Here is a 68,322-nt window from a genome sequence, read left to right as displayed (position 1 = left end):
GCCTCATCCAGCCTGGCCTTAAAAGCTTTCTGGGCAAAATGGATGTGAACACAAGCCCTGTGAGGAGAGGCTGAAGGAGCTGGGATTGTTTAGCCTGGAGAAGAGGAGGCTCAGGGGTGACCTCATTGCTGTCTACAACTACCTGAAGGGAGGTTGTAGCCAGGTGGGGGTTGGTCTCTTCTCCCAGGCAACCAGAACAAGAGGACACAGTCTCAAGCTGCGTCAGGGGAGGTTTAGGCTCAAGGTGAGGAGAAAGTTCTTCACAGAGAGAGCTGTTAGACGTTGGAATGTGCTGCCCAGGGAGGTGGTGGAGTCACCATCCCTGGAGGTGTTCAGGAGGAGATTGGATGTGGCACTTGGTGACATGGTTTAGTAGTCGTGAATTCTTGGGTGACAGGTTGGACTTTGATGACCCTTGAGGTCTTTTCCAACCTTATTGATTCTGTGAAGGTAAACTACTTGGATAGGTCACCTTTGCGCACCCCACAGATCAGTTATCACAGAGTCACAGAATAATTCAGGTTCATCTATTTCTAAATTTAATCATTCCTAATACCCTCGGGTAGACAGGTGTATTTGCTGGCAACAGTATCATGGACGAGAAAGATCCAGCCATGCCTTCATTCCCCTGTTTGATAGACTGAGTTTTGTAAGACTGGCTGACTGTTCACCCAAACCACGCTTGTGCAATAATACTTTTGTGGGCTAATGTTTGCACACATCCTGCACATATACAGCAGGATAGAGAGCTAGGAGTACTTTATTACCTGTAGTCACAGCTTGTCACAGGGCCTAGTATCCGACTGCCCGGCATGCCTTGTTTCCACAGTCCAGTCTAACAGGCTGTTGTGTCTTCATGCTTTGTGTTCAATGAAACAAAGACCACAGTAGCCTTTTCCAGATGAAAAGCAAGCTTCTAGATTGAATGCTTTGGGATGATTAACTATGTAGTTATACAAAGATGTGATCATACTCACAGTTAATGCACTTGTACAGAATGACAGTGCTCCAATTAATCAAACCTTTTAGGGACGAGTTTGTCATCTACTTGAATTACTGCAGTCCTAAAGTTCTGCTCTGGTCAGATCAGATGCTTTTTCATAATATGAGAGGATTATTACTCTGTACATTTGTTTGTGCAGACAATCAACTTTGCCAGAAAATTAAGTAATATATGTTCTCTTCTCTGTAATAGGTAAATGTGCAAGCCAGACTGGGCTGAACTTTTTTGTACATGTGCACAATCAGTTTGTGTACAACAGGGAATGGAGGGTTCAAAAAGATTCTTGCAGAATCTAGCAGCACCACCATAAGCACTGACTACATAGTCCAAACACTGGGGTTTTAGTTTGCATATAGCAAAATCAAAGTTGAAACTGAGGGAATGGTTGGGGAAATTAGCTGACTCCCCTTTGAACTGCAGGCAAATCTGGCATATCTTAAGGCTACTCAAAATTAATGGGGGCTCATGTCAGACATGAGCTAGTGCTGGAAGTGCACTTGTTTTCATAGTGAGGACTAAGGTTCCTTGCATTCACAGCAGAGAAGGAGCACAGACCACCCATCTAGCCATTACAGAGTACTTAGGCTGCAGGTTTTTCTGGAACAGTTTATTAAGAGCTGGTGCCTTGGACTACCCCTCTACTCCATTCAGAGGAAAGAATCCATCCACTCCATCCATCAGGTAAAATCTCAGGAGGGTCTGGTCGAAGTGGCAAAGGTTGAGAGCAGCCTTGTCTGCAGCGATCATGAGATGGTGGAGTTCAGGATCTCGTGTGGTAGCAACAAAATACCAAGCAACATCACAACCTTGTACTTCAGCACAGCCAACTTTGGCCTTTTCAAGCAAGTGCTAGGGGAAATCTCATGGGACAGGGTACTAGAAGGTAAGGGGGACCAAGACAGTTGGTTAATATTCAAGGACCTCTTCTCCCAAGTTCAAGATCAGAGCATTCCTATAAGTAGGAAGTTGAGAAATGGAGCCAGAGACCTACATGGATAAATAGGGAACTGCTGAGCGAACTCAAAGGAAAGAGTCTATAGATCATGGAAGGAGGGGCTGGCCACTTGGAAGGAGTATAAGACTGTTGTCAGAGGATGTAGGCAGGCAATTAGGAAAGCTAAGGCCTCCTTGGAATTCCGTTTTGCAAGGAAGGTCAAAGACAACAGAAGAGGCTTCTTCAAATACGTTGCAGGAAAAACTAACACTAGAGGCAATGTAGGCCCATGCTGAATGAGGTAGGTGCCCTGGTGACAGAGGATACAGAGTTACTGGATGCCTTCTTTGTCTTCATCTATACTGATGGAGACTGTCCTCAGGAGCTCCATACCCCTGAGGTCCCAGAAGAAGACATGATGAAGGATGAGTTTTCCTTGATCAATGAGGACTGGGTTGATGAGGACTGGTTAGGGAACAGTTAAGTAATCTGGACATTCATAAATCCATGGGTCCTGATGGCATGCACCCATGGGTGCTGAGGGAGCTGGTGGAAGTCATTGCCAGACCTCTCTCCACCATCTTTGTTAAGTGAAGGCAGACAGAAGAGATGCCTGAGGCCTGGAGGAAGGCTGATGTCACTCCAATGTTCAAAAATGGTAAGAAGGAGAAGCTGGCTAACTACAGACCGATCAGAAAGGTAATGGAGCAACTTAGCACCGGTGCTGTCCTTGAGCACATCAGGGCCAAGAGGGTCATTAGAAGCAGTCATCATGGTTTTACCAAGGGGAAGTCATGTCTGACCAACCTGATAGCCTTTTATGAGGTCATAACCAGGTTGATAGATGATGGTAGAGCAGTGGATGTGGTTTATCTTGATTTCAGTGAACCTGCCGTGGCAGGGGGTGTTGAACAAGATGATTTCAAGAGGTCCCTTCCAACCCCTACCATTCTTTGATTTGGTGACAGGAGCTCTAGTTTGCTAACACTTCATTTTCACTTGTTAAAAGCTTAAAACCTTGGGAATGGAAGCTTCTCCATGGGTTTTACAGGCAGCAGGGAATGTGGTGGGAAGTTTGGGGTCTGGCACATGCCCAGCTGCCCATGGGTGACCAGAAAGAGCTTTCCTGTCCACTAGGGAAGGCAATATCCATTACACCATGTCACAAAGGATTATTTTTTAAACTACAAGGTGACTGCTGGTTTCTATACCTTCAAGCTGTTTTTAAAAGCATTTTCTTTGTTATTTGGGATCCTATTGATTTCATTTTTAACATTTTTTGCTGTATCTCAAAGTTTGACTTCAAATATGGAGCTGGCTCTCCTGTATGGTTGACACTTCTCCGAAAGTTCCTGATCATGTCAGAATAGAATCATGGCTCCGTAAGATGTCCAAGTGCTTCTGTGTTGCAACTGTGTCCAGATGGCAGACAGAATAGTTTCTTTAGAACACTGTCTGCAGCAACACTACTCCTGTTGCTCTGAAGGTGATGAATGGTGTGGTTCTGAGTGTTTTTACCTATTGATGAAAAAGAAGAATTCTCAGGACATTCAGGAGAGACATCTGACTCTGAAATGAACTCATTTTTCAGACTAGACCTGGGTCTTGGATAAATCTCAGCCTTTAAGGACTCTGTTCTTGGTTATCGTAAACTCATGTGATCCTGTTGCAGTTACTAAAGCAGCATACGTGCCAGCTTATTGCCCAGCTCTCATCTATGTTTCTGGCTCTCATTTATGCTTATTCAGACTGAACCCAGATCCCTGGGAGTCATTGAGGGTTCAAAATACTGCCACTCACATTGACCTGCAAGTCCCATGCAAAGAATGTTGCACTGATATGGAGGGTTTCACAGGAGTTTTGCAGTGTCTAATCATGAAGTAAGCAGTCTCCAGGGGCCTCTGTTGGTCATTCTGTTTTCAAATTCTAAAGTCTGCTGTGGATTTTTTTTTTTTTTTTGGGTGGGTGAAACCAGAAAACATCCACTTTCAGGTCAGTGTCATCCCTCTTTTTCATTCCCTCCCTGCCTGAAAATGTGCTTGTGAAACCTAAATACACAGAAATTTGATATGATTTACAGGATCTGTGTTGCATCAATCTGTGATAATTACTTTCACAATGTTGCTTAAGGACCAAATCAAATGAAAGTGGTCTGTTGAAAAACAAACAATGAATGTGCAGTGCAGGCACCTGTGAGGCTGCAGGGACAATATACCTTAGAGCCACCAACCAAACATGCAGAGTTAAATCACAATGAATGCTTTACGGGAGCTTAGCAACCTATAAAATCCTACATTAAGAAACCAAACACATGTAATGTGTGTTACACTTGTTTTGTCCTGACGTGTACCACTATTGCTCTGCAAGTGCTCAGTGTATTTTTTCCAGTGCCAACCACTGATAAGAACGGCATGACTTGTCTTGTAAGTCTCTCCTGCTTAATTCAGCAGTGTTGTGTTCTTAAAGTCATATTGTCCTGAATTATGAAACACAGTCATTCCTACTACAACACTGATCCATACAGTCTCAGCCTTGGACTTAGCCCTGAAATGGCAGTGTTTGTCCTTACAAGGGCGATGGTGCAGCTGCAAATCACTCATCTGAATGCAGATAACAAAGTTCTGCTGTGGCTTAAAAACTATCAGTTATTCCTTGTGGTTGTAAATCATCAAGTGAATAGCACATTTAGGCTTCAAGTGATATTTGAAAGCTTATATTTAATTGTGACCTATTCAACGTGCTCACCTCTTTCATAAGAAAACTGAAGCTGAGTTAATGTGGTGATAAAAACATTTTTTTTCTTTTAAGCATCTTGTTAAAAAACAACTAATATTGCTTCATGGGCTTGACCATACAGAACATGGTCCTCTTTTCTATCTTGTTCCTCTCTAAACGTCCAGGTCTTCTCACTGCACTAATGGTGACTGATTAAAAGTTAGGCTGACATGGCTTACCTTAAAATAAGATGGTGCCTGAAAGAGAGTTGATGAAGTTATGCTGATGCTATTACCCTTAAGATAAGAGTATATTGAGATAACTGGTTTCAAGAGAATCTTATCAAGGAGAAAAGGTCAAACCAAAACACCAGGCATGCATCCTTGAGGATTAACATTGTTAGGTACAGTCAGGAAAGACTCCCAGCCTGGTCCCTTGATGTTGAACTAACCTTATTATAATACCATCATAATGTGAAAACTCACACCTCCCTAGCTGGAGGAGCCCCTTACCCAAAAAGTTCAAGTAAGTCTCTTCCCATATGAGTATGCACAGTGAATTTAAGGGTAGCTGTATCTTTAAGAGGAAGCAAGAGAGAAACCAACCAATGGTTAGTGAATAGATGTTGACATGAGGCATAGCTAGTACATTTTATTGTTTAAATATCCATAACAAATTTCAACCAGCGTGCTAGCTTTGTAAAATTATCACCTAGCATTCCTCTCTGTGCAGAGCTGGAATAAAACAAGTATCTTGACTCTGTGTGTCAACTGGCTTTTTCACAATGGGTGAAGAATACAGATTTGGAACAAAGCTAATACTTCTTCTGCATGCCCATCTTCTCTTATGCTCATTGAGTTTCTCTGGCATTTCATTTCACCTGTCTTGCTTTTCATATTATTCTTTAAATGAAAAAAACTCCAACCACTATGATCACAAAATAATCTCAAAATGAAGAGCCCTTTACTGTTCTTCCCAATGCTCTGCTTATGAACTTGCTTTTAAGTTTGACCTTTTCTAATTTTTTGTCTGAAGGCATGACCTGCTTACACCTAGAGATGAAGCTGACCATGGTGGTAACATTGTAATTGCAACATGCTGTTTCTACACAGCTTAAAATTTTCAGGTCACTGACTATTTTCTTACTGCTTCAGAGCAGAATTAACACTACAGTGTCAGCTGGACATTAATGACTTAAATTGCCTTTAATGAAATGGAAGGTATTTTGCATTACCTTCTTGGCTGAAGTGAATAGCAGGGGAAAAAAGAAGGCAAATCTGTGATATATGTTTTTTCATTTGTTCTTGAAGGTTCCTTTGGGCTAAATTAGTGCAGTGACACAGTCAGTGTTCTTCACAAGACCCACTGTCATTAGTGGTCCCAAACAATCTCATGTTTTCTGAGTATCTTTACAGGGCAAAGGTGATGTTAACCAAGTGTTCATGAACATGCTGTTGGTTTGGCAACTGCAACACGCTGATGCTGCACTAAGTGTTCAGCCCATTCCAGGTTCTTTCACCAAGACTGATTTCAAATGTTGAAATGGGAAATCATATACCCAAAACTGTGATCTTGGAGTATCCCTTTCATAGTCACCAGAAAGCCTACACATCCCTTTGATGAGTTATGAAGCAGCTTGTGGTGCCTCAGGAGAGACGGATACAGTGGCAGTCTGGAGCAGCCTGTGGAGGAGAAACCATCACCACAGAAGCCTAGATTACTGCTAAGCCTCTATGATAACAGGGTGACTGAGAGGTTGTAGGGATGGAGGGATGGAGGGAGGGAGGGAGGGAGGAAGGGATGGATGGATGGATGGATGGATGGATGGATGGATGGATGGATGGATGGATAGATGGATGGATGGATGGGCGGATGGATGGATGGATGGAGACAACAAGACCAGTGGAGGACAGTGGCAGCAGGTCATGGCTGTACCGTAAAGTCTCAACTTGGGATAAGCAAAGTGTCAACTGGGAACATATAAAGAATGTGAGAACCAAGTACTGGGAATAGGAGGATTTAGTGGAGAAACCATGAGTGGGAAAACAGGTTTCAAAATGACTGAAGTTAGAAACATTGACACACTTGGGGCTTAAGCATGGTGCATTAGACATGAGAACTCCTTCCTGTGGAGTTAAATCCCAGAGGGCAGTGTGGGCTTGAAACTTCACCATCTTCCTCCATCAGCAGCCTCCTTGAACCCTCATCCTCATGGCTCACAAGTGCAGAACGACCCCACATATGGTACATTCCCCCACTCTGGACAGTGCTGTCCTCTCACTGCAGCATGGATTCACGCAGCTGGCAGAGCGCAGAGAGGGGACACCAGGATGCATTGCGCTGTGCTGCAGTGTGTGATGAGAAACAGAGTCAGTTATCAGTGCTGTCTTTATCCAAGAAAATTAATAACTTTAAGACCATGTGGATTTAGAGGTGAACAAATATTTTTTCTTTTTTTTTTTTTTTTAATAGGTGAGTAAACCCCTGAGTCTAAAAATAGGTGAAAAAAATGGCAAGAAAAGTAAGTGACTCTGTATAATTCATAGAAAAGAAAGCATGCAACTGGGTGTTGTAATTTCCAGTTCTTAACCTTGTGTTTGTATGGTCTACACTTCATTCTGCTGCCCTATTTTGAATTTCATTAATATACTTATTTCAAGGGGAACAGAAGCAAGACCTTAGGCTGAGATTTTTAAGAACAGTTATGGGAGTCAGACACTCACAACTGGCCTCTAGGGCTATGTTTTTCACTTATAAAAGCTACTGGAAACCCAAGATCTCAGATCTTGTAAAAGGTGTAGCTTAGAGAATTTGAAGTTCTTTTATTTGTCTCCTGCTTGCAAAGAAGGAGGACCATGGCAGACTCCTCAGTTGATTGTTGTCAAAAAAAAAAAAAGTTAAACTACGAGTTGTGTGACAGGTAGGCTTATAACAACAAAATCACTATGACAACAAAATCACTAAGACCTCTTGGATATACCTCCTGAGTGCTTCAAAATGAGTTAATACAGATACAGCTGAAATACATAAACTCAGAAATTACTCACTGAGGACTTACTGACACCTTGGGCAGGGGAACAGGAACAGCCTCTAACTGCATGGACATCCACAGCAGAGAGAGAGGAAAGAGTCAGCTTTCTGTCTTTATCAATCTGTATGAGTTTCGAGCCATGTCTGTAAAAGACTACTCAGGAGTGTGTGTAGATCTTGCAGACATAATGGAGATCTGGCTTTGTTTTCCTGGACATGCATGGATTTATAGTGTAACTCAGGCAATTAAGGCTGATGTATCTGGTAAGTCAGATGTGGCTGAGCTGGGAGTTGGGTCAGCCCAGGGATCTCACCCGACCCCCTGGAGGAGCTCAGTGGGAAGGATGAGAAGGGGGTGTCTGGCAGAATGACTGCCTGAGCCGTAAGACATAGCATATCATTTTGCTCCCTGCATCATACAGCTGTCATGCATGCAATGATCCTTGGATGCAGACACACACATTATGTTTGCACAGGCAGCTGTGCTCTGCATGCAGGTCACATGCAGGTAAACGCAGGAGGCAAGTTTGGTGTGCAGCTCTCCTTCAGACAAAAATAGCAAAAGGCATGAGAATTAGAGACCCACATATCCATTAGTATGCAAAGGAGTTTCAGTATCATCAAAGTCCCCTGTGTTTTGTCTTGTCGTAAATGGATCATGAATAAAACATTCTGACTCATGGAGAAGAACACAGCTCCCACAATTGCAGGTGAACGATGTAAAGATGGCATAGCAACATCACCAACTCTATCTCAACCGTAGGACATGGGGAGTGACAGAGAAACAGTCACGTCAGTTCCATTATCAGAGCTGTGTCAGGAGCCCATCTTCTTGCCACGGAGGCATGTGTGCACCTGCAAAGCATCACTAGATGAGCATGCAACCACAGCTCCTCACTCTGCGGTTGGGATGCTGGACTGGGAGTTTAGGTCCATACCAAAGCATGGGTGTAGAGTTGAGAGCATGCCTTTCTAATGCAAATCCTCCAATGACTTTTGGATTTCATCCAAAAATAAATTTTGTCCGGCATTGCCTCACCTCACAATGCATATATGCAAATGTTTATTTATGTTTACAGAATAACATGGGACAGAGTTTGAGGCAAAATTCCTTTCAGGATTTGTGGAAATCTCTGGTAGCTTACAACGGTCATTATGCCCTCGGCAAAGATGTTAGCCTCCATCAGCAGCTGTGCTGTAACCAACATTCTCTAAACCCTCTCTGTAAGGGTAGGGACACCAATAGCAGAAGATTGATGGTGCTGTTTGGTCCCAGGGAAGGGAAAGAAAAGCACCATTTCCAGATTTGTCCTTTTTCTGGGAATAATTTGTATAGGGTTTCCTATATGAAGAAGGACCTGCTGCTTGCTCCTCTACTTCTGTTGTGAATGACCTGTAAAACAAGCACACAAATACACATGCACACATCTATCATTCCAGCTGCGGCTCTAATTATAAACATCTAACCACATACTTGTTCAAGTTACTTTCTAAATCTGTCTTTATTGGTAGTGCATCATTTTTCTTGGAAGCAGCCTGTTTCAGGTCACAGAGTGTAATTAAAGGCAATTAATGCAATTACTCACAACTGTGCTACTGATAATGCTCCAGATGCCATTACGGCAATGTGCTTCCTGCTGTTGGCTCTCACAGGCTGTGCCTTTATGTTCTCCTAGTCTTATCATTGTGGTTAAACTAGGAGGCTGGAAATAGGAGAAAAGCACAGTTTATTGTTCCTAGCTCCCCTCACTCTGAAGATTTCAAATGTGCTAAGCAGACATCAAACCCATTTGTCTATTATCTTTTCTATTCACTGACTGAAGAAGAGTAAGAAGATTACCACGGAAAATTATTATAGTTGAAATGTTATAAATATATATCTCTATCTCTATCTCTATATCTATATCATCTCTATTTCTATATCTACATCTATATGCCTATATCATCTATATATCTGTCTATAACACCTATATATCTATATCTATATCTACATCTCTCTCTATATATATCTATATCATCTATATCTACATCATCTACATCTATATCTCTATATCATCTATATCTCTATATCATCTATATCTCTATATCATCTATCTATATCTATCTATATCTATCTATATCTATCTATATCTATCTATATCTATCTATACATACTTTGCAGCAGTCAGTTCTACAATTAAACATGTACTAAATATGTCAGTTTCCACTAATTAATTTTATAGTTGTGGAGTAATTATTCAAAGGGATATAACTTTAGGCACTAAAATCTAGAAGACCTCAATTAGCTGTAAACTTCAAGCTTTCTGTTTGGAATTCAGCCCTGCCTTTCCCTTTTGTTTCTGTCCTTGCCAAGTAATTTACAGTTCAAGAAGGGCTAATGGAGCTATAAACAAAGCATAGATGCCTCTCACATTTCTTTTGTTGGGCTGTGGTGTGAAAATAGCTACTGCTTCCAGAGGAGGCCCAGTGCATAAACACAGACGTGCTTCAAGACTCCTGTTTATCTACAGAACAGGAGTTCTGTAAATCATCTTCTGCCTTGAGCAGGGCTGTCTTAACTAGATGAAACCTACTTGAATTCACTTTCTGTCCTTTGGGTTTGTTTTTGTAAAGTGAGCATTGACCTATTGGGATTGTTAAATTCATTAAGTCTCTAAAGAAGAATTGATTACTCTGAGCTAGGTTTTAAATTCTGTCTCAGGTATACAGTGGGATATTTTTGCATCACCTTGTGAACCTGCCAGTCACTCCAAGCACATTAAAGTTCAACATTTCCCACTTGCACCAGCATGAAACAAAAATGTCAGCTGAACTGAATGTTTGTTACTGAGTTCATTAGCACCAGGTCACAGCTGCCTCATGCTTTTTCTGAAATGCAGGTCCTGCTGCAGCTGATGATTCAAGGGCTGCTGCTGCTGCTGTTGGGATGGGGGCATGAGTGGCCTAGGCAACCCAAAAGCTTCATCTGAGCCCATTTCACTGATCTCACAGGGAGACAGGGAAAGATGCAAGAGACGGGGAGAGATGCAGGAGACAGTAATCCACGTCCTTTGAAAGATGTAGTAAAATTCATCCACTACATGCTTTGGAGAAGGTGAACTTCGCAAATGCCAGCAGCTTCATGGCAAGCAGGTGTATTGGTGCACACACGGGAATTTCAGAACATGAGTCTAAATGAGTAGAGGTAAGCTAGCAGCATGTGTACCTTGAAGTTCACTTCCCAGTTATCTGAAGCTGAGTTTGCTGCCTCTGGAATCTTGCAGGGTGGAGAGTTCTGTCAGATGCATACGGGCTCTGTGCAAAGCTCACACTGATCGTCAGCTTTTTAATAGGCAGCAATGCCCTACTGTGTTAGTTTGGGTTAAATTAACGAGGCAGGAATTTAAAAATATAGTTATTTTTATTCTCCCAAAACCCCACCCCGAAATTATGTACAAATCTGACGAAATTGTTTACAGGTTCTCTTCAGTCGTGAATTCTTCCAGGATGCTTATGGCAATCTTGATACAATTTAGAGTGTTCAGAGACTGGAAAAAGCTATGACACAAATAGCTTCACCCACTTATAAACCAAAGGCCAACCAATAACACTTAAGAAGATATGAGCAGGCTAGGGTTTACTCACGAGGGTTAGAGTTGGAATTTGGAGATGGTCCCTAGCTCGCTCTCTCTGCTGACAAGCTCCAGAAACTGTCGGTTTGTAATCCAGTTCGAGGCTTAGGCTTTATCCCAGGGCTCTGGACCAGGCACTCGAAGCAAGGCAGGACACTCGAGACAAGGCTTGAAGTGAGGCGAGGCTTCAGCAGATGTGAGCAAGGCAGATTTGAGTGAGGAGGATCTGAGCAAGGCAGATCTGAGCAAGCCCCCAGGCTCCCTAGCCACTTGCATAATGCAAAATGCCAGAGGTCAGCTGGTCCAATGGGGCACTAAAGCTAACGTGCAGCCACCCAATGGAAAGCGTTCTGCCAGGCTATGACCATAAAAGGCAGAGGCCAGGAGCTCGTATCTGGGGAGCTTACGTGCTCTGACCCCAGATGGACATCTTGTTTACCAGAGAAGCGCCTGTCCCCTTTGTTCCTTTTCCCGCTTTGCCCGGTTATTGTGGCGGGAAGGAGGCGAGAGAAAAGGACCTGTCTAGAAATCTGAAGGCCTGTCTGGATTTGTACTGGGCCATTAGTCATGGCATTACCACCACACCTGCAATGAAAGGGCAAAGAAGCTGCTTGGTATGTGTACCAACCAGTTACAGGAAAAGTTTTCTGTAATAACAGTTTTCATGAACCTTGATGTTAAGCTTTTGCACTTGAGCTGAGAAGAAACATGGTTTGACTTTAAGGTCTGCTCAGAAATGTCAGTGGCCAAAGCATGGCAGAGTTGCAGCAGACACCTGAGGATCCCACACATCCTTTCATGCACTCTTGTCACCACCAAATTTCAGCAATGCTTGCAAGGCATTTTGGAGAACCAGCCTTTAAGTGGGTGGTGTGACTATAAAGGAAGGTCAAAAGCTGGGTCTCTAAGATATGATATTTAGGATAATTGTTCTGGCACTAAAGGGGCAGCAGCATGTTCCTGCATGAGGTGCTATTTCTGTACTGCATTGTACAGCCTATACAATGCCCAGCAACCCTGAAGAGTTTCACCCTCTGTGTGGTTTCCCTATGCGGCTTTATGGAGCGTGTCAAGCATAACTCAAGCATTTATCTACTGTTCTTAGTTCAATTTTGTCTGAGGTGCCCCACTTCTGCTTCCATCTCCATTGCCCTTGAATACACAGTGTCCAGGTGGACTGAGTCCCCACATGGGGGTCAGCATCCCTGGCTGGCCCAGAAGCACCATGGCACAGCATCCATTTTCTCTGCATGTTCAGGAATGTCTCCTGAAAGGTCATTGCAATGTAAAAATGAACAGGAGCTTTTCTACTGAATCAGTTGTACCTTCACTTTATATTTAGAGCACATTCACTGCAGTGATATGACTACTGGGAAGAACAAGATGTGAAATAACATGCCATTGGGAAAGGGAAAAGAGCCTTAATCCAACTGGAAATGGGCTACCATAGCAGACTAGATGAATACAGTTTAGTTTCTATACAATAACCATAGAGGGTTTTATAAGAGTGCTCTGTGTGCCATCATCCACTGCACAGTGCTTACAGAGTTCTCCGTTTTACATCTTGTAAGAGCTACAGCATGTGCATATTTGCTTGGAGAATTCCTTGCAGTCAAGTCTCCAGCCATGGAGGAGTGGTGGCTATAGGCCAGTCTCCAGAGAAACCTCTTTATTTTGTAGGAGTTGGTGCATGATATGCAAGAGCTGCTTTCCAAATGGATAACACTGCCATGAGTGCACATTCTGGTTTCTGGGGAAAATAAAGACTAGGAGGACCTGCAACTTGGGTGGCTCAGGAATCACTGAATAATGAAATCTAATCACACCTCCTAGTGATAGAAGCAGGAGATAAAATGTGAATTTTTACATCAACAATCAGTTTATTATATACTTTCTATACTTTGTATACTTTGTATCCACAAAGCCATTTAGGAATCAAGGTTGTACTGACTTGAGCCTTCCTTCACTTTAACATCCTGAGGCTCCAGTATGTCCCCACAGAACCTGGCTGATGAGATGGACAGCTAAAACCAGGGTGAGAGCTACAGCTCCACCTGCCTCTGAGGCACAGCCAAACACCCTCAGGAACCTCTCATCCTGATTTTCCGTAAGGAAAAAACAAGATTTTTTTTCTCTTGGCTCTAAAATATACTTCAGATTCAACCTAGAAGGTTCATATCTTGTGGAGAGAGAATCCTTTGGTGCCTGGTATTTGCCAGCTTTTTTTTTTTTCTTTATGGTGATAAAGTTACCAACCATACAGAAACTCAGAAAAAAATGTCCATGACTTGCAGAGATGAATCAGCAGAGCTCTGGATTGGTATCAATTTACAGACCTTGCCTAGCAATCAAAAAAATTAAAATCTCTTGTCCCATTACCCCTGATTCATTTACTTTCTCAGTGGGCAGTCTTGAAAAATTGTAATTTAAAATATTTGTTATTGTCAGTGTTAAATACGTTCTGTATTTTATATTTGTAGTTTGGTTTCAATACATAAAAACTCTAAAAAAACTGCTGGTGCTCTCTAGTGGTGAAGTTTGCTTGCAAAAAAAACTAAAAGAATTTTACTAATGATTGTGCAACTTCATGCCTTAATTGCTTTAAATTTAAGTTCTTTAAACAGCCTCTTTGGGGGTATAAAGTGAATCTCACATATGAGTGGGAGTGCAAGACTGTACTGTCATGTACCATAGGACCTATACAACGTGAAAAAAAGCACACTACAGCAGAGAAAATATTTTCTTCTTCATAGGCTTTGTTAATGTCTGTCCTTAACATTAATGTGCTACATAACCTTTCTTAAATCAGATAGGCCACTCTCTTTTCATTTCTTATTCTGTATAAGACAAAAGTCAGGAACCGACTCAGTCAGGAGCACAAACGATACACACACAGACAGAGGCACGGAGAGTATTTTTGTTCTCAAACCCATCCCAGAGCCTGTTTCCAGCAGCAGGTGGTGCAGTTCCCACAAGGGTGGTGATTCTCTATGCTGGGCTCTGTGGCTGCCTTCACATTAATGTGGGAAATGGACTTTGATGAACGCTAAACTGGCATCAACCCATGCCTCTCTTGGGCTGACTTTACTAACTCGAGAAATATCTAAGAGAGGATGAAATCCCACAGCCATGAGCTTACTTTTGCCTGCAAAAGAGCTGTATGCAGCCAAGTGACACAGCTCCCTATTGCAGAGAGAGCCAAGCATAAATGTGTTGCCCCTGAGCAAAAAGCCAAAAAATAATCTCTTTTGCCCTCATACAGTTCCAGATGCTGTACATAAAATAATCTGAACCGATTAACAAAGTCTTACAGGCTGGATTTGCACTAATAAATCCTCATTTTGTCAATCTCCTCCAGCATGAATTCCTGAAAGACTCTGTGTTTTCCCACCACATGCTGGGATTTATGTCTACATGGGCAAAGAACAAGAGGAGAAGCTGGTGTAATCTATATATCCAGATCAGATATCTTTTAAATACATGTGTGTAATACATCTGTATAAGCATATAAGAACCTTTTAAATTACACCACTTTGTAACACTCAAGCCCAGCACAGTAATGTCAGCTCAGGTTTGCTTATGTGAAAGTTTGCTGAGGCTGTATTGCAGGAAAGGGAGTACCACAGCATTGTGTATGCTTGTGCCCCAGGGAAACTGCTGCTAATCCCAGTCCACTAAAGAACAAGGCTGACTGCGATGGTTCAGATTCTGCCGAAAAGATTGTCCCAGTGCTTTCAAAGGCTCTGAAGAAAACAGTGGAGTAAGAGGATTGTCTCTTTCTGCATAGAAGCAGTGAGTCTAACCAGAGAAAGGAGTTGCTGGAATGGGACTGGTGGTTAGGAATGCAACCAGTTTCCTTCACCTATTGCCTCTGGTGTGGCTTCTAGGAGCCAGTTTAATCAAACAAGGTGATTACCAGATGCTCTGATTGATAATTATCAAACATTTCTGATAGTAAACACTGTTGCTTATCCGGGATCTGTACCGGTTCACATAGTTCCCTTTGAAGATTTGTCTATCAGGCAGGATCTTATCTTCCTATCTTTAGCATTTTCAACACCATGTTATCTCTTTCAGGAGGTTGACACCTACTGTCAAAGTGGCTGGAAGCAAATCAAAATCTGTCTGTGAAACTTGTAAACAAAAATCTCAGTTTCAGGTGTTCACCTTATGTATGTGCTTTACTAGACCTTCCCTGCTGATGCAACAAAGCTCAGTATAGCTCTTACATTTGCAAAATGTATTTCTGGTGGCCTGGAACAGAGCCTTTTCCCCAACAACTTTCTATGACTTGGGTAGCTTTTGAGGATTGGTTCCCTGGGAGTTTCCAAAGCCCATAGGCAAGCAATGCACACACTGGGTCCCTCTCAACAGATGGGGAGTAGTTGTCCTAGTAAATACCGAGGAAATCAGCTGTGGCACCAGCCATTGTCTCCTGAGTTCTGGATATGCTCACAAGATGGTACTGCCATCAGCAAAGAGTGCTCAGCTATGAGGTGGAAATTTCTCACAGCTCTGTTGTCCCCTCCTGTTTGTTAGTGCTCCAGAAATACTATCACTTCTTATAGAACATCTAAACACAGATCCACCTTACAGCATGAATTGCTTGGTGATGTTTCAGGGATTCTGAATTTCCATCCCTGTTGGCTGCCTCAGACCTCAGCATCCATCTTTCACTCCAGTGATCCAGTGCCTACGGGTACCAAGAGAGGGGTAATTTGCTCAATAGTTTAAACAGTGACTGGAAGTAATTTAGGAGGCAACTGCAAACAAGATGATCATAGATAGATAATCAGTGTAGGACAAAGTGGTAGTGCCGGCTCACATTCAGCAATGCCCATGGTGCAGCCACGCACTTTAAGAGAAAAAAATTGCAAGGAAATAGAAAAATATGTCCATATTTTTCAAGTGAAAAATTCTACTTTTTTTCTTCAGGGTGATGAAAAAGGAAGAACACCTCTTGTTAAAAATGTCAGTCATCATAAATGCAAGTTTTCATAGTTAAAAAAGTAGGGGGAAATTGGTGTTTTCCACCAAAATTGCTAAAAAGTTGATTTCCATTAAAGTTTTGACAAACATTTCAACTGATCTCTTACAAAAATAATGTTATACCAGTCACTAACAATGCCATCTCATTAGTCCTTGTGGAGTGTTAACCAGGAAACAAAATTGTTAAATGAATGACTCATTTCATAAGCTTTAGATGCAAATTCCTCAACATAGAAACAGTTTGAATAGCAGCTACATAATGATAGCTTTTAATTATTCTCAAAAATGTGATAAAGTAAGGCCATGCTTATCTGGCTAATGCAAGGTGTGATCAAGCATCCCACCTTCATGCATCTTCCTCCAGCTACGTACCCAAATCACTAGTTAGCACCAGGAACTTTCTGGCCCCCTTCTTCCCCATAAATGTTGCAATGGTGGCTGCTACAGGCTCCTTGCTGTGTTTCAGCTCATGCAGTGGAGGACATGTGACTTTTCTCAGATAGACAGACCATCTCAGACTCTCCTCAACTCAGATGCTGCTTCCTCCTTCTTGGATGTCTGGTTTGTCAAGTTGGATGACTTTCCACCCAGTCTGCACAGGGAGGTGAGGTTGCAGAGTACAGACCAAATGCCTGTCTACAGTGTTGGCTCCCTGTCCTCCCATTGACTGGCAAAGGGCATTACAACATGGCAACTGGGATTTAGTTTCCCTAGAATTTGGGGTTTCCACTGTGTGGTAGGTAAAACCTACTTTTAATTGTTTCAGGCCCTGGCAGTAGGGGTACCTCTGATGCTTTGGAGGAATGTGCTTGGGTAATCTCATGCTTGTTCTTCAGTCTATGAGAGCAGTCACTGGGTGTCAATGTAGCCTCTAAAGGTGAAGAGGTTTAGCTTAATTTCCAGGGATGAAGAAATAAAAAAAAAAAAGTAGCCTGAAAGCATGGAAATGAAGGAAGGGGTCAGACTGGGCTTTCCCTCTTTATCTCCAGTCTATCCATTTAGTATGCAGTGCAAGCAACAGGTTTGAGGTCAGCAAGCAAGACTTGTGTTGGGCCTTCCTGGTGAGGCAAGTAGTGAGTGTGCTTCTCAGATCTAAACTAGCTGAACTGTGCCTGATTTGGAGCAAATCTACCTGAATGCAATTTCAGAAGCAGGACTGCTTTTGCCTCCTGCTTGCCCCAGCGTAATCTTGGTGTAGAACCCCTCCATGAAGGCCTTGAGTCCTGGTTTACTACTGATGCACCAAATACTTCCTGCTTGTGAACATTAAAGTTAAGGAGCAGCAAATTCTCTGTAAAAGAGAGAATGCCTGACTCTTTGACAGAGCAGATGTAGAGGGTGGCTGCAACTCAGCACTTCCAAATCTTGCAGCATAAAATATAAATCTGCTAACAAAATCCTTGGACACAAATTATTCTTCTTAATAGGTGCTGCTGTTTCACAGTAGCCTCTGTGCTGATACAAGCCCTCTTCTCAAAGCTTTTCAATCCCACACCTCATTCATATCAGTGGTGGCAGCCAAGGAGGAGACAGAGGCACAAGTTTCCTGGTGATGCACAGCAAAAGTGATGGGTGCCTGGCTTCAAGCAAGGCTGCCTGCCACTGTTGTACCACGCCGATAGCAGCACCGCCCCTATCATCCCACAGCCTGGTGATGGACAGAGAAAATAAGATATTTTATGTTTCACTTTTCTTATTGCCATAGGATATGTCAAAGTAGCTCAGTACTGAAGCTACAGACAGACTTTTGTGCTTCAGAGTGACTTGATTTTTTTTTCTCTTTCATTATTGCTTCACATGGCCCGGGGGAGGGTGAGCGTTTAGGGTGATAAAAGTTTAAAAACGAGGAAATACACTTCACTGAATTGCTGAATTAAATGCAAAGTATACTTTCCTCCCAGTTCAACCTGATATTAAATTTTAAGCTGCCGTGTAGGGATTAAAGTTTATCTTATAATTTGTTTTCAGGAAGATTTTCACGGGGAAAAAAGCTTGTCCAATGAATAGTATCAGTTTATGCTCTTAAATGTCCAGATTTTGCTGGAGAGCAGACAGCTGAAGTCATGTCTGCAACATCTGTGGGATGTAAGGAGTGCAGTTGAGAAAACTCTTATTATTCATCATCCAAAGAACTGGAGGTAGGTCCACAGCTGTGAATTTTATGGGACAGAATTAATGTTTTTTCCCAGTCTCTGTACCTAGAGGATCTGGAAAATTCCATGGGATGTCTTGAACTGAAGAGCTGTTTGAGTTCTGCTTTGCTTACCTCCCAGAAAATGTGGAGTTTGCGACCTTCCCTCTCTCCTTTCCTCTTTACAGTTCTACAGCTTCTCCCTTAGGAAGAGCTTTGGAGTGAGAATATAGGCTGCTCCCAGAGAGGGGTTAGAGGTTGACTTGGAAGAATGATGTCTGAGTAGCAGAAATTAGATATAGGATGAAATAGTGAGGCACGACCTTGTGAAACCCAGCTAGAAAAGCTGCAGTATCAGACAGAATACTCACTGGAATCCTTCACTCCTTTTGAGATAACCTTTCCTCACTGTTTGAAAAATGATCTTCTATAAACATATTTCAGCAAAGCTGAAGGGATGTTATGATTGTTTTTCTGGTTAAGTATTTCTTGTAGGAATAATGAAATCGAAGGCATGGATACGTGCATGGACACTCAGGAAAATGTTGTGTTGTAAAATGGTCTGTACCTGTATGCTGAGCTCTCTGGCTGCTCCCAGTTACATTCCAGTGACTGTGCTTTGGTCTTTGGGTAACATTGCACCAGAGCTTAGGGCCAGAGACTTGGTAAGGCACAGCACCACATGGGTGTGAGAGACTGCAGGATTGCAGTCCACGAGAAGAGCATCTTTCAGTGTTGATGTTTTTCCACATGAAAATATGTCCTAGAAGTCAGCCTTGTTTGCATAAGCCATCATTTGACATATTAACTAAACTTCTATTAAGTGCTTGTGTCTCTCAGCAGGCTGATTTGATTTATACTTTTAAAAGGTCAAGAGGGAACCTTGCAATTAGCTGACTGTGAGGGCAAGAAAGGGAACACAAAGTTCTGATGAAAGTCAGTACTAGAGTTTTGCATGCTATTCAAATGCTCTAACACATCTTATAGAATAAGGGAAGGATGCCACATATGCAATGTTGATCTCCTGCCAGAGGGGAAGATAGTGATATTGCTCTAAGGATATTCTATAGACAAAGACTATAGGGGAAAAAATGCATGAGGAACTGAGGCATATATATGGAGAACAGTCTTGTGGTGTTATAAAGTGAGCTACTGTGCTTGGGAAAATCTCTTTTCTCTAGTCAATTTGGTTACAGGTATGCCAGCACTGTGTCCTGATACAGACCCTTCATTCCCCTGACCAGCTTGCCTGCTTGCCGATGAGCTGACAACCTCCTGGGACACATCAGCAGTTGCATACAGCCTTGCTAAAATGTGGGTTATCCTGAGCAGTGCTTTTTGTTGTTGTGACACATCAGCTTCAGGCAATCTTGGGTTAAGTTCACGTGCATCACCATATAAGTATTCAATATGGATGTCCTCATGCTGTCCTCCAGCCCTGACTTTGGCCTGGAGTCTACCAGTGCTGGTCTACACTTAACATTTCCATTAACGTTAACTGTGGTGCTTGTCTTCTAGCTTGTTCTCTATGCTTGTAGACTGTACACTTTCCTTGTAATAATTTTAAAATGCATGTTTTTAGTAACTCCTTGTTTTCCTCTTAAGAATAAGTAGCTTCTAGCCATCTGCATTATATTGCTATGGGCACTGACTTGGAGCTCATAGCTGTGATTTGTTTCTACCAACCTGGGAGAAGCCAGGCATCTCTTGTTTGGATGGGTTCCCACTGGGGCTAGAGAGGCTGCCATCAGTGAGCTGGAAGTGCTGAGGGTTAGGAGATTGTCTCTGAAAGGCAGAAGCCATTATTCTTCACACAACTTACAAATGCCAGCCAGCAGGAACCATGGAGTCAGAGTGATGCCTATTTTGATTTCTTATGAGAAATTTCCACAGTGTAATAAGAATCTAGCAGAACAGCAGTTTGCAAATTGTGTCTTCAAGTTGTTTAACAACACTTCCTTGGCTAAATTTAGAATAAAATTTGTATAAACCCCCCAAAACTACAGAGGCAACTGGAAAATGAAGCCACGCAGGAAGCTCTGAGTTTTCTTTTTGAAGTGTGTGTATAACCTTACACCCCAAGAAATTGGGAAGTATATATTAAGGACTTATCTGGAGTGATTTAGGGTTCAATGCAGCATTGCCGTCTGAATGAGATGCGCACTGGGTGTTTAGGAGGGTTTGGGTTCTGTTACCAGACTTTGATATGGTAACTGATGATGCAGAAATGGCAGAGTTGCTGAATGCCTTCTTTGCCTCAGTCTTTAGTTCTAAGACCAGCCCTCAGGAATCTCACTCTCTAGAAACAAGGGAGCAGAACTGAAGAGATGTGGACATTCCGCTGGTCAGTCAGGACAGGGTTAGAGATCTCTTACACCAACTAAAGACAAACAACTCCATGGACCCTGATGGGATGCATCCATGAGTGCTGTGAGAGCTGCTGATACTGTTGCTGAACCTCTCTCCACCATCTCTGAAAAGTCATGCAGAACAAGAGAGGTACCGAATGACTGGAAGAAAGCAAATGTCACAGTCTTCAAAAAAGGCAAGGAAGACCCAGGCAACTACAGACCAGTCAGCCTCTGGAAAGATGATGGAGCAGCTCATCCTGGAGGTCATCTCTAAGTGCATGGAAGACAAGAAGGTTATCAGGAGTAGCCAACATGGATTTACCAAGGGGAAACCTTGTCTAACTAACCTGATAGCCTTTGATGAAGTTATGACCAAGTAGGTAGATGAGGGCAGAGCAGTGGATGTCATATATCTTGACTTCAGTAAAGCTTTTGATACTGTCTCCCATAACACCCTCATAGAAAAGCTCAGCAGATGTGGCATAGATGGTTGGTCAGTGAGGTGGATTGAAAACTGGCTCCACAACAGAGTTCAGAGGGTTGTCATCAGTGGCACAGAGTCAACTTGGAGGCCTGTGGCATGTGGTGTCCCCCAGGGATCAGTACTGGGTCCAGTTTTGTTCAATATCTTTATCAATGACCTGGATGAGGGGATTGAGAGTACCCTCAGCAAGTTCACTGATGATACAAAACTGGGGGGGTTGGCTGACACCTGTCAGGCTGTGCTGCCATCCAACGTGACCTGGACAGGCTGAGAGCTGGGTGCAGGCAAACCTCATGAAGTTTAATAAGGACAAGTGCAGGGTCCTACATCTGGGAAGGAATAACAACAGGCACCAGGACAGGTTAGGGGCTGCCCTGCTGGAAAGCAACTCCCCAGAGAAAGACCTTGGAGTGCTGGTGGACAGCAAGATCTCCATGGAACAACTCTCATGAGGCCAAGAGAGCCAATGGTATCCTGGGATGCCTGAAGAAAGGCGTGCCCAGCAGGTCTAGGGAACCTCTTCTACCTCTCTGCTCTGCTCTGGTGAGACCACACCTGGAATACTGTGTCTAGTTTTGGGCACCCCAGTTCAAGAGAGACAGAGACCTGCTGAAGAGAATCCAACAGAGAGCCATGATGATGATTAGGGGACTTGAGCATCTCCCCTATGAAGAGAGACTGAGATCCCTGGGGCTATTTAGTCTTGAGAAGAGAAGACTGAGAGGGGATCTGATCAATGTCTATAAATATCTGAGGGGTGGGTGTCGAGTGGATGGGGCCAAGCTCTTTTCGGTGGTGCACAGTAATAAGACAGGAACAATGGCTTCAAGATTGAACATAGAGGGTTTCACCTCAACATGAGGAGAAACTTCTTTACAGTGAGGGTGACAGACCACTGGAACAGGCTGCCCAGGGGGCTTGTGGAGTCTCCTTCTCTAGGGACTTTCAAAACTCACCTGGATGCATTCCTGTGCAGACTGCCCTAAGTGATTCTGCTCTGGCAGGGGTGTTGGACCTGATGATCTCTTGAGGTCCCTTCCAACCTCTAATGTTCTATGATACTGTGATTATTTTTGGTTTGCACATCAATACTCATGTTGCAGGGCAGAGATTCTCAGAGGCTTTTGTCTGCTGACTACACTTCTCAAGGGTCTCTGCATACCTGGAGCTCACCACAGAAGGCAAAGGGCCAAAAAATGTATGAAAGCTTGAAATGCATTTGGATTCTTGTTCTGAGAGCCCCCTTTTACAGAGAGAGTTGGAGCAGCAGACAGGTATTTTGCCTGGCCTGGACACTGTCACCTCTTTTCCTGGTGAAAGACAAAATTAATTACGAGCATGTGCCATCTTACTAGACTCTTACTCTTCCACTTTCAAACTGCTCTGTCAGGCAGCACAAGGAGACCTGTGGTGCACTAAGCCATTATGGCCTCCTACAGAGCTGGTTTAATTCCTCTCAGGTCCTGTAAAAAGAGCTGTAACTCCCCAGTTCTCCCGAACACTTCTTTCCAGAGGTGCTGGTGGACAGGCCATTCTGTTCTGACTGTTTCTGACACCAGACCAGGTCTGCTTTCATTAATAGATAACCAAACCAAACAGAACCTGAAACCTTCCATCTAAGAGACTACAGCAAACAAAAACAAGTTCACACAAGTCTACAAAGTTGACTGACTTTGCAGCTAACAGTCCTACAGTAAGATAATAAGGAAGATTTCTTTTTGTTGGCTTCAAAGAACACAGATTACAAGACATAGGGGGAAGAATTTTATGGTTGGTTGTTTTTGCTAAAATACTGAATTAATCTCTGACGTACTTACATATCACCTTACTGTTGATATGTTTCTGATGTGTTGATTGGAGTTTTGTTCAAAGACAAGAACAGAGAGTGTCCATCTGTGTACAGTACAGTGAAGGAATGAGCAAAGTAATTGCTCTGTAGGGCTTTATCTCTTTTCTAAGCCAGCTCTGTCAGTGAGAGAAGACAGGAACTCAGGTAAGGAAAAAGATGCAATACCCTCTGTGTTGATTCATTGGCACAACTGCTGATTTATCTGTCTTTGTTTTGTTTTGTGATTTTGTTTTATTGTTATTTTGGGTTTGATTATACTTTTGATGAACTACCGTGTAAAAAGTGCTCTAATTTCTCACTAAACAGCTGTATGGGGAGCTACTGCCTTTCTTTACTAAAGGACAAAACAATGCTTTCAATTAACACAATGTCATTTTTCTAAGCAAGGCATTAAAAAAAATCACAATAGCACTTATGGTTGAAAATATAAAATAGAAAAAAGCTGCACATTTTAGTTCAGATTTTCAAAATGAAATCTTTTGGAGTAGCATTTTAAAATAAATATTTTCCTTTAACACTTCCTATTGGGTTTTGAGGTTTTTTTTGAGGCAAAATAAAATTATAATGTTCTACTCTGACAGCCCATCAAATTTAGGATTGATTCAATTTCTTGATGGGGGGGGAAATCTTATGCTTTTTTCAATTAATAAATAGTTTTTCTGGAAAACATTTTTCAAGTTTATTAAGCATTATGGTTTTCTGATGACTGGCTCTAACCTTCTGCCTAATCAAATAAAGTTTGGTCACTAAAGTGAGAAATACACCGATCTGTCTTCAGGTAGTCTTTGAACAATGATGGTTTGCAGTATATGCAAGCTATTCAAAACTTAAAATAATAAAAAGCTGAAGGAAGTATTCACAGCAGCAAAACTCTTATGCAAAGGGGATTTAGAGCCATGTGAAAATTAATTGGTTACAGGGTAATATATGGGGCTGCTTGCTCTTAAGTTCCTGCTTATTGTTTTACGTGTATTAGAGGGAGGGATGTCTCATGCTTTTAGTCTTCCTAGAAAATATTTTTGAGAATAACTCTAAGAAGTAAAGAGCAATAACAGGTCTTTATTTGTCATGCATGATTACTTATAAGCAACTTCTTAAACACAAATATTGTTCAGTACTCCCAAAATGTGGGAAAAAAAAAAAGCCATTGTGACTTCTCATCCTTAAAATATTAACTGAATTATTGGTAAATGTGCATCATGCACTATTACCGCTGTCCAGGTACACTGCTCAGCAATTTTGTATTGTGAAGTGAATTTATAGAATGTGCATTAGAAGAAATGTCTCTCTCAATATATAGACACAACTGTAAGTGATAGTTCCTTGAGCTTTCTTACCTGTCCATGTGCTATAGATGGACAACTTCACTCCGGACAAGACCATGTTAATGCGCCTAATCCTTCTAAGCCTGGCAATTGGGATCAGCCAGGGGTGCTACTGTGAGCATTACCCATGGGGGTCATGGTCTGCTTGTTCAGAAACCTGCAATTATGGGACACAAACCAGGCACAGGTAGGGCCAAATTATCTCACTACTTCTATGTTTCTATTTGTTCCCTAATACTGCTTCTGAGGAGGGGGCTTATGTCTGAAAGTCCAGTGTCTGTAATATAGTGAGAAAAGTTGTCATATCCAAGTGTTTGTTAGATGAATAGATTATATTTTAATTGCAACATTTTGAAATCACAAAATTAACTATATGGAGCATAACAGTGTCTCCAAATGAAGGTATATCTGCCAACACATTTAATGAGGAGAGGAGGGCCAGGTCCTATGACAGCCTTGTGAGCAGAGTGCATTGAGCAATCAACCTCTGTGTGTACACAGGACCAGTGCTCAGTGTCCTACTCCAGGAGCCCTGCCCAGTGCAGAGGAATGCGGTGGGAAGGGTGATCTCCATCACGGCAAGCCTACAGAAAGTTCCTCCCTGCATAATTAAAGACCATACTAAAATTAAATAAGTATTTAGCAGTACCAAATGAGATGCAATTAATCGGTATACTCTAAAGTTGTAAGAAATACCCTCTTTTAATCTTGGCTCCTTCCAGTAGCTACTCTCTGGGACATTGAAGTGACATGGATCAAAAATAATTGCTCTGTAAACTTAAGACATTTTGATTCATCTTTTAATCAGCATTCTACGCCTAACTATTATCGCTATTTTTTTTCCCTTAGCCTTAAATAATTTCCCTTATCAGCCTTCACCCACAGTTAAAAAACATCTGTGATCTGTCTGTGATTCCTCCCTAGCATAACTTGTTAAATTTTTGTAGGCAGATAAGAATGGATGAATATTATAGCCAAAACTTCTGTGACCAGCTGTGCACAAAGCAGGAATCTCGTGCATGTAACCAGCAAACATGTCCTATCCACTGTCGGCTTGGGGACTTTGGGCCTTGGTCAGAATGTGATCCATGCATTAATAAACAAGTAGGTAGAATTTTTACTACATGGGTTAAAAGCAATAAATTATTCTTAAGAGAACTTTTTGTTTCAGACATTTAACTTCATGGCAGTTTATCTGTAAAACAGCAATTTAAGTTAACATGGGAAATCAGTTATGAATTATAATAGTAGAAGATGGAGACAAGAAGTTAAAACAAGCAGATCAAAACAGAAAGGTGATTTAGTAGTGTAAATCCATGTATGAGAACTTGCTTCAAAAGTTCTATAATCACAACAATGATTGTTCTACATAAAGAATAAATGAAGCTGTAGAGTTTGCATACCTGTTTAAGCAGGAAATAGTCCTTAGCTTATCCATAGCATTCTGTGTATTCTGGGCAAGAAAAGTAGAAACAAGTGCTCTGTTAAAAAGAGTTAACCACCAAATCCTAACCACCACTGGCTGGAAGTACTCAGGCTATATCTTAAATGGATAGTCAGGATCAATTTCAGATTGCTGTGAGGAATCAAAGCCTCATCTCTCCGACTTTAATAGGCTAAATCAAAACGAGGTGGATGTGCTTAACATCTGTGGAAAAAAGCCCCAGGATGATGCACTTTCCTCTTGATCTGGTATCTCTTGACTGGTGTTAGACATAAAGGTCAGACAGCAGAGAGGGAAGAGATGAAAAGTCAGGTTCAAGTAGACTTGACTTAAAGATGCCAAGTCCTGGTAAATGTGAGGTTGAAGGAGGCAGAGAGGAGCAGGGTGCAGATTGTTTGTAGTAGTTATGTGGCTGGTGGATCTGAGCTTTGAGGCTGACCATGGTAACAGCTCTGGGTTTCTATGCAGGCAGTCTACACCTCTCTGAATGCTCTGCTCAGCTTCTGACACCCATGTCTGAAATAGATCTTGAAGAATGAGTAAATGGTTATGTCTTTATAAACATACATAACTTTTGATACCCATGGAGGAGAAGGAGGACATGAAGAATCTGTTCTAGGTGTAAGGTGTGATTCACCCTGTGGTGCTAGCATTCTGCAGCTGTGGTGCACAGTATGAGAGTAGAGCAGGGAGAAACAAGAGAGCTAAGCAAAAAACCTTTGAGAGCTGAAGGAGGATATTGCTCTCAGTTGAACTGATGTTTTGTGGTAATTGGCATCTCCTTAAACGGGCAAGTTTCTTACATATCCATATATGGAAGTGTTCATTTTTATTAACTTAAAATATTGATGCAGCATACTTGCTGCTTCAAGCATAAAGGTGCTTTTGTGGACTGTTTTCCCCTCCAAGTTATAAAGAGCACTTCTTGAAGCTTGTATAAATGTAAACAACCACCAGAACAAGGGTTAATGACTTCCAAGGCAATTGTGAAGACTAGTGTAAGCAAGCTCCCAGTGAGGAGGAGGGATGACGAGGCGGAAGTTCACATAAATAGCGTAGCAAGTGTTATGAATCTCAAATAGTATACAAGCAAGCACTATTTTGAACTCAAAGGATTTCAAATGGTCTGGTGTTGCTCCTCACACTTTCACTTCATAATTACTCATAATAACTTTTACCAGACATCATTCAGCATTGTTTGACTCTAGGGTGTGTCTATAGAGAGTGAAGTAACAGAAGTCTGCAAGAAACTATGCTTTTCCAAACAGGAAAAATCCACAGAGGAGGAACTGTACAGTGAACTGCATGCATACACATCTAACCAGCACTCCCTTGAAATGGAGTGAAAACATATCTGAAGTGATTTGTCTAGCAGCCTCCAGTTTTGTTATTCTGCATGGAGAGTACTGAACAAGAGAATGAAAACCCACCAAGATCCAGATTTTGTTCCCAGTTCCTCTTTAGTAACATAAACTTTCAAGAAAACCACTTTTATCCTCCCCAGCCATCCCGTGCTTGTCAGATAAGAGGCTTCATGTGTTGGGAGGCGAGCCAGCTGGCTTGGGAGGGGATAAGTGCTACTGCCAAGGTATTTCTATTTCAACAGAGATGATAGAGAAGATGAAAAATCTCTGTAAGCCTCCTCTCCCACCATTCCCTATCATATCTTTGAAAGTGAAGATAGAGGGATTGAACTTTATTCTGGCAGTGGTATAGCCTAGGTTGTCAAGTGTTTAACTTTATGTGCTCCTTCAGGGCTATTGAAACCCTTGGATTGCTGTTCCCTACCTGCCTTATCTGGGATAAAGGTGCAGTAGAAACTAAGGACAAAATAACCAATTCTTTCTTTCAGGGCTCTGCTGTTTATAAAGATTGGGCAGGACTGAGGCATGTGGGTCTGCCTCAGGGAGCACTTAGCTGCAAAACCAGTTTACACAAACAACACTGCTTTTGTTTCCTATGCCTTTCAGTTTCGCGTCCGGACACTCCTGCAACCATCCCAGTTTGGGGGCCTGGCCTGTACCGAGCCACTGGTGGATTCCCGTCCATGCTTCCCAGCTAAGCCCTGCAATGTAGTGGAGGTTGATTGCAAGAATAAATTCAAATGTGGAAGTGGTAATGAAAATCTCCTCTGAATAACTGCTGCATTACTAGATAGCTGAAAGACTGGACCCTGAGATAAAAAAAAAAAAAAAAAAAAAGGGTCCAAAAGATCCAGATCTTGTATATTGCAAGCACAAATTCCAGGGAAAAGAAGCAGGACAAAAAGACTGATTACAGGATCACAGGATGTTAGGAGCCGAAAGGGACCTCCAGAGCAGGACTGTAGAATCTAGCACAGGTCACACAGGAATGCATCCAGATGGGTCTTGAAAGTCTTCAGGGAAGGAAACTCCACAACCTCTCTGGGGAGCCTGTTCCAGTGCTCTGTGACCCTCACAGCAATGAAGTTCCTCCTCATGCTAAGGTGGAATCTTCAGTACTGTAGTTTATATCCATTGCCCCTTGTCCTATCACAGGGTGCAACTGAAAAGAGCCTGTTCCCTCCCTCTTGACACCCAGCCATCAGATATTTATAAACATTTGTTAAATCCCCTTTCAGTCTTCTCTACTCCAGACTAAAAAGCTCCAGGGCACTCAGCTTCTCCTCATAAGGCATTACCCCACTCCCTTAATTATCCTTGTAGCCCTCTGTTGGACTCTGTCAAGCAGATCCCTGTCCCTCTTGAACTGGGGAGCCCAAAACTAAATGCAATATTCTAGGTGAGGGCTCACTAGGGCAGAGTAGAGGGGGAGAAGAACCTCCCTGGATCTGCTGGACACACTCCTCTTAATGCACTCCAGGATCTCATTGGCCCTCTTGGCCACAAGGGCACATTGCTATCCCATGGATAACTTGTTGTCCACCAGGACTCCCAGGTCCTTCACCACAGGGCTGCTCTCTAGCAGATCACCTCCTAACCTGTGCTGGTGCAGTTTATTATTCCTTCCCAGGTGCAGGACTCTGCACTTACCCTTGTTGTACCTCATTTGGTTCCTCTCTGCCCAGCTCTCCAGTCTGTCCAAGTCTCACTGAATGGCCACACAGCCTTCAGCTCTATCAGCCAAGCCTCCCAATTTGGTATCATCATCAAAGTTGGGTTAAGAGGAAGTGGCATTTAAAAATTGTCCAACTTTCTTGGACTCCTTTACCCTCCAGAATCTTAGCCCATGGGATTCCTGCAAGTGTATCTCTGAGGAGTACAAAGATAGCCCTGCAGAAGTCCAGGGTTGTAGTCCTACTTACTGCCCTGCTTTTACCTTGTATAATACTGAACTCCACCATGTCATGATCACTATTGCCAAGGCTGTTCCTGACATTAATGTCCCCAACCAGTCCTTCTCTATTCATTAATACAAGGTCCAGCAGTGCACCTCTCCTTGTTGGCTCCTCCACTACCTGCATCAAGAAGTTATCATTGATACAGTGCAAGAGCCTTTTGGGCTGGGTGTGCCAAGCTGTGTGGGTTTGCCAGCAAATATCATGAAGTCACTCATGAAAACCAAGGAGTGTGTACTAGAAGCTACCTCCAGTTGACTGTAGAAGGCCTCATCAACATCTTCTGCTTGATTTGGTGGTCTATAGTAGACCCCCACAACACTTTCACCTACCTTTCCACATCTCTTAATTCTTACGCACAATCTTTCCACCTATTCTACTTCCCCTCCCCAGGTAAATCCCAACACATTCCACTTGCTCTCACACACAGAGAGCAACACCACTGCCTTGTCTTGTTGGTCTGTCTTTCCTGAACAGTGCATAGCCATCCACGACAACACTCCAGTCGTGGGAGCTGTCCCACCATGTTCCAGTGATTCCAATTATATCACAGTCGTGCAGCCTAACACAGACCTACAGCTCCTCCTGCTTATTTCCCATGCTCTGTGCATTGGCATATGAGCATTTCAGAGAGAGTTAATCCATTAGCTCTCACTCTTGTTGTCTGACCACTCCTGGCCACCTCCATAGCTACCAACCTACCAGTGAGCCCTGTGTGTGCTGATGTTCCCTTGCTGGCTGTTACTACCACAGGAGCCCCTGGCTCATCTCTACGAGACTTAGACTGCGTTGCTGTGTCCCTAGCATGCTGCATGGCAACAGGCTGAAGGCCCTTACTGGCCCCCATCTCTCCCCCCTGTCTGTCATCCCTCAGCCTGCATGAAGGCCTGGTAATATCATTATCCCCCTTCTCTTTTGCATCTGCTTCATCATTCCCACGTTCTCCTGTGAGTCTTAACTCCTTGATAGCTTTTGCATCTTCCCCAACACATGGCTCATTATGCCCTACCTCCCCTGCAGTAGTAGTGGAGCTGGCATACCACCTCTCAAGCATCCCAGGCTTGTTCTGACTGAGCCTGATTTCTCCCCTTCCCCACTTTGAATCTAGTTTAAAGCTTGATTAATGAGCCCAGCCAACCCTTGTGGTAAAAACCTTCTCCCCCTTTGTGAGACATGCACCCCATCTCCTGCCAGCAGACCTGGCATCATGTGAGGTGACCCATGGTCAAAAAACCCAAAGTCCTGTTGGAAGCACCAGACTCAAAGCCAAGAATTGATCTGGTAAGTTTGCCTCAGTCTTTTTGGGTTGGTCCCTGCAACTGGGAGGATAGAAGAGAACACTACCTGTGCTCTCATTCCCTTCACCAGTTGACCCAAGGCCCTATCATGACAGCCCTCAGCTTTCTCCTTTTGAGGTCATCATTACCTATCTGTAATAATCTGTGAGTTTACCAGGTGAGGAAGTCTTCTTACCACATCCTTAACCCAGGCCCTGGGGAGACAGCAGACTTCCCTTTCAAGTGGGTCAGGTCTGCATATTGGGCCTTCTGTTCCCACCAGAAGGGAGTCACCTATAACAATGACTCTTCTCATTTCTTTTTTTTGTTAGAAGATGTTTGTATGCTAGGCTTGGTCTTCCTTAATATTGGGAATGTTTCCAAGTCAGATGGTTCATCTTTCTTCTTGTCTGGCTGCACTTGCAGGACAACATACCTGTTCTGCAAGGGCACCTGGGAGGCTGGGGGAATAACTGAAGCAAGAACCTGTTGCCACTCCCCCATGTTGGGGGGGAGATGGGCAAGGCAGGAGTTTGCTTACTGCCTTGACCATGGCCTTGCCTCCACTCCCTTCTTTTCTTTAGATGGGATTAATATGTATTAATATTAATATGTATTAGTAGCATCTTATTAGTAGCAGCTTCTTCTCTAACTAAAAGTGCAATCTCTAGTCTGGCATGTCAATATCACTACTATAGCTAGACAACAGTATTCCTTTACACAAGTTTTGCATGTACAAACATATCTATAGAGTTTTTCTGAACATGAACTGATACAATTCTTATTAAATTTGTGGGTATTTCTTGTTTGCTTTAACTGAAACATATCTGACAAGACTCAAAATAACTTTGCCCATATATCCTTTTGCTAAACCTTAAATTATGCCTTTTCAGCTCCAAAATAAGGCAAAACTGGCAGAACTCAAACAACTGTTTCTTATTGGAATAATCTAGGAATTATATTGCCTCACTGTTAATTCCTAGGGCAAGTTCACACCTTTACTAGGGAAAAAAACAGACTGCCCTTTTCTGCATTCAGACATCATGAATAATTGCTTCAAGTTCCTTGCTGCTGCTGTTTCTCTCATGCAGGTCGCTGCATTGCAAAAAAATTGGAATGTAATGGAGAAAACGACTGTGGGGATAACTCTGATGAAAGAAATTGTGGCAGGATAAAGACCGTGTGTAACAGAAAATATGAGGTCATCCCAGGCGTGCAGTTAATCGGCAGTGGGTAAGCCAGCTTTGCTTATTTTTCATAAACTTGAGATTGTTGTCTCATTAATTTACATAAATAAAAGTAATCCCCAGTTAGCATGTGAGATTATCGTATTAAGAAAAGAAATCTCCCAAACTCAGCCTAAGAAGAAATTATAAAAATGCAAGCAACCCATCAGGCTAGGACTTTCTCACTGCATCTGCCAGTCGTGCTCTGCACTGATGGTGCACTAAGAGCTGTCAGGAAGCACTGCTGCCTGAGTCAGCCTTCCTGCCTCAGAGCAACCAAAGCATCAAGTATTGGTAACTTCCAGCTCAGTTCTGCCAAGCTGTTTGGAAATTTTTAGGATATTCCTCTACAGGTGTTCTTTAGTCTGTGATACATTTCATGCAATACCAACCATCACGTCCTCCAGGACATTGGTTTAAGCAGTGTAAAACCTAAGCATAGGATGCCTGGCCCAAGTAGTCTTGCATTTTTAATTGCATTTTGAGCTCAGTGCACTCTGATAACTCACAGTAGAAAGGGAGAGCTTCTTGTTAATTTTCCTTGTACATTTTTGCATGTTCTTTGCTTAAGAGTAGGGGATCTTCTTAATATTTACAAATATCAAAGGGATGGGTGTCAGCAAGATGAGGACAGACTCTTCTCAGTGGTCCCCACTAGCAGGACAAGAGGTAATAGGCATAAACTTGAACATAGAAAGTTCCATCTAAATGTAAGAAAGAACTTCTTTACTTTGAATGTGGCAGAACACTGGAACAGGCTGCCCGGAGAGGTGATGGAGTCTCCATCTCTGGAGTCTTTCAAGGCCTGTCTGTGTGTATTGCTATGTGATCTGTTTTCAGTGATCCTGCACTGGTAGGGAGATTAGACCTGATCTTCAGAAGTCCCTTCAACCCCTTACCATTCAGTGGTTCTGTGATAGTCTCATGCTGATATTGCGATTGTCTAGAAGACAGACAATGCCAATTATGATGGAAGGTAAAATACAGGATTGCTACTACAGTACTTTTCAGGTGAATTCAGTGTAAATAAAAAGGTCTTGCAGAGGAAATTATCTCAAAGCAGTAACATAACGCAGATGTTCATACCATTTCATTCAAATCAGTAAAACCTTCAGTGTACTATATACCATTAACTGTTTTGAGCCTGTGTCTTTCTGGGATTGTTTAGTTTCTGGAAATATTTTTGTTGTTGTTGTTGTTAGATTTAACATTCTGTCAGGAGAGAGCAGAGGGGAAGTCCTTGGCAACTCCTTCTATGGAGGACAATGCACAACAGTGAAGCGCAATGAAACAAGGAAATCATACCGTGTTCCTGCAAACCTGGAGGCTGTCAGCTTTCAGGTATTCTCAAGCAGCAACTTCTTGCCGAAAAAATGTTGCCACAATCACAATACAAGTTCTGTGCTCAAGTCCTGTGCAGTAATGTGTGTTTTTGAACAAGATTTCAGGTGATGTGTGGAAATGTATTATATTGAGCACTCAGGTGGCTCTACTCATGCCTTTCAGAATTGTTTTTACTCACTACGTCATAGAAAGCACTGGGTTGGATGGACCTCTAGAATTCATCTTGTCTGACCCTCTTGCAGTTAGCAGGGGTGTCTCAAACCAAATCAGGCTGCTCAGAGTCCCATCACACCCTGGCTTTGTATGCTTCCACCACCTCCCCAGGCAACCTCTTCCAGTGTTCCACCATGCTCATGGAAAAGAACATTCTAGTAAAGACCTTCTTCCTAAATCTACCCTTCTCTGGTTTCCCTCCCAGCTTTTTTGTAGGTCCCCTTCAGGTATTGGAAGGCTGCTCTGGGCTATGTCTTGTGTGGGCTGTGTCTACATCTTTGTTCTGACTTGGTACCAAAAGCCTTAATCCTAACCCTGACATAATCTGGCTCTTTCAAATCCAAAACTCATTTCAGAATCACTGCCTTAGGACACAGCTCCTCTCTGAGCCACTTCAACCCCTCAATACTATCTGTTTGATGCTCAGACCCTCCAAAGAACAGTAAGGAGAGGAGGCAGACCCTGAGTCTAAGGCAGGAGAATGAGAAGGCACAGACTGGGGAGGAGAGTGGCAGAATAGGCCAAGGACAAAACGATTCTAGCTTGTATCTTTTTAAAAATCTGTCAATCAATGATTTTTTCAGACCTTTTTAGGCACTCATGGTTTAATGGCCATGGTGGTGTTAGTTGATGGTTGGACTCTACGACCTTACAGGTTTTTCCAACTGAAACTATCCTGTGATTTTCATCCCCCAAGGTTTTAGCAGCCCCATTAATTAAGCATCACTAGAGGAGGGGGAAATCCTGCATCTCTCAAACACCTACAGGGATTTACCTCAGTTTTGAGAAATGAGTAATTTCTGAACTGATGCTGAAGTTGTCTTGGTGCTTTGTACAACAGCACAACAGAGGTTTACCAAATTCAGCAGGCAAGTTTGCTCCCAGTTGTTTTCCACCTACCCTTAGTTCATCATGCAGTATCAATGCTAACATTGCAAGTATAATCTAAGACTCCCTTCTAGAAACTTGTTTATTCTTCTAGCTGTGAATTAAGAGGAAATGACAGAAAACATCAGTCTCTTTGTCTTGTATGATATAGAAGTTATAGGACCGGGACTTAGTCATAGTGTGGACTCAACATGAAGGTCTGAAGGCCTTTGAAAATTCTATTGAAACACATGTTGCAAATTATTCCTAGGCTTTGGGACATGGGGTGGGGGGCAGAATTTTAGAAGAAACTTTTACATAATGTAGTGCTTAACCCCAGCTGGCAAATACACACCACGCAGCTACTTGGTCACTCAACCCACAATGGCATGGAGGAGGGAACTGGAAGGGTAAGAAATCCTTGTGAGTTGAGATAAAGGCAATATAATAAGTAAAACAGAAGATACATCCATAAATTAAGCAAGACAAGGAATTAATTCTCTAATTCCCATCAGCCAGCTGATGTTCATTCATCACACGTAATGACTATTTTGGAAGAAAAAAGGCCCCCACTTCCTTCTTCTTCTCCTCCATTATATATGCTGAGAATGATGTCATATGGAATGGAATATTCTTTTGGTCAGTTGGAGTCCACAGTTTTGTCTGCGTCCCAGCTTCTTGTGCACTCCCAGCCTTCTCACTGATGACGTGAGAAGCAGAAAAAGACTTGACATCATGCAAGCACTGCTCAGCAGTAACTAAAACATCCCTGATTTGTTAACATTCTTTTCAGTACAATTCCAAAATACAGCCCAGTGTTAGCTACTATGAAGAAAATTAACTCTATCCCAGCATTCCTTCTATTAACCTTCATCAACTATTTTTTTTTAGCATACTGCCATGACTCAATCTGACATGTTTCTTCCATTAAGAAAAAAAATCAAGAATTCATTGCTTGATAGATTTATGTTTCAGATTATTATTTGGGTAAATGTGGTTTGCTTTACCGAATCTCCAGGTAATAGATGAAGAGGATGATGTAACATCAGATTTCTACAATGATTTAACTCCCCTGAGTGATAGTGCTCATGGAAGTAGTTCATCCACTCATGCTGGTCGAAGATCCTCTGGTATCCCTGTTTTATTCTCAAGAAAGACAAGGGTTAAAGTCACATCATCTTCCTCCTTCAGGAAAGCCGTTGAAGCTTCATACAAAAAGGTAATTGTATGCTGCTTCCAGTTTCTTCCTTTCACTCTACTTCACAGAATCACACAATCACAGAATCAACCAGGTTGGAAAAGACCTCCAAGATCATCAGGTCCAACTGATCACCCAGCCCTATCTAAGCAACTAGACTGTGGCACCAAGTGCCTCATCCAGTCCTTTTAAAAATACCTCAAGGGACATTGACCACCTCCCTGGGCAGTCCGTTCCAATGGGAATTCACTCTTTCTGTGAAGAATTTCTTTCTAAGATCAAGCCTAAACTTCCCCCTACACAGCTTGAGACTGTGTCCTCTTGATCTGTTGCTGGTTGCCTGGGAGAAGAGACCAACCTCCACCTGGCTACAACCTCCCTTCAGGTAGCTGTAGACGGCAATAAGGTCTCCCCTGAGCCTCCACTTCTCCAGGCTAAACAACCCCAGCTCCCTCAACCTCTCCTCACAGGCCTTGTGCTCCAGACCTCTCACCAGCTTCGCTGGACACATTTGAGCAACTCAGCACCTTTCTTGAACATCATCAACCTCTTTCTTCTGTCTGCTTGTTTCTGAACTGAGCTATCAAATGCTTCTTTCCTTATCAAGGCATTGGCATTATGGTTAAAAAAATCTGTAAACACTAGAATGATGTGGTAAGAAGTTCCTCTTCTGATACTTCTGATATCACGGCTGCAACATATCTTCTATAATAATGCAAAATGTTTTTCTGGTTTTAGTACAGAAAACACTTTACAAAAAGCATGGGTTTGACATAGATTTTGGATTATCAAATTGTGTAAAATGCTCCTTTCCCTGACCTAGTTATAGATTAAGAAAGCAGAACAGCATGTAGTAACAGTATCAGATTATTCTAAAGAGAAATTAAGTGCATTTAAGAATGTTATACATATACATGTACTGTGAATTAATCTACATTAGCTTTTTTATTTGATAACTAACTTGCATTTGGGAGTCTCAAGGCTGCTAAAATACACTTGGTTTTAGAGATAATCTCACAAATTACAGATCTGCAGAAAATTTTCGGAGAGTGTAAACTTCCACACCTTTAATGTGGATGAATACTGTGTGATAGAAGATTATGTACTTATATAGTTTAATTGCAGTAAAGTACCGCGACTAAGAGACGGGACGAGGCCTGATGCAAGCCAAGTGTCGTTTTATTGTACAAAGCTTTTTCTTTATATAGGTTAACATAATCAGAAGGCAGCTTGTAATTGGTCATTAGATGTGTCCAGGCGACAGTTGTAAACTCACGATTGGCTACAGAGAGAAAGTATCATGCGAACACATATATTTTACCGAGGCTTACACAAACGTCGGACAAAGGATAAAAAATTCTGCAACTCTGCATCTTCGATGTTACAACTTTTACTGAGTTCCTGTTATCAGGTCCCTGCGTAACTCCCTCAGGTCACAGTGACCATTAGGAGTCACCTATCTGTGTTTTTCTTTCTACACAGCTGCATTCTGTTCCCAAGGTTTACGACCCACCAAAGATAAAACATCTCCTTCTATCAGTAAAGCAGTGTCTGGGGTCCTGGTCCCCAAATCAATTCCTTCAGTAAAGGATGGGTTATGGGCTGCATTTCTGCATGAAAGAGGGCATAGGACTGACTGAAACTAAGGCCTGTTGAAACCCAGAAGATGCAACATAATTAAAATTAAACTTTTACAAAAATATCAGTCTTGGTATTGAGATTTCCTGTGCTGGAAGCTTGTAGGCCTTGCATTTGGATTCTGATTTCTCCTTCTTATCTTACTGGGCTGAGGCTTGTAGATTAGAAGCTCTGACACTTTTTGGTCCTTCACAGGTTACACAAAGTGCCTGAAGGCAATCTGAGATCCTATATGGAAAGGGCTCTGTCAGTCATCAGGTGCGACCTGTGATAGATTCTATGGTCCTCCTCTGGCAGGGGGGTTGGACTCGGTTGTCTTCGGAGGTCCCTTCCAACCCCTAACATCCTGTGAGCCTGTGATTCTGTGAGGTGGGGTGGGGGCAGTTGTGTGAGCAACCACACGGGGCTCAGCTTTGGCTTAGCTTAAACCCACAGCACCGTACATTATTTTCCAATGTGCGAATGAGAGCACTGAAATGAGCAGTACTGAGAGCTGAGGTCCAGCTTGCACGTTTTGTAGCTCTGTCCTGACTGTGAGAACTCCCTGTTTACATGCACCCTTGTGTCTTCTGCGCCAAGAGACCTTGGAGGCAGAAGTGGAAAACAGCCAAGCTGCCAGCAGCAAAACTGAGTAGAATTCATGTATAAATCAGTAACAAATTGTTTCATAATGAATCTTTCCTGTCTACCATCGGGTCATTTGTTCCAGTTTCTTGTCCTTTCTTGCCCTTCCTTTTGCTCTTAATCTCTTTGTTTCGATCTTGTGCCATCAGCTACTTTATAAATCTTGTAAATCCCTTCCTTTAGTTCTTTTCTGTTTAGTTAAACTCCCGCACTAACACCCTCTAGAAGAATTACCTGTTTCAAAACCATATTTGTTTTTCTAAATGTAAGATATAGTTCCGTTTTTTAACTTTTTTTCCCTCTCATATTTATAACCTGATGCATGAACTCAATGAGATCTTTATCCCTGTAGTTTAGTTTAAGTTTTAGCAGACTGATTAATTGTGAAACTTAATAAAAGTGAGGTAACATTCAAAATGTCCACTAACGAGAGTAATTGAAAACCATTATTATTATAAGCTGAAGTTTTTCCCCTGAAACTTCTGGTTGTCTCATCAATTTCTGATGTACTTGTTACGGCAAACTATTATCCTTTTTCTTTCTGTTTGGTAGGTTCTTGGGGAGTCCTAATTTTTGTTGGAATGTTTTACATTCCCACAATGTAAAGAACAATGCATTGTCCTCAAGAATCTCACAGTTCTTGGAAAATCCAGGACTATTTTTTTTCATGGTTAAAACAGCATGGCACACAGGATTAATTAGTTCTTGCCATTTGTCTCAGGACATAATGTTTGTTCATCTGCTTTCTGCAATTAGCTACCCCTGAAGGTACTGTGCTAAGACTTCCTTTTTCTTATTTCTAGAATTCCAACTTTATTAGAGTTCATAAAGTAATTTCTGTTGCAAACTTCACCATGAAACAGTCAGATCTGCAGCTCTCAGATGCCTTTCTAAAAGCACTTAACCACCTGCCCTTGGAGTACAACTATGCTGCATACAGCAGAATATTTGATGACTTCGGCACTCATTACTATACCTCTGGGAAGATGGGTGGTTCCTATGACATTCTTTACCAGTACAGCTCTGAGGAACTGAAGAACTCAGGTACCTTTAACAAGAAAATATAAATAATCTGTTTACCACCTTTTCTTATCATTGTTTTCAGGTTTTATACCACAAAGTTCTTCAATAGCAAAATAGTCCTTTAGGCTTGTGACCCAGTTAGTGGTGGGTGAGGAGCAGGGATATCTGCAATAGATCACCTCTATGTGAAGACCCTGGGGCATGGTGGTTACATGATTATGGTGATGAAGCTGCTGTCCTGTGGTATTTCTAGGCCTGGCAGTGGATGAGTCAACAGAGTGTGTCCGAACAGAAACAACAAGGCGTGTGTTCTTCCGGAAGAAAAAGAAAGTCAGTACCCGATGTACTACGAACAGGATGACTGTGAAACACGAAGGTGACCACGATGAGAACAGCGCCCGTGTCCCCTTACTTGATTTGAGGGATACCATTCCCCTCAGCTAGCTGCCCCTGGTGACTCACCAGTTGTGTTAAACTACAGATGCTCTTACATCACTGTTAGAGGAGCTAGTCTCAGTGTTTGTCTCTGAAGCAAACACTGGAATACTCCTATTGCTTGTGAAAGAAATTACAATGTAAGAGCACTCTTCTTCCACTCTGGAGAGCCATCACTGGGAATTTGGTGGCACTGGTTCTTCCAGTAAGTCATGGATATGACAAACCTTCCCTGGATTCAGGGCCCGGAATGCTGAACTAGGAAATGTGCACAACTAGAAACACAGGATTCTGATGGAGTCCCTGATCCTCTTTAAGAGCTGCTCAGGGCTCCTTGAGAGAGTTAGGCAGCAATAACATGCTCTTTTTACTTATCATCCCATCTTCCTCATGCCAAATAGTCATCTATGTCCATGAATTCCCTGGCAATGGCAGAAGTGTAACTCAGAAAGTTCAGAGTGTCAGTGCATTTTTTGCAAGAATGGCAAGAGTCATATTCTGCATCACTAAACCCAGAGATTTCAGTCACCTCCACCATGCTATTTTCTTTTTATGATCAATTTCTGTTACTCCAGTGTTTACGGTTTGCACTAATGATCCTGCCTTGAAGGAAGAGTCTGCTGTATCCCCTGCATTTTCCAGGAGTGTCTTGTTAAACCCCTTTCAGGTTCCATTTTGGAGTCAGCCGAAAGGTCAGTCTCCTTGGTGAAAGGTGGAAGGTCAGAGTATGCAGCAGCTCTGGCCTGGGAGAAAAAGGGGGCTTTTCCAGGACACACTGTCTACACAAACTGGCTGGAGTCAATGAAGGACAATCCTGTAGTGATTGACTTTGAGGTAAGAGAAGAAGAAGAAAAAAACTGAAATAATAAAGCACTCAGCAGTGAACACCTCTTCAGAGAGTTCTGCAGCTGTTCGGTTTTTCAAATGGGGATGTTGCTCTGTGATAGGAATACTTAAACTTATGGGCATAACATAAACTTACAAATTATTTATTAGAACTACTTCTTGTGCTGTCAGTTTATAAGCCATGCCAGGCCTGCATCATCCATGGACAGTAAGAGTAAGAGGGAGGAATACAAATTAATTACTCCAGCAGAAGCAGGAGATCATGAATAGGCAGCAGTTACTTTGCAGAAAAGCAGTGCATAGTGCTAGGAGCACCCTCTTTCCAGCTCTCTTTCCTTTGTCAGCCATTTATCATAAGGTATGGCACACAGCTAAACAGAAACAAAGCAGCAGTCCCTTGGCATCTCTGATCTGCTCTTTTAATGCACTTTGCCAGTGCTGTTGTGAGTGCACTGAGCTGCCTTCCTCCCTGGCTGGCACAGCAGCTGCTTAGCAGCAGCAGCACAGCCTGCCTGAGCACAGCATGCAGTCATCTCTCATTGCAGCTGCAGAGCTCCTGAGCAGTGCAGAGATGTCTCGCATGGCAGGGACTGAGTGTAAGCAAACCCAACTGCATATATGGTGTCCTGAAATTTCAGTATCTCACTTTATTGAGTTTTCCGCTGGCTCACAGAGCCCTGAAAATAAAAACTGTATAAACAGGATAATACAGATATATAGAACAGTCATGGTCCCTTAAAGCATCCATATCTTCCAACATGCCTGTCTGCTGTGCGATACATCTTCATACATAAAGGCTCCAGTGCCTTTAAAATCCTGCAGGGATTGAAATTCAGCAGGACCATGCTGTGTCTAGGTAAATGCTTACTCAACCTCTGTCTACCCATAAGGTGTCGCCCATTATGGATCTGGTGAAGAATGTTCCATGTGCTGTGACCAAACGTCGCAACCTGGGGAGAGCCCTGAGGGAGTATGTGGGCAGGTTTGACCCTTGCCAGTGTGCCCCATGCCCCAACAACGGCAAGCCTGTTCTTTCTGGGATGGAGTGCCTCTGCTTGTGTCAGGCTGGCACCTATGGCAAAAACTGCGAGACACGAGCTCCAGGTTACCAATCAGGTATTTGAGGTGATGTTTTCAAAACATAAATACGATCTTTCCGGTGTGTATTTGTCAAAGATGAATCTGACACAATCTTCCTGTACTAAATCCACAACACTTCTTACCACATAGTCACGGTCAGAACATAGAAGAATGAAGACAGGATTAGAAATAAAGAATCAAACTAAATAGGCACAGCTCAAAAGAAGTTTTAAGATACAGTAAAAGATACCTTAGCTACATAAATAAGGTAAGAGGAAGTGAGCTGTTCAGCACTAAGGGTGAAGCTGAGATAAAAAATAATTTAAGAAATTTAAGAAATCCATTCCTTAGTTTTCCATATAGAATATTATTCTTAAGACTAAATGGCTGGTGAAGATGAAAATTATTGATTACAATGTGGAAGGAAAATGCAGTTGTTTAGGGAGAGGGAACATAATCATAATTCTGAAGAAATTAAAGAACAATTTCATGAAGACAGGTTTGTTGTTTTTTTTTTTTAATGAAATTGGTACTAGTGTCATAACTAAGGGAAACAGAAGACACTTGACAGTGTTATATTTATTGTTACATATATTTATATTCCAGGACCAAAAAGAGTCCCTTAGGCAGCTATAAATCCCATTATCTGATTCTGATAAAGAAAGATTTGGAAAGAAATAAACAATTGAAAATATGCTGTTAGAGGTGAATGTAGAAAGTGTATTGCATGCAGAAAACAACAGGTGTGCAAAGAAAAGCTTTTGTATATACTTTATGATAAAATGGACAAAATACTCTAGGGCTTAAGAAAAGACAGTAGATTTGGTTTACCTTGCATGCGATGGAGATTTGGGGTTTAGACATGGTGTTACAGCTTAGATTTATTTAAGATCTTACTAAATACTGAGCTATTTAAAAGGGTTGTCAGCACTATAAAAGCTCAAACATCTACATGTGCAATAGAAGCAGAAAATAAGCTGTTTCTGGGTTTGAACGTTACTTACAATCAAAACTAGAAAGGAAGATTTATTGTAGGTTTTCGTGAAGCAGCTGGAATTTGGCTGACCATCTCTTAGGAAAATTTCAAATTCTAGATAACATCTACTCCTTTAACAGTAATAATTTTAAATAATCTGAAAATGGCTATTATGAATTTACCACCATCCCTCTCATATGTGTCCCAAAGAGACATGTATGGTAGAGACCTACCTAAAGATGGGGTTTCTTCTGTTTCTTGCAGTTGCTATAGATGGCCGCTGGGGTTGCTGGTCTGAATGGAGTTCGTGTGATGCTTCCTTCAAAACAAGAAGGACTCGGGAATGCAATAACCCCTCCCCCATGAACGGTGGGAAACCCTGTGAAGGTGAACAGGAAGAAGTGGAGGACTGTTATGTCTCTTTGTTCGCAGACAGGTACGCAAAGATGGTAGATCAAAAGATTTCCATTGTCATGGAGCAGAGTTAAGGAACCCTCTGAATGTCTTTGTAACTATCAGGGAGAAATAATCAGACACTTCTGTGTGAAAAAAGAAATGTCTGAAATTAATTTATTAATTCTCTATTCCTGATGAATTTCATACTAAGCTATGCCTGTAGATCTCTTTTGCTGCTTTGCATGACTTCTTGTCCAAAGCCATGGAGAACTCGTCTGCTTCTGTTCATGGCAGTTAGTAGTTTTCATTTTTTTAGTATCATTTCCTCCTCCCCTCTTAGAGTCTTAGCTCTTAGAAAGAATTTCACTGAAACTACAAAGCTTTTAATATTCCTGCTTCAAACATGTCTGATATATCCGTTTTGCATGGTTTTAACTTAAAATCCCAATTCCAACTACAAGCTGGCTCTCTTTCTTGCTTCTTCAAGAGCAAGGATTTCTACAGATTCAGGGTTTTTTTCTGGAACCAAGACATGGGGAGGATTGTTCATCATTCCTCCTGGAACAACTACAGAGTTTCTGGAATGAATTGGAGAGGGCTAAAAGCAATGGGCTCCACAGTTCTTTGTCACCCATCTCAGACACCACAACTGTACAGCTCCATGCTTATAGGGACCAGCCTCCTTTAACCATTGCTAGGTGTCAATAAACAAGTTTTGACTATGCCATCTTAAATCCAAATAAATCACATGGACAACTTAGAGGCTCTTTTGATTACTCTGTAAAAATATTTGGTGAGTTATGTCAATAGAACCTGTAGCCCTACACCCACACTTTTTTAGTGCTCCCACAATCTCCCCTCCTATCAACACCTGCAACTTTTGAACAAAACTGTTGAATACAGGCTTTTTTACCATAGGGGATAGGATAGTACACACACAGCATTCCTAGCCAAAACTCCTGATATTCTGCCATTGTTCTTTGGTGATGCCAATGCTTAAGATGTATCCTTACCAGCAAATTTTCAATTTTCAGTGGTGCTGTTTGTGTAAATGATGATGAAGCCAGAAGAGAAGAGGATGTCTTGATTGGTGAACCTGAGTCTGGATGCTCCAGGCCCGATCCACCAGAAAATGGCTTTATCAGGGTGAGCAATTAAAATGAGCAATACAGAAGTGGAGTAGCTGCAGAGCTGGCAAGTTTCATAGCTTCTTTGCTACGTGCCTGATACTCAGGCCAGCTACTGTGCTAGTGAGGACACTGCTGTGCATGTAGCATTGCTGTGCGACTCTACTTCACCAAAGTCCACCAGGAACTGAATCAAAGGCTAGGTAAAATCCATTTCAGCAATGGTCCTTGAATATCTTCTTTGTAACCCTGACATCAGTTAGCTGGTGAGTGGATGACTCATATTTCAGAGTAGCACAAGCATGCATTTGATGCAACCTATTACTAGGCTTTTTTCATTGCTGATCTTGACAATCTCCAGTCATGTTACTGTATATTTTTGAAGGACTCTCTAGGGTTTTTTTTGTTGTTGTTTGTTTGTTTGTTTTGTATTGTTTTTGTTTTTGTAGAATGAAAAGAGGCAATATGCTGTAGGGGAAGAAGCTGAAATTGCCTGTGTGAGTGGTTATGTCCTCAGTGGCCATCCATTTCTTCGGTGTCTGCTAGATCTAACTTGGACACAGCAACCTGTTGAATGTCAATGTAAGAAAAAGTAATTTAGACCAGCAACAAAAGAGAAGTGGAAGAAAAAGACATATAATGGATTTTAATACAGTCTTTAGCAAAAGAATATCTGTTGGCATCTGAAAAGTTAGAACTTGAAGAAGGTATTTCATGTAGAGATGGTAAAAACCTACTGAGTCACCATATCATTCCTCTTTCAACTCAAGATTGTTACTATTATGTGCTTTGTAAGGGTATTGTACTAATCAAAGCCTTAGAAAAACCTCAGATGGATGCTGTGAGAGCCTTCTCTTGTCTAGTTTTAAATACCTTTAACAGCAGGACTCATCTTTTGTTTCCAGACTTATAGAGATATCTTTAAGTTGATGACAGTTATGCTGAAGAGAAGGGTTCCTAGAGGAATTTTTCTACCGTTTTTTATATTAAATGGATATGTTTCTCTGAACACCACCATGATCCTAGGCCACCTTGAAAATCCCCACAATAAAATCAATTCCCTGAAGTACTTATTATCCAATTAAAAGTCAGAACTGACCTGGCTTTTCTAACAGGAAATACTGCAGTAGTTTTCTTGACTCCAGTGTGATTTCATTGATTTAGTGTTTTTATGAAAAAAACCCAATCACCTGAATATACTTAGGAGCTTTATATTGCCATTCATTTTAATTGTTTCATTAGTAGCTTCATATACAAAATACGAAATATGCTGTTAATGCCATTTTTCTTATTTTAAACTGTAAAATCAAGTTATTCATACTAGCATACATTAGAAATACTAATTATGTAGTTCTTGAATGTTGAAAAATATTTTTGAAGTCTATTGCAGTGCACTGAAAATTTGTAGACTTGTGTTAAATATTTATTAGCTTTGAATGTCAGTCAAATGTTCAGTGTTACACAGTGTCTTTATGGCTCTTCAGAGGAAGCAGCATGACTTCTTGTGAATATCCATAAACAATAAAAACAAGAACTATGCTTTATTCTTGTTTGTTACAGCTTCGATGTGCCTCAGGCTGCCAACATCTAACAGTGTCACAATTTCCCCATTCAAGCAACAGTACAACATTGGTGAAAAGGTTGATCTGAGCTGCCAACCTGGGTTTATAGTGTCTGGTCAAACACGGTATACCTGTGGGAAAGACCTGTCCTGGATGCCTCCTATTTTGAGATCTATTACATGTGAAAAAGGTTAGTATGCCTGTAGATACTTCACTGTTTCTATACTGCCAGTATTAACAACACAGTCTATTTTAGCTAGCTAGAACTAGAAGGCAGATGACTGGTTTTAAGACATGTTAGCAGCTGTTCATTGATTTTTGCGGTTACCTTGTGCTTACCACAGTGACATATGATTTCAGCCCCAAAATTCTGCATTATGCTCAGAATTTTTGGGTGCAATGTACTGCACATTTTAATTATGAAATTGAGATATTGAAACCGATTTCTTAAAAACACAGCAAACTTTACCTACATTAACAAGGCTTTATGAAAACAAAGCAGGAGAGTGTGTTCTGTTGAAACTCCAGCTTCTCTTCTTGTATTGGATTTTCCAGCAATTTTTTTCAAAGACCAATGTATACTAGTGGAATCTCAACCACAGCTTTTGAAGAGAAAAATGTGACATAAACAGAACTAAATCCCTTTTAAGTTTTACAGCAGGAGCCTAAGATATTTCTGTTTGCTTTGTTGTTAGTTACAATAACTCTAGCTCTTCTATTACAGATGCACGAACTCAAATTAGAGGTGTTTGCAATCCAGGACAAAAACAGGTTGGATCTCACTGCGTTTGCATGTCTCCAGAGGAAGATTGTAGGTAAGTTATGTACTTTAATCACAGAAAGAAAAAAAGAAAAACAGGTCAGAATTTCTCAAGACCTAGAGTCCACTGTGACAAAAAGCCCAGAGTAGCAAAAGACAACAGCAATTCATTGCTACTCTCTGCTAAGATACTAGCCAGCTATGCCTCTGTATAGAAATTAGACCCCATTTATACCCTATGGAATAAACGAACAATGACATTGACCAAATGGCACACCATGGTGCATTACCATCTACTAGTGGAGATCACAACTCTTCTCTTTATTCCTTCAATTTCTATATTTTTGCTATCATCACCTTGCTAGGAGGTCATGCTCCTTGTGCTTGAGCTTCACTCTTTTCAGATGAACATGCTGCAAAGCGCACTGTTTCAATCTCCAGACTACATAAAAATACATAAGACTTGAATTTACTGTCTCTTTATCTAACAACTTGCACAGACCATCAAGACTTTAAGTGAATAGAAGGTTATCCTAGAGAGGTTTTGTTGGATAAATGTATAAGCTTGACTCAGGAACATACAACAGGGGAGCTTCATCTCTTTAGGAAATAACTAAGTACCACAAAACTATGCTGCTTAGAAATGCATGTACTTTTTGAGAACCAAGAGCAAAACAGAAAGAATTTACACACAGCATGGCTAAGTTTGCCTGCTATTTGGCCCAAACTAACTGTGCCTCAAAGGCAGACTTCCTCACACACAGCTGTAGAGCTGCACTGTTAGACAAGCCACCCCAGGGCTTGTGGAAATTTCACATGCTTTGAGGAGGTAACAGCACCTCCTGTTTCCTTATGTAATCACATGTCCTTTGTCTTCCACCTGTTGGAGAGGACCAAAGCTTCCTCATCTTACAGCACTATGCTGTATTTGATCCAGGTTCTGCAGTAGATGGGATAACCTTAGGCCTTAGGACAGGTATCCAATCAGGTCACAGCTTTGCTGTGTTTCAACCAATGTTGGTGGATCATTTAGAAGCATGAATTTGTTCCATGGCCAACTAAAATGATTTTTCTTTTTTCCCTTCGGGCAGCCACTATTCAGAAGACATCTGTGTGCTACATGATGTTTCTGAACAGATTGTGACCAAGCCTAGCTGTCAGTATTCAGCTGAAATGTGCCTTGGAGACCAGTCGTTTCATTTCTTGCACATTGGCCCTTGCCATGGTGATTCCAACCTAGACTGGGCTATTGAAAGGGCAAAGCTCTCTAAAAACAGCTTGAAGAAAGTGCCCTGTGGCTACGACACCTGCTATGACTGGGAGGAGTGTCCAGGTACGACTTCTGAGCAGTGGGATTTATCCAGCCCTTATAGATCTAAAAGTAAAATGTGCTGATTTCTTTGCCACCCCAAGAATGGGATATACAGCCATTGTGGTCCATCTGAACAACTTACAGTGAGAGGAGTGTGGAAGAGTGGTTGGTCCTGCAGTCCTGCTACAAAGTGTTACAGTTAGAGGTGTGCCCTTTCCCTTAGGTACATGTGATGCGGTGTTGCCACTTCCCATTTGCAAGGTAGAAAAGGAACTTGGAGATCAAGGGAACTTTTTCAGGAGAATTAGCATTTGATTCTTTAATCACAAAAATGTAGTCAGCAAGTTACTGTGAGGCCACTATCACCACTAGTTTGTACTTCAGGAGTTAATTTGGGCCACACTCTCTATAGCATATAATTAAATTATGAAATTAAATCATTATACTACTTAAAAAGCAATACTGGAGGCCATCAGGCTTAATGGGATTTTAATGCTAAAATTTGCAAATACCCATATGTGAAAACTGTGTTTACTAAGAATTTTAATGAACAGGCTAAGCTGATGAAATCCCTAAGAGGATTATTTTTATGAACACTGTTGTGCAACTTGGGTATTTACTGTGTAACTTCCTGATAAGAGCAGTGGGTTTTCCTGTAAATGTTTGAGGTGCTGGCTGGCTCAGTACATATCAAACGCTTGCCAGGAAAGGCTGAGCAGCAGCCATGCTCATTCCTTCAGCTGCTTCCAGAGACAAATATGATTCTTATCACACCTTATTTACTTAAGATAAATAAAGCAGCAGCATTGTGCAACAGTTCTAAAACCCTCTTTTGAAGATGTACGATATCTGCAGCACAGGATTCAAAGCAGGTGGCTGTAAAATGAGATGTTGCTCCTTATGGGGCTGAGGCAGAGGGCACAATTATTTGTGCCTCTTGAGGGACATGCTGTAGGGGAGCACCTTGGGATCCTGGGAAGATGGCCACACTTTTAAAAAATATTTGGCTTATGTTTTCCAGAGCCCCTAAGAAGCTCAGATCTGCTCCCACTGTGGAAGTGGCTTACAGCTGGATCTGCTGCCACCTCCTCAATATTTTTCTCTCAAAAGCCTGAAGAGGTGTACTCCTGTGAGGGAAAATGAGATAGAAAGGAGAAAAATACATGAAATAAAATGTTTTCATTGTGGTGCTCAAGAGGTTTGAATTGGACTTTACCCCTCACTGTCTCCACAAAAATCCTCTTTCTCACCAGTTATGCACAAACATTTAGGAAATGGAGGTTTTGGTTTTCCTAAGAATGAGTAGTTGGTATCAACACAGAAACAGAAGATACTGCAGTACCATGTGAAAGCAGCTAAATGGAGAAAACCACACATTTTTCATGTTTTAAGAAAGGGGAGGCAGAAACTTAGTTTCATGCCTAGGGAATTTCTGGGAAGGAGTACAAAGGGTCAGAATCTGATTAGATCAGAAATGGATGATGAGATAGCCAGTGAAATTGAGCTTTACCACAAGCTAGTAGCAGGTAGCTTAGCATTCATGAAGGGAGCTTTAATGAAATAGGAGCTGATACAAAATGGACCTTAAGACTCCATTTCACAGCAACATTGTGTGCAAGGATGACTGGGAACAGAAAGTCAGCATAATATCCTTTTGTTCAGAAGAAAGATCAGGAAAAGTCAGTGGATAAAAATAGTCAGAGACTTGATTTCTACTTTTGTATGGACCACTGATACAAACCGTGATACTTAAAGCTGCATTTGTCTCTATTCCTAATTCTCTATCATCTAGGGTATGAACTATAGGCATTTGTTAAGTTATCAACCTCCAATAATGCTTTTTCCTCATTGGAATTTGTAATGTTGTTGGATTATAGAATGTTTTTACACTTACATCTAAAATTCCACCATGTTCATTTCCAGAGACACAGACCCAGTGCTATTGCCTGATGCCTTACCAGTGCCCCAAAGAAGAGAGCCACTCTTACTGCATTCAAATGGAGTCAAGAGGGAGAAGAAGGACAGTCAGTCACTGCGTGCTGGCAGCCATGAAGTGTGCTGGTATCAGACTGGAGGTGCTGGATCAGGGAAGCTGCCTGGCATAACCTGTCAGCTCTCCTGGCAGCCGCTGCGATCATTCTACCATGCACATTCTACATGCTGGACCATCCTGGGAAGAACTTGGCTGGCAGATCAAAACCAAAGCATGAAAAAGAACAAAACCAGACAAAATTAAAAAAACAACCAACCAAAAAAACAAACCAGACAAACCAAACAAAACAAAAAACACCACCCCAAACAAAAACAGAGCTCACTGCAGAGATTTTTGGAAGAAGGGTGGCAGTGGAATTTTTCTGGTCTAAAAACGACCTTGGGCATGAGACATAGGGTCTGTTTTCACTGATGGCAATTCAGTGGATGTGCAGAAGGAGGGAGGGGAGCATATGGGAACGGAAAGCTTTGCCTCTGGTCTCCCTTAGTGCTCAATGAGACTTCTTTCCTAGGCCATTGTTTTCTTTTTCGCTGTGCTTGTGACTGCTGTACATGTCTCCCTGCTTGAATATCTATTCCAGGCAGGCAAGCTAGGCACTGCATACTCCCTCTGTCACCCAAGAAGATCATGAAGGAGGCTACCTGCATGGTCACTCATAGTACAAATTCAGGATGCAATATGAAATACTGAAAATCACAAATATGCAGTGATTAAGTTAAGTCTTTGAAACCACAAGATTTTCCATCACAGTAACTGCAGCGTTTGCTTTCTGGGTTTGTTTGCTTGTTTTGAGCCTTAAACACTCTTTGGGAATTTTTCTGGTACCCCTTGAGGTGAATTAAACACACATTTGTACTTAAGCATAAAAGAAAATGTTAACAAACAGTGCATTGTGCAACACACAGTTAGTTCTACATGGAATCTGAAAAGATGCATCACAAACAGGTTCCTTATACTCGCTTGCACCAACACTAATCCTGAGATCAGATGCAGAAGACATCTCAGCCTGGCCCTGAGCAATCCCATTCCAGGATGGCTAGAAGACAATGACAAGGCTGCTTCTTATCTCATTACCAAGGCAAAATTCATGCCTTGCAAGAAGTTGTACTTTCCCTGTCATTTTTCTGCCCCAAGACATTTTTGCCCCTTCTTGTAGTTGGGCGTACTTGCCCTCTGTGCCAAGTCATTCATCAGTCACAGATCAACACTACTGAGCAGTTACATTTAGACCTTTCCCCTTTGACACTCAGAATTTTGCAAAACTGAGGATTAGAAACATGCTTTTCAAAAAAGGGAAAGGTGAAAGTCACTTTTTTTTTTCCACTAGCAGTCAGTGGAACAAAAATGAGGAGAAAATCATGAGAAGTGAATAGCTTGCTGTACAGCCTGATCTGTCACACCTTGTCAGGGGCTGGGAAGAGTCACTTGGGAGATAGGAGCAGGCTGGATGTGAAATGGTTATTTTGCCTCCAAGGAGATATTAAGCTCCTATATTTGGGATGTTGACAAGCTCCTTAAATCAGCAGTTAGTCTCAACTGGATGAATATCAAGGAAAAGAAGCAATCCTGCTGGGAAAGTCAACAAAACATTACGTTTTCCTGCTTAAAATGTAGTAAAAATTATTATAAAGACATTGAGATGGGTTTGCCTGTGTAGTTCTATAGCTCTTTCCTCCAGCTGACATTGGATACTCTTATGCTGGTGATGATCCAAAAGAGGGCTGAAAATATTTTTGTTCCCAGATTAATTATTTTTTTTTCCTAGTGTCCCTGTTTCTTCTTGCTGGTTGCATTCTGTGGGGGAATAACAACTTAGAATGCCTGCTTATGCCTTCTGTACCCTTAACAAGAAATGAAGAATTCTTCTGACCCTGACTAGCTTTTCATTACAGGACTCTAATTCCAGTGTGACCATCTAGCAATGTTTCTGATAGGATAAACTTTTTTCCTGGCACTTCTCATCAGGATAAACTGCCAGATTAAGTTATTTCCTGGCAAACCGAGGGCAGCTGAGAAAGCTTCCTGGCTGTGCCCATTTCTCCAGCACTTTTGGTCTCAAGAGTGGTTGTATGCAGTGTGAGTGCTCACATTAGAACTTGTGTTGCTCTCTCTTGCAGAGTGGGACAATTCCTGTATTTTCTGCTTTACAGTTGAGCATTATGACACAGGATGGAGACAACATCTGCCATTCACTGTTGTGGTGATTCAGCCATAAACTGAATCCAGAGGAAGTCTTTAGCTTGCTGACATTAGTGGCAGCTTTGCTGTTGGCTTTAGTAGGGCCAGGACTGCACTCACAAGGACTTGGGGGTTTCTAATGTGCTCTGTCACAGGGTTTCCCAACTCCCACATCAAAGACTGAAGATTTTTCATGTTTTCTGCAGCATCTGTCTTTTTGTTGGACAAGCTCTCCTCTTCTACTGTGATAACTTATATTAGGCGTTGTCCAAAACACATGTAATGAGCCTTCCCACTGACACAAAGTTCCACAAAACGTAGAATCATAGAATCAGTCAGGGTTGGAAGGGACCACAAGGATCATCTAGTTCCAACCCCTCTGCCATGGGCAGGGACACCTCACACTACAGCAGGCTGGCCAGAGCCTCATGCAGCCTGCCCTTAAAAACCTCCAGGGACGGGGCCTCAACCACCTCCCTGGACAACCCATTCCAGGCTCTCACCACTCTCATGGGACAGAACTTCTTCCTCACTTCCAGCCTGAATCTCCCCACTTCCAGCTTGATTCCATTTCCCCTAGTCCTATCACTACCTGATAGCCTAAAAAGTCCCTCCCCAGCTTTCTTGTAGTTCCCCTTCAGATACTGGAAAGCCACAGTAAGGTCACCTCAGAGCCTTCTCTTCTCCTCCAGACTGAACAGCCCCAACTCTTTCAGTCTGTCCTCATAGGAGAGGTGCTCCAGCCCTCTGATCATCCTGGTGGCCCTTCTCTGGACACATTCCAGCATGTCCATATCCCTCTTGTAATAGGGGCTCCAGAACTGGACACAGTACTCCAGGTGGGGTCTCACCAGAGCAGAGTAGAGGGGGAGAATCACCTCCCTTGACCTGCTGGCTACACTTCTCTTGATGCAGCCCAGGATCTGGTTGGCTTTCTGGGCTGCAAGTGCACATTGACAGCTCATGTTGAGCTTCTCGTCCACCAGCACCCCCAAGTCCCTCTCCTCAGGGCTGCTTTCTAGCCAGTCACTGCCCAGCCTGTATTTGTGCTTGGGGTTGTCTCGACCCAGATGCAGGACCCTGCACTTGGTGTTGTTGAACCTCATGAGGTTATCATGGGCCCAGCTCTGCAGCCTGTCAAGGTCCCTCTGGATGCCATCCCTTCCCTCCAGCATGTCTGCTGCACCACACAGCTTGGTGTCATCAGCAAACCTGCTGAGGGTGCACTGAATGCCACTGTCCATGTCACCCACAAAGATGTTGAACAAGACTGGTCCCAGGACTGATCCCTGAAGGATCTCAGCATATCTGATTTTTCTCTAGCACAGGTATATGTGATGTGTGGAATACACTTAACCACAGTCAAACAGCTGAAGCACAGTTCAAAGCTGGCCAGTTAGCACTTGCTGTTGCGGGCTTCTGTATGAACAGTTATTCCAGTTGTAACCTCAAATGCAAAATTTGACCAATTATAGAAGAGAACTGAATGCATATATTGTCAATTACAATGTTAACCCTTGCACAACTTCAGAAAGGGGCAGCCCAGACTTTGCTTCAGGGGTCTGAAGATAAAACAGATACACAGGTTTACACATCAACTGCCAGACTTTTGCCAATGATCCACTGCTTAATTATAGCAAAGACTGCTTCCTGCCACAGTGAGAGAAAACATTTCTGTATTGGGTTTGGCCAAGCTGGAGTTAATTCTCCAGTGCTGTGTTTTGCAGCAGCAGTTGATAACATAGCAATGTTTTGGCTACTGTTGAATAAGTACCCAGGCTGTGTCTTTTCAATGTTTCCCTGCCCCAAGAGTACATTGAGGGATGGGCAGGATCTTGGGAGGGGACATGGCTGAGCTGGCATACCTGGACTGGCCAAAGAAGTATTCCATGCCATATGACGTCAGCTCAGATATAAGAATGAAGTAAAAGAAGGAAGTGGGGGGATTGGTCCATGGCGTCTATCCTCCCAAGCAACTACCAAGCTTAGAGAGCCCTGCTTCCCGAGACCGACCATCGTCCTGCTGATGGGAAGTAGAGACTAACATCTCTCTCTTGCTTCCGCGCGGTCTATTGCTTTTGACTATCATTGTTATTAAATTCGCTTCTATCTTATTATTAGCTTTGGTCAATTTTTTTTTTTTCTTCCTCCCCTCTCCCCCTTTCCATTTAAGAGGGGGAGTGATAGAGTGGCTTTGGTGGGCATCTGGCCTCCAGGCCAGAGCCAAACCACCACAATTTCATACTAAATATTTGAGCCTGTGTCTTTACTCCAGCTGCTATATGAGAGGCATATATCTCTTAATTTAAGAGTCATTACAACTGTGACTACTAAAGGCAAAGTTGCCAGATGCAGTAACTACAACAGTACTACTGCAGATGTGTATCAGAGCTTTTGCTAGCTCCATTTTCCAGCAAGTGATAAACCAGAGGCAATCTCAGCCAGTGTTTTCCCTCTGGCTTCCTACAGAGCTCACTGCTGTCCAACACACACCTTGGCCTGCACTTCAGGGAGTGCAGGGATACCTCTGTAGCAGCAGCATAATTTGTGTTGTGTGTTCAGTCTAAGGTCCATCATGTTTCTCCTCAGTAAGAGATCCCTGAGTAGCAGGCCTTGTCTAGTTGTTTCAGAAAAGGGAGGCTTCAGCTATATCTGTAAAGAGTTTACTCAACTCTACTAGCGAAGTGTTTTGGGATAAAGATGCTACAAATAATATTGTTTATAAGTTAAAACTTAACTAGATTTAATAAACTTTCTGTTCAGAGGTGTAAGGGGTTTTTCAAGTGAATCCAAAGGGTATTCATGTGTGAGTAGGTGTGAAGATATCTGACATGGATAAGCTGATTTTCCTTTCTTCCTGGGAGTGAGATTTCCCTAAAGGTGTATGTCTGCATCCAAGCTAATAATCTTTGGCTGTCCTTTTCATCAGTGGAGGAGAGAAACTGTCCTTTAGAGGACAAGACTTCTGTCATCTTAGGTAGACATCTAAAAACCGGCAGAATGACTCATGCCCTAAAGTTGTCTGTCTTCCTCTGTTAACTGTGAAGAGAGCTGGAGGTGATTAGGCCAAAAAGAAATATTTGTGTTATAGACCTATAAAATTGAATTCAATTAGTCCTACCACTCCTACTTAAAAAAAAAAAGGCAAAAAAACCCCAAACAAACAAACAAAAAAAACATGCAATATATATACCTGCTGCCCTGGGAGTCCCCAGGGAGCTTCCAGCCTCCACAGCATCTTTGTAGGAAAGTAAATAGATGCACATTTATTTGGAAATCATAAACCTGTTGGCAAGTGCAAAATTTCAGTTATTTTCTTTTAATTGATCATTAAAAGCACTGACAAGGGTCTTTCTCCCTCTAATGCTCTTTGCTGCAGAGAGCTAGCTAAAATAATAAAAACATTCTCCCCCTCCTATTAGACTCCTCTGTGAGCATAGTGTAAATAGTGCAGCTTATAGGAAAGTCTTATGTTTTCCCTTGATGATATCTTACTTTTCAGACAAATCAACTACAAAAGCTATCACACACAAGTGATTGAGGGTAAGAAGACACCAAATGGGAATTCCAGGCACCTGATGAACACATAGGCCTTTTCAAACACTGTCTTGCAGACTTCAGGCCATGGTCAATGTGACCTGAGTGTTAAAACCCACTGGAGAAGAAAATAAAGCTGATTATCTGCAGCTTTTTCAGCTCACTATTTATTTACTTGTATCTCAGGAAGGCTTTCTGTCACAACATGGCAAAGAAGATTGTTCATAGCTTCAGATTACCAGTCTGAAGAGAGAGCTGCAATTAACAGCAGAGAAGAAATTAGAAGATGTGGTCCTGGAAATCAGCTTGGCCAGAGACAATTGAAACTTATACCAGAATAAACTGTGACTGGTAGAAAACACTAGATTATTTTTTTCCTAATTTCCACAATTAATGTTTGTGGTGCACATGCAATCAGTGATGCAGGATATGGCACAACCAGTCTGTGGGGTGCAAGTCTGAGAAAGGCAATCACTGCTCTAAAGTCCATCAGTGCTCCTCCCAGGAGCTGCGATGACTGCTGCCTGCCACCTTCAATTTTCTTCCAGAAGAGCTCAAGAGTTGCCACCTCCTGCTCTTCCAAGGCAGTTGTGGGCTAATTACCATTTTGTACACTGCAGATCCCAACATATCTGAATGACTGTGTCTGGAGAGTGTTGTAAGAGTATGTAGAGAAGTTTGGTGTTTCCATTCCCTGTATTACCACATGACCTAAACCCAACCAGAAGCCCTGAAATAGCTGTTCTAAAATAAACCATTAAAAGTGAACCATACTTCCAACCATGGTGATTCAAACTGGGTACTGCTAGATTGCATCACAGGGAAATGGTGGTCTTGGTTTACCAGGGCCATACACTGGGAAAAATATCTATGCAAATAAATGTATGCAAGGTGTGAAATAGGAGCAGTGACCAAAAAACCACAACACACACTGGTCGGGCTGGTGGATTCAACAAACATGCTTCAGATTTCAGGAGACAGAAGTAAACTGCCTTTTTATCAAGTTCGGGAATGAGGGACTTTTTCTGCTTCATTTTAAGTTTTTCTGTTTTGATAGTGACAGCTCCAGAGATATATGTGTCCTTGTCAAAGCAGCAGAATGGAAGAGAAGCCACATTGCTAGCATTTGGCTGAAAATGTCCAGATACCCAGTGATCCCTCTTTCAGTGTCACAGTCCTTGTAATTATGACATTGACATGAACTAGGCTATTGGGGGGGGAAAAAAAAAAAAGAAGAAAGCCTTCAGTAGGGATTGGAAGGAAACAGCCCTGCAGGTATAGCACCTGCTATCACTGTGAAATGCATTAGGTATAGCTTCTGACTACCTTGGTTTAGGTCTCACATTTTAAAAGCTAAATTTAATGGTCAGTCCTTGGATTCACAAACATTCTGTGACTGCCTGTTACAAAGCTTTGTACTGCATATGGTGACTTGCTGATTTCATTTTCAGGGCTTTAAAAGGCAGAGATGAGACTGGCAAGTAAGTGCTTCTTCTATGAAACCATTTTCGGGAGCTACGGATATTAACAGCAATCATCCAAGAAATAAAAACAATAAATGGGACATGATAGATGGACCTCAGCAATGGTTTAATTCTTTGGAATTATTTTAGAACTGTTACTTTACAAAGCAATTGCATTTAAGATTTTATTGCTCGTGTAAGTTCACGATATTTTGCAAGTGAAGCATTTTAAGTCCTGTGACCTCAAATGCAGCAAGGTGGGGTCACTGTGACACTGAAGCTGTTTATATCCTCTGTTAAGAAGACTGTTTTGAGTCTTTGCTGCTTAAACCAAAGGGCTTCAGAAGAGGGCCCATGGTTATCCTTCCTGTTGAATTACTTAATGTGGTTTTGCCTGTATGAGCTAGCCCACCCCCAGAGAGCATTTGGGCTAAATTCAACCTCTCTCATGGGCCAATGCCTCTTTCCAGCAAGACAACTGTTCCCGTGGCAGGGTTAGCTGACTGGATGTGAATTGACCTACACCCCTTTGCCTCTGGGACTGTAAAATGAGGCCTGTCCAATTTTATTTACTGTTATATGCACCGGTTATTTGCTCTTTCCCAGTAATTCTTAGACTCAATTTACTTTATTCACATGTCTGTCTGTATCTGTTTTGAAACTCTCTAGCATACATTAGGGACAGACAACAGGCCAGGAAAGTGTTCCAGCTTTTGAAGAATAAAGATAACAGTAGTGTCTGAGGCTTCTGGGATCTCTAAATGGGGCTGAGGTAATTTAAGAAACTAAGATCTTTTTCATTATTGGCTGAAAACTCAAGCAATATTCTCTATGTTCCTTCAAGTTCTCTGAAGTTAACTATCTGACAATATCAGGTATCAGATGATTTATGATAACCATGTTATATACTTCATTTAGTTCACCAGGGAATAATTTATTAATAAGTAATTTTAAAATCCCAGTTTATTTTCTTAAGGTAGGTGAATATATGGCTGTTTAGTTTGTGAAATTCCTTTGAGAGTTGTGTGTCAACATTTGTTGTGCAACGCTTTTGTTTACTGTGTAACAGGGTGAGAACAGCAGTGAGTTTTCCTGTAAATGTGAAATTTTTCTTGGCAGACACAACGCAGAGAGCCCTGCCAAGAAAAAGCTGGGAAGCAACTGCATTCCTTACTGGCTTGATGGATATGCTTGTGTGTGTCTGTCACACATGGGAAAACACACATTTACTGGAGGGACTGAGCATGCTTTAGCACTGACCAGTACCACTACATGCCTTCATCGCTGATATGGCCATGCATACAACAATCCTTGTTTAGGCTGCAGCTAGCCTGCACATGTGAGCATGCACACAGAAAGATCAGAGATTTAATCATTATTGTCTTTGGAGGTAAAAACTCTGTGTCAAAGAAGCAGGGGGATAATAAAATTTCAGCCCTGGATTTTAAAAGGACTAAAACTGCTCTCTTCAAACATCTACTTAGAAGTATCTAATGGGCTAGGGGTCGGGAAGGAAAGGGGACCCAAGAGAGATGGTTAATATTCAAACATTACCTCTTCCAAGCTAAATAAAAATGTATTCCCTTGGAAAAAAAGAAAAATAAAGTAAGGGAGGCAGGAGACCTGCATGGATAAGCAGAGAGCTCTTGGGAAAACTCAAAAAGAAAAAGGAGGTTTACAATACGTGGAAAAAAGTCTTGTTGGGAGGATTATTAGAAATATTACCAGAGAATGCAGAAATGCAACAAGAAAGGCCAAGGCCCTCATGGAATTGAATCTTGGCAGGGAGGTGAAAGAAAACAAGAAGAGCTTTTTCAAATACATCAACGACACAAGGTAGAGCAGGGGAAAGGTGGCAGAGCTGATGAATGCCTTATTTCCCTCAGTCTTTACTCCTAAACCCAGCCCTTGGGAACCCAAATTTCTAGAAGCAAGAGAGCAGAACTGGAGGGAGGAGGACACTCCACTAGTCAGTCAGGACCAGGTTAGAGATCACTTGTACCAACTGAAAACACACAGATCTGTGGACACTGATGGGGTACATCCAAGAGTGCTGAGAGAGCTGCTGATACTGTTGCTGAGCCTCTCGCCATCATTTTTGAAAAGTCCTGGAGAACAGGAGAGGTGCCTAACCACTGGAAGAAAGCAAATGTCACTCCAGTCTTCAAAAAAGGCAAGAAGACTCAGGTAACTACAGACCAGTCAGCCTTAACTCCATCCCTGGAAAAATGATGGAGCAGCTCATCCTGGAGGTCATCTCTAACCACATGGAAGACAAGAAGGTTAGCAGAAGTAGCCAACATGGATTTACCAAGGGGAGATCCTGCCTAACTAATCGGATAGCATTCTATGAAACCATGACCAAATGGGTAGATGAGGGAAGAGCAGTGGACGTAATATATCTTGATTTCAGTAAAGCTTTTGATACTCTTTCCCATAACACCCTCATAGAAAAGCTCAGCAGATGTGGCATAGATGGCTGTCAGTGAGGTGGATTGAAAACTGAGTTCAAGGTCATCATCAATGGCACAGAGTCAACTTGGAGGCCTGTGGCCAGTGGTGTCCCCCAGGGATCAGTATTGGGTCCAGTTTTGTTCAATATCTTTATCAATGACCTGGATGAGGGGATTGAGAGTACCCTCAGCAAGTTCACTGATGATACAAAACTGGGGGGGTTGGCTGACACCTGTCAGGCTGTGCTGCCATCCAACGTGACCTGGACATGCTGGAGAGCTGGGTGCAGGCAAACCTCATGAAGTTTAATAAAGACAAGTGCAGGATCCTACATCTGGGGAGAAATAACAATAGGCACCAGGACAGGTTAGGGGCTGCCCTGCTGGAAAGCAGCTCCCCAGAGAAAGACCTTGGAGTGCTGGTGGACAGCAAGATCTCCATGGAACAACAATGTGCCCTTGTGGCCAAGAGAGCCAATGGGATCCTGGGGTGCAGGAAGAAAAGTGTGCCCAGCAGGTAGGGAGGTTCTTGTCCCCCCCTCACTCTGCCCTGGTGAGACCACATCTGGAGTATTGTGTCTAGTTTTGGGCTCCCCAGTTCAAGAGAGACAGGAATCTGCTAGAGAGAGCTTCCAACAGAAAGCCACAAGGATGATTAGGGGACTTGAGCATCTCCCCTGTGAAGAGAGACTGAGAGCCCTGGGGCTGTTTAGTCTTGAGAAGACTGAGAGGGAGTCTGAACAATGTCTATAAATATCTGAGGCGTGGGTGTCAAGTGGAGGGGATCAATCTCTTTTCAGTGGTGCACAGTAATAAGACAAGGAGCAATGGATGCAAACTTGAACACAGAAGGTTTCACCTCAACATGAGGAGAAACTTCTTTACCTTGAGGGTGCTGGAGCACTGAAACAGGCTGCCCAGGGTGGTTGTGGAGTCTCCTTCTCTGGAGACTTTCAAAACTCACCTGGATGCGTTCCTGTGAAGACTACTGTACATTAACAGATGAGGGGTGAGCACCTGACATAATTTACTTGGACCAGAGCAAAGCCCTTCTCACTGTCCTGCACAATATCCTGGTTTCCAAGCTGGTGCAGTCTGGGTTTGATGGATGGACCATTCAGTGGATAATGGCTTGATGGCCGCACCCAAAGAGTGGCTGTCAATGGGTCCATGTCCAAGTGGAGGCCAGTGACAAGTGGAGTCCCTCAGGGATCAGTGCTGGGACCAGTCTTGTTCAACATCTTTGTTGGTGACATGGACAGTGGCAGTGCACCCCCAGCAGGTTTGCGGATGACACCAAGCTGCTTGGGGCAGCAGAAACGCTGGAGGGAAGGGATGGCATGCAGAATGAACTTGACTGGCTGCGGAGCTGGGCCCATGACAACCTCATGAGGTTCAACAAGACCAAATGCAAGGTCCTGCATCTGGGTCGGGGCAATCCCAAGCACAAATACAGGCTGGGCAGTGACTGGCTTGAGAACAGCCCTGAGGAGAGGGACTTGGGGGTGCTGGTGGATGAGAAGCACAGCATGAGCTGTCAATGTGCACTTGCAGCCCAGAAGCTAATCACATCCTGGGCTACATCAAGAGAAGCATAGCAGGAAGGTGATTCTTCCCCTCTACTCTGCTCTGGTGAGACCCTACCTGGAGTTCTGTATCCAGTTCTGGAGTCCCTATTGCAAGAAGGATCTGGAGGTGCTGGAACATTTCCAGAGAAGGGCCAAGAGGATGATCAGAGGGCTGGAGCACCTCTCCTATGAGGACAGACTGAAAGAGTTGGGGCTGTTCAGTCTGGAGAAGAGAAGGCTCTGAAGAGACCTTATTGTGGCCTTCCAGTATCTGAAGGGGGCCTACAAGAAAGCTGGGGAAGGACTTTTTAGGATGTCAGGTAGCGATAGGATGAGGTGGAATGGAGCAAAACTAGAAGTAGGGAGATTCAGATCGGATGTTAGGAAAAAGTTTTACACCATGAAGGTGGTGAGGCTGTGAGCAACCTGATCTAGTGTGAGGTGTCCCTGCCCATGGCAGGGCGGTTGGAACTAGATGATCCTTGAGATCCCTTCCAACCCTAACAGTTCTATGATTCTATGTCATCCTGCTTTGGCATGGGGCATGGACTCGATGATCTCTGAAGGTCCCTTCCAACTTCTAACATTTTGTGAGTCTATGATTCTGTGATAAGCAGTCAGTCCTCAAGAGATGCAGTTGTGGCTGGCAGTACTGGCTCTGGGTGCATTTTTGCTACCCCTTCTCAGCCTAAAAGCTGTATGAACTCTCAAAAGCACTGCACTGTGCTTGAGTTAATCCACCCTGGTCTCCCCAGGATTTATTAGTTTAGCCACTGTATTACCCTAGCGCAGCTACATGGTCCCCAGATTAGGTTATTTTATGTCTAGACAGTTTAAAGAGTGAAGGGAGTAGACATGCATAGCCTAAGACCATCTTTGGGACTTACAGGGATTTGACCTTCTTGGAAACGCATTTTATTGGTGAGCCTCTATAAAATCTGATAGAGGAAATAATATAGAGGGAAAAAAATAATAAACCTCCAACTATTCTGTAGATATTGTCCTGAAATTTCACCACTGAGAGTCACAACACCTCTTCCTCTTGCTTCAGCCAGCGTTCCAAGGAACAGAAGCAGTCTGGTTGCATTTTGGCAGGGAGAAAGATAATATCTAGTATTTGAGTGCTGAAAGGAATGGTATGTACAGAAAAAAAGTCGACAAAGGTTCAGGGAAACATCAGCTTGCCTATGCCCTGAGAGATGATCCGAATAAATTCATTCTCATTCAAGAAGTGCCAGCCTTGGCATCTCTGTCTATCTGCAGAGTATTTGCAGTAGCCTTTGATGCTGCATATGTCACGGCTAATGTCACAAGTAGAGCACACAGAGCACTTACACCGCTCTCCTCATCGTAAGTGTTTACTGGGTGCCAGTAACACCTTATTAAGCTGAACAAGTTCAGTTATCATCATAGATTGTGTAATTATGCAGGAGGTGAATACTACAATCTCTTTAAAAGTCTCCATGTAACTGCTTCAATAGTAAAATATAAATCCACAGCCTTGATATACCAGAAGCTAGTGAACTATTCTGGTTAAATTATAATTCTGCTCCAAATCACTATTTGCAACTTTTTGTAACTGGTTCCCTCTTGCCAAATTTTATTATGAATATTCCCATTTAATACACTTCTTAGAAGTTTGATTACAAGAAAAATCTGTTTAGGGAGGTGCTAAAGTGAGTTGATAGCTTGCTTTTGCTTGCTGTGGTGCAAGACTCTGCCCGTTGGCCCCTGACTACAAAAATGAGAACAGAAGCCTAAGGAACGTTTGCAGGAGAGCAGGGCATGGAAGCTGAGCCCTGAAAAGTTAGCGTGTCTCCTGGGTTTGGCTAGAAGGTTTGGTGTGCCAACACCATCCTCTGCTAGTCAGAGACAAAGTTGGTTTGTTTGTTTTTTTCAGTAGAGAGAAAGAAATCAGTTTATATTACAGTGTCTCCTGTCACAGGCAGTAATGGCTCTGCTGCCACTTACAGTGGTGGCTCATCACAGTGCACAATGTGGCAGAGCCACAGTGTGATGGAAATGAAGCTGATCTGTAATAACATTATGAATATGGTGATGCAATGGCTTTAAGTGCTGACAGAACCCAGACAGGAGGCTATTGATTAAGCTTCTATTGGGGCTGGAGAGAGAATGAACAAAGAAGTGATACAACAGCTCCCAGGTTGAAAGCAACTGGCAAAATCATAAGGTATAAAGATCTGTCCCCAAAGAAATTGCAAGTGTTTTTCATCAGGTTGTGAACTGACAAGCAAGGGCAAACAGGAAGATAAGCCTACAAGAAAAGAGATGAAATACTGGAATTGCACTTGACCAAAGATTTCTAAAGAAGCTATTAATAGAACAGGAGAAAAAAAAGACTTCTCACAGGATCACAGGATGTTAGGGGTTGGAAGGGACCTTCAGAGATCTTCAAGTCCAACCCCCCTGCCAGAGCATGACGTAACATAGGTTGCACAGGAATGCATCAAGATGGGTCTTGAAAGTCTCCAGAGAAGGAGACTCCACAATCTCTCTTGGGAACCTGTTCCAGTGCTCTGTGACTCTCACAGTAAAGAATTTCTTCCTCATGATGAGGTGGAACTTCCTCTGCTGTAGTTTATATCCATTGTCCCTTTTCCTGTCACAGGGCACAACTAAAAAGAGGCTGTCCCTTCCTTCCTGGCATCCAGCTCTCATATATTTATACACATTTATTAGATCCCCTCTCAGTCTTCTCTACTCCAGACTAAACAGCCCCAGGTCTCTCAGCCTGTCCTCATAAGGCATTACCCCACTCCCTTAATCATCCTTGTAGCCCTCCCCTGGACTCTCTCATGTAGATCCCTGTCCCTCTTGAACTAGGGAAGTCCAGAACTAGATGCAGTATTCTAGGTGAGGTCTCACTAGGGCAGAGCAGAGGGGGAGGAGAACCTCCCCCGATCTGCTGGACACACTCTTCTTGATGCGCTCCAGGATACCATTGGCTTTATTGGTGACAAGGGCACATTGCTATCCCATGGATAACTTGTTGCCCACCAGGACTCCCAGGTCCTTCTCTACGGGGCTGCTCTCTAGCAGATCACCTCCTAACCTGTACTGGTGCAGTTTATTATTCCTTTCCAGATGCAGGACCCTGCACTCATCCTTGTTGAACCTCATTTGGTTCCTCTGTGCCCAGCTCTCCAGTCTGTCCAAGTCTCACTGAATGGCCACACAGCCTTCAGGTGTATCAGCCAAGCCTCCCAGTTTGGTATTGCCAGCAAACTTGCTGAGCAGACACTGTCTGTCTGTCTGTACCCTCATCAATGTCATTGATGAAGATGTTGAACAGGACTGGACCCAGCACTGATCCCTGGGGGGCTCCACTAGTTACAGCTCTCCAGCTGGACTTGGCATCATTGATTACTACTCTTTGCACTTTATTGTGTAACCAGTTCCTAATCCACCTCACTGTCTCTTCTTCCACCCTACACTTCCTGAGCTTGCTCACTAGGATGTCATGGGAGACGGTGTCAAAGGCCTTCCTACGGTCAAGGTCTCCCTGAATCTACCCATTCAGTTATGGCATCATTGAAGGCTATCAGATTAGTCAAGCATGATTTCCCCTTGGTAAACCCCTGCTGACTCTTCCTGATCACCTTCTCTTCCAAGTGCCTAGAGATGACCTCCAGAAGGAGCTGCTCCATCATTTTTCCAGGGATGATGGTGAGGCTGACTGGTCTGTAGTTTCCTGGAGCATCTTTCTTGCCCTTTCTGAGGACTGGAGTGACATTGGCTCTCCTCCAGTCCTCAGGCACCTCTCCTGTCTGCAGGATTTTACAAAAATGATGGAGAACGGTAGAGTGACAACATCAGCCAGCTCTCTCAACACTCTTACTGCATCTCATCAGGGCCCATGGATTATGAATATTCAACTTGTGTAACTGATCCCTAACTCAGTCTTCATTGACAAGCGGAGAGTCTCTTCTATCAGTGGTGGAGAATAACTGACTTTGTAAACTTTATTTTAACCATCTTTTCAGTGTTTTCGAGTTATATTTTTCTTCAAAACATTTTTGGTTTAGTTATTGATGTTTTGCTTTAGACAGAGCACTAAACAGGTGATTTGTTGTCGCCTAGGAGGTTGCCCCTCAGGGCTGCAAATCACGGAGTGCAAAACAAAAGCCTCCCACTCCATGTGTCTCACTCTCAGAGATGAAGATTTCCTATTGGAGTTGAGCTGAAAGAGCCATGAGAAGCATACGAATATACAGTCTCCAGTGAAAGAGATTTGCAAATGATGGCTCACACAATTAGTGCTACCATTATTAGTTTAACAACAGCAGGTGGATAGACATTACTAGCTTTCTTTCAGTTAGTCTCCAGGGGCACATTGGTTCCAAGTCCTTTCCAGGCAGACAGGCTACCACCTGGGTGGAGGCTGGGAAGCCTATCCCATGAAGTGTGACAGTTTCTGTCACTCTTCAGGTGTTAATTTGCTGCTCCAGCATTAGGAAAAAGTATATCTGAAGTGCTTTATTATTTCCAAAGTTTCTGCTAGCTACTTGTCTTTTGCTTAACCTGGGTCTACTATTGCTCTCTACCAGTCTCACTGCATCTTTCCCATCTTTGCTTCTGGGCCATCATCTTCCTTTTCCAGCTTGCCATTTTTCACAGGGGTATTTGAGCAGGAGTCTATCTATCTGTGTTGTCCCTTCAATAGTATTTGGATCTGTTGTTGATCTTTTAACAACATATAACAGAAGGTTAGATGTTCCAAAGGTACTGATTCTTGTATGAAAATAGGCATCTGAGTAGGGGAAGATCTCTCCAGTGTCTTTGCCAAGGGAAAGGACTCGGTGCAGTCTCATTCTTATTAATCACAGTACCTATGAGAAAAAAACTATTTAATAGAAAACTAGATCTTGTTACTGCTGGTGCTCAAGGGACTACTGTTTTGTAAAGAAGCAACCAAGGCTGAATTTCACTCCCTATGTTGGCACAGTTTACCAACTAGTGTTAACTATGAGGAATTTTTTCAGCATTACTGTTTTATAAAGGTCTCTCTACTCTTTCCTTGTACTTGCTGCTCAGCTTCAGGCGAGCTTTTGTACTGAGCAGTTTGTGATGATATTTTCCCAGTCACTGGCCTCAGGTGATCCCATGAGTCTGGGTCACCACTCTAGATGACAAGTATACCATACTTCGACCTGAGTTAAATTTAGTCTGCCACAGCATCACTTCGTTTCCCAGTTGGTTTATGTGTCTTAGCAGCTTTTTTTTTTAGCTAAATGCTATTTGCAAAAATTTACCAGCTTGCTCTGAGTTTTCTCTTTCATTCTTTCTCCTTTCTCTTCATAAAATGTATAACTCTATACATCTCTTAAAGGCTCTCATCTCATTGATAAAAGGGGCATATATTTACAATGCTGCATGAATATTATGATGCTTGCTCTTGAGGTATGTATACATTGCAGATCTCATTGGATGTGGCATCATAGACTGGGGAATGTGTAAGCAAGGCAGAGTGATGTTCTCAGTAGCTTAAAAGAGCTCAGTTCCTTATAATATAAGATCAGATTTATAATCTGTCATGGAAGTGTTCTGCAGATCCTGATTTCTGCTTTTCACCCTCCCAAAGCTCAAGCCATCTAATGTCAAATTCCTTCCATGTATCCTGACTCATGATGATGGGGCAAATGCTCACCCAAAAGAGACATGTAGTCATTCAGTTCAGATAAAACAAAGAGGCTTATCACTCTCTGCCAAGTAATATTGCTAAGCTGATTAATTTCACTGAATAATATCCCTTTCATCATTCTTCTCATCTGATGCTAATTCATCTGTCTTTGCTTTCTCACCAAGAAAAAATGCATTTCTGTGTTAGTTTGGCATGATGAAGAGGTGGATCACAGTGACTAGGGATGCTTCTGTACTGGGAGGGCTGAATTGTACCCAGTAGATATGTTCACCACAGGGGTGAATGAATGAATGGACAAATTGTAGTCCCAGCCACTGGGCATGTAAGAACCTGCCTTTCCTTCATTAAGTAGTCATATTGGTTTGAAGAAAACTTCTACCTACTCACGTTACTTTTCAGGATGGAGGATGGAATTCAGGTGCTTTCTGACTGGATCTAATACAAGACCGAAAACAGCTACATGGCAAAAGTAAGGCAAGGAAAGAACTACAGTGTCGGTGCAAAGGAGGCCAGACTTTTGCTGGATACCTGTAGGCAGTTGGCTAGGAGAGAAAGGATCTATGAAATGTCTATAGAGCTGGCTGGCTGAGATGAAGGAGGGGAGAAAGATTGAGTGGGTAATTAGAAAGAAAAAGTATCCCTGTAATGATTTAGCTGGGTCAGATAATCAATGAGATGTTAGGGACTGGATGAAACATTTGAAATGCAGTCTTCATTAATATTTTGTCTTATCTCAAACTAATTTATTTTATGGATGAGGAGATCTGTTCCCGATGATGCATCAAGACAATTATCAGGCAGCATTATTTGTTTTTCTAACTGTTTCTTGAGCAGGCATTCTCAATATCTCTTGAGGCCCTGCACTGCTTTCATACGTTTTACTGGGTTTGAAGACATGAATCACCAAGCCACTAATATTTCCGTTCTGTCAGGAAATTTCCAGCTGATTTTGTCTTTCGTCCAGCAGCTATGGAAGCTATTGCTTCTCAGTGGGCTCATGATCCACATGTTGTGACAGCTGCCCTAAGAAAAAGGCTAGAAATCATGGAGAAGAGAATTGGGAGTAACCAAGGGACAAAAAACTGGTTGGTCTCCAAACATGCTACTCCTGAGCAAGTAATACAGATAAAAAAACTGATTAAATTCATTTGGCTTCCATTCTGCTTGTTTTCTTCTATAAGCAATTTAAGAAAATTTACAGCTTGTTCAAAACCCCAAAAAGTGCCGCTGAGTTCCTGACAACATAAAGAACAGTAGTGCTTTCCAGCTAATCCAGCAGTGGCCTTCCCCTTCAATATGGCTGGCACCAGGAGAGGGTTTACAGGGAAAGCATGCTGCTCCTGTACTGGCTTAATCCTCACTGCCAGCACCACAGAAAGCAAAGCTTTTCCATCTGAGGGTAGGATTTATGTAAGGAAGTTACAGGTACAAACATGACAACCAAGACAGATGTTTTCTCTGGTAGGTATTTGTTGATAGCAAAAAATAAAATCTGTTGTTAAAAAGCACACAGGCTTCCTGCTGAGAGCACAGCACTTGTTTGATCACCCAGTTGTTATCCAGCCGTTGTTTGCTTCTGAGAATAGTCAGAAAAGATCAGACTGCAGGTTTGGATACCTGAACAGATTTGCAAGGTACACCATATGTGAGCAAAGCTGCCACTATTTGAATACATTAGACATGTTTAGCTGTGTGAGGAAAGAGCGCAAGAAACTTCTTTTATTGGAGAATAGCCTTAGGAGACTGTTCAAAAGTATCTCCAGGGGGACTGCATGTGGAATGTCTCCACTTCTGTGAAGACACAGTTTCCCCCATAGCTGCCTTTGTGACAGTTTTGCTGGGGTGGAAGGCCTCTACGTGCAAAGGTCTGTAATCAGACTGGTCTTGGCACAAACAAGAGCGTGTGACAAATGCAACTGAATTATCTGTGCATGCAAATGTAGCTCATGATGACAGTTACAAGAAGTTAACATAGTGTTTTTTCTTGAAATTGCTCTGTGTACAGGAAGATACAAGCATAGAAGTCTTCTCATAACTTTAAGATGGCTTTACTATTAATGCACATAATTTTGACCTTTAAACATTTCAGGCTCAACAACAGGTTCAATGCAGTGCATACTTTTTTCCCCAAGTAACTAATGCACAAAAGAAAGAAGGCACTTTATTAAAAGATAAGAATCATACCTCTTACTCTGTAAAGCCTATTTTAGGTTGTTTTTTTTTTTTCAATCTAAATCTATTAGTGCATGCATATGATTGTGTGGCTTTAGCAAAGATGTATTTACAATGTCAGACACAGTAATCCATCATTAGAAATGCTCCGTTGGTATTTGCACCTCAGCAGTATTTTTAAATTCTAATGGAAATGCAAAGAGACTT

The 68,322-nt window shown here is 42.4% G+C and overlaps 1 protein-coding gene across 1 annotated transcript; it reads left to right on the top strand.

Annotated features, from left to right (window-relative positions):
• The first annotated feature begins 24,451 nt into the window (after positions 1-24,451).
• Positions 24,452-49,194, top strand: C6 (complement C6). The gene is made up of 17 exons (XM_054398029.1): positions 24,452-24,609; positions 25,370-25,526; positions 27,837-27,981; positions 31,554-31,695; positions 32,891-33,029; positions 35,131-35,331; positions 38,376-38,616; positions 38,849-38,971; positions 39,698-39,864; positions 40,767-40,992; positions 42,197-42,368; positions 43,363-43,474; positions 43,905-44,037; positions 45,016-45,207; positions 45,742-45,832; positions 46,869-47,110; positions 49,013-49,194. The coding sequence occupies exons 1-17, from the start codon at positions 24,452-24,454 to the stop codon at positions 49,192-49,194; spliced, it is 2,823 nt and encodes a 940-aa protein (XP_054254004.1).
• Positions 49,195-68,322: the final 19,128 nt, after the last annotated feature.

The sequence above is a fragment of the Indicator indicator genome, chromosome Z (assembly GCF_027791375.1).
Source record: "Indicator indicator isolate 239-I01 chromosome Z, UM_Iind_1.1, whole genome shotgun sequence".
Lineage (NCBI taxonomy): Eukaryota > Metazoa > Chordata > Aves > Piciformes > Indicatoridae > Indicator > Indicator indicator.
The sequence above is the reverse complement of the archived record's forward strand: the minus strand, read 5'-3'. Positions and strand labels throughout refer to the sequence as shown.

Bases quoted from the DNA above. Each gene is read 5' to 3' on its own strand.
- C6 (XM_054398029.1), top strand. From the start codon at position 24,452: ATGGACAACTTCACTCCGGACAAGACCATGTTAATGCGCCTAATCCTT. The intron at 24,610-25,369 runs GTAGGGCCAAAT...AAATTTTTGTAG, and splicing joins GGGACACAAACCAGGCACAG to GCAGATAAGAATGGATGAAT. The intron at 35,332-38,375 runs GTAATTGTATGC...TCTTATTTCTAG, and splicing joins TTGAAGCTTCATACAAAAAG to AATTCCAACTTTATTAGAGT.